Genomic DNA, 72,089 nt, shown 5'->3' with positions numbered 1-72,089 from the left:
ACTGCATTAACCTAATAAACCACAATGATATCCCACACTCAAAGATATTTACACATGTGCCCCCGTGCACACACACACTCACAACAATATTTCAGGCCTAGACTCGAGGGCAAGGTGAATAGCCGGTGTGGGTCCAAGCTCACTGGCCTGCCATGCCTCAGCCAGCACTCAGCCTCCTTCTTGTATCTCTGTGCCATTCAACTGCAGCGAATGACTCAGCCTCCACTGACATCTGAGCCTTTGAGATGTCAAGAGAGCAAGGTATAAAAATACTCAGGAATATGCAAGTTTAGTATATGCTTGCAGGATGCTAAAATAATGTTATAAATTAACATTAAAACAAGATTTCTGATGATGGAATCCTTTCAAAGACACAAAATGACCTTATTTTAGGTATCAGAAAATGACTTTAAACATGTCATCCTTCTTCCAGTCTTGGAATATGCATTTTTTGCAATGCCTTGGATAAGCCAGGCACACACGGTTAGGCATGTGACAATGCCCTGGGGAAATACGGTGGCAGAAATAAGTTTATATTCAAGAGAAGAGAATGGGCTGATCACTGTTTTCTCATCCCTATAATAACAAAATGTACCGGATGTTTTAGATATCCCAAGTAACAGATCACAATTATGCATATTGGTATAATTTTTACTCAACTACCTAATTATATTTACGTCTCTTACACAGTTATTTTGGGAAGTTGAGAGGGCGCCCGGTTGGGAAGCAGGTGGGCTGCGTTCTTGCGTGAGCCCAGCAGCTCCTGAGCTGCATGAACAAGAAGTAGCTGCAGAAGCTCTCTGGGCCTTCGCCTCCTCATAGGTAACAAGGAGAGAACTGCACTAGCGGCTTCCAAAGTGTCTCTCAACTTGCTTATATATGGTCCATGCCAGGTCGGAATAACAGAGACACTGAGAGGGGGGAAAAATCCCATTAGATGCTCAATATAAAGACACATTAGTGAAATATTACTATTTAAAAGGTGGGGGGGTTGACCAGTTGTCCCCAGCGAGGGCCACCCAGAGATCACAGTATCTACTGCTGGTTAGAATGTTTAAAACACAAAGAATGTCAATTCCTCAGGCACCCAGGGTGATTCAGCCTTTGCTGGTTCATCAACACCTGCGGCCAACTCTCCCTCTCTATCTGGGTTCCCCCCACCTCCTGCAGCTGCCATGACTCAGGTGGATGCATCTGGGTTGTGGGGAGTCCTCTGCGTCCGTTCTTCCCTCAGCCCCTGGCACTTGGCATTCACCATGCTGCTGGGACCCTCCGGAGTGGGTCCATGGACAGGACCAGGATGACTCACACAGTTCTCTCTTCAGGATGGTTCACACCAGGTCACAGGTGATGTCTGGGCATGAGGTCAGTCCCAGGCCGGCCTTTGTGACAGCCACAGGCTCCCAGGGCTTTCTCGGTCAAGAAACCCAAGTATTGGGTCCTTCCAGCTGCTCAGAACACAGTTCAGATGCGCTCCTGTCACTGTGGGTGAGCTGTTCCCCTCCCCATCTAAGGCAAGAGGATGGCAGGGGGGAGGCAGGTGGAAGATGCTCACAAAACACAGCAGTTGTCTTCAAAGAGACCCTATCACACATCTCTTTTTCTCTGCCTGATCCCTTTGTACATCTCAACCCAGGATGAGTGCTCAGGAGTTACAAGCCACAGTTTTCGAAAACCCTCTTGGATGAATTTTGTCTGCAAAAAGGAGGCACGATATCCCATTTGGTTAAATATCTGTCTTATTGGGACCTTCATCAAATTTCAATTTAACCACCTGTTTCATTTTCCTGGCTGTAAATCTGGGAAATATGTCATAAGCTTAGGAGGCGGATGCTGTGGCAGGCAGCGTGGACTGCTTCCCCACTTCCCTCCCCACACCCGTGCTCGCCGGCACAGTTCCCGTTTTATTCAGAGAGCCCAAGGATGGGGCATTCCTCCAACAGGGAGGGCAAGGACACCTGGGATCTCAGCGCCCGGCCTAACTTCGGATTTGATTCTAGCCTCAGATGCAGGTCTGGTCACCGAGATGGAGGAAGAGTCCACCAGGGGGATCTGGGAAGGATCTTCCTTGCTCTCTCAAAGAGACAACCAGGACACCCAAATCTGTCCCATCCATGCCATGGGATGTCATTTGGCCATAAGAAGAAATGATGCATGCTGTAGCGTGGAGGAGCCTGGAAAATGTGATGCTGAGCGAAAGAAGCCAGCCTCAAAAGCCCACCTGCCATGCGATTCCATTCGCAGGAGAGACAGATAGCAGATTAGTGGTTGCCAGGGCCTGCAGGGAAGCGGGAATGAGGACTGGCTGCTGACAAGCTGCCATTTGGGGTGATAAAAATGTTCTGGAACTAAATACTAAATAGAGGTGGCGGTTGACAACGTCGTGAACGATCCAATGCTGCTGAATTACAGACTCTCGAAGGGGTAAAACGGTGAATTCTGTGGTATGTGTATTTTCTTGCAATTTAAGGGCAAAGGGAGACCAGGAAAGAGCAGGTGTTTTCCTGCGGCTGCGCACGACAGTGAAGGATGGGGCGCTGGAGCTGCTCCTGCCGCCGTCCGGGGGGACGGGGACAGTCCGGCATTCACCGTCTGGCCGAGCACAGGGGCCCCCGCACTCGGTGCCAGAACACCCCAGCCTCTGGGTTTCTTACGATGGAAGATTTTTTTTCCCCAATAGGCCCAGAAGAAGCAGGACCCCTTGGCATGCTCACCTCCTTTCAGACGGCTGCACGGTTTCCTTTCCAACTAACTGCTGATCTGAAAAATTCGTTTGCCAAGAAACATTCCCGTGCATCCCCTGAGGACGAGAGTCTTCTTTCCTGTCCCCTTGAGAAAGTCTCTACCCGAACAGCACAACCAAAGAACGGATTTGATTTCACCTCCATTCCGGATGTGATCCAACCGATATCCTTACGGGGTCAGGGGGTGGGGGAATGGGGGGGCCTTCGGTTTTTGCTTTTGCTCCCTGCAGCCTCTGGACTTAATTGAGGTGCTCCCAGAGTCGAAACGCATCCTGCAGAGACCAGGGAGTCAATGCCGCCGTGGCCTGTGAGGGGCAAGGCGGGGACGTGGGGACCGGCGGCTGCCCTGGCACTGCGCGTCGCTGGCCTTGGAGTCAGCAGCCCCAGCTCAGATGACTTTTCCGACATTTATACCTAGAAGTCGAAATTACGTTGGCAGCTTAGGGTGAGGAGCGTCCACCAGGCAAAGAAAAGGCGTTTGGCCCCGTAGGCATCCGCAGGAAGGGCCCCAGGAGGACAAGGCGCTCGGCGCAGGCAGCAGGCAGGGCGCAGAGAAGGGAGCGGGTCTGGGAGCTGATAAGTCTGCCCGCGGGGACTCGGGGACGTAGGGACTCGGAGCAGGTGCCTTCACCCCAGAGGCCGGGAAGCAGAATCTCGGAGAAAACAGGGGTTATGACCCGGTGATGAGATCCCTGAGATCGGATTCAATCCCTTCTATTTCTTTCTGATCTGCTGCAGTGTCCCCGAAAACAATAGACACAGATTGTGGGATCCCTGAGTGGTTCAGCGGTTTGGCGCCTGCCTTTGGCCCAGGGCGTTATCCTGGAGACCCAGGATCGGGTCCCGCGTCGGGCTCCTTGCGTGGAGCCTGCTTCTCCCTCTGCCTGTGTTTCTGCCTCTCTCTCTGTGTGTGTCTCATGAATAAATAAATAAAATCTTAAATAAATAAATAAATAAATAAATAAATAAATACAGATTGTTTTCAAAGTTAGGGGGAAAGCCTTAACTGTTTTCACATAATTTGAATTTGCGTTGTCTACACGGGCACGTGAAAGTAAGTTTTGACGGGAAAGTTCCTTCACGTGCCCTTGCATTTTAAAAACTCTTATTTAGTGCATCCCACGACGCCTGGTCAACCGCAGGAGCGCCGGCCTGGAGCGGGGGGCTTGGTGGCCATCACACCGGGTTCTCTGCTCCCAGGACAGAGGTGGCCTCCCCCCGCGGCTCTGTCCGCAGCTCACCGCCCAACGCCTCTGCCGAAACGGGTGTAAGGCACCTACTTTCTCCGACCTGAGCGTTCTCAGCGAGCTGAACAGAACTGGGAAAGTGGGGGGAATGTGTTTTGGGGTTTTGGTGCTTAAATAAAACCATAACCCTATGATTGGTGGAGCAAGGGGATGTCGCCCTTGAGTTTTCTTCCAGAGCACCTGACATTCGAGCTATTTCCCACAGTAATATTGTCACAGCTACTCTGGGTGGGCAAGTATTCCGCAGACCCGGCACCGCCTCCGCGCTAACCACAGAGAGAAGCACCGGATGCTGCGGGACGGACTGGGGATGCTCTTCCCCCGCATCCTGCTTCTGCCAGAGAAGGCCCTCCTGAAATCCGCTCTAAGCCTCAGCCCGCCCCACCCTGGGGCAGGATCACTCCAGGCCTGCCTCCCTTCTCTCTGACTTAGGAAGGAGACAGTCCCTTGCCGTCGGCCACGTATTTTAAGTCCCCTTTAAAACTTGAAAATGGAAACTGGACCACTCTCTTTCACCATACACAAAAATAAACTCAAAATGGATGCAAGATCTAAATGTGAGACAAGAGTCCATCAAAATCCTAGAGGAGAACACAGGCAACACCCTTTTTGAACTCAGCCACAGCAACTTCTTGCAAGATACATCCACAAAGGCAAAAGAAACAAAAGCAAAAATGAACTATTGGGACTTCATCAAGATAAGAAGCTTTTGCACAGCAAAGGATACAGTCAACAAAACTAAAAGACAACCTACAGAATGGGAGAAGATATTTGCAAATGACATATCAGATAAAGGGCTAGTTTCCAAGATCTATAAAGAACTTATTAAACTCAACACCAAAGAAACAAACAATCCAATCATGAAATGGGCAAAAGACATGAAGAGAAATCTCACAGAGGAAGACATGGACATGGCCAACATGCACATGAGAAAATGCTCTGCATCACTTCCCATCAGGGAAATACAAATCAAAACCACAATGAGATCCCACCTCACACCAGTGAGAATGGGGAACATTAACAAGGCAGGAAACCACAAATGTTGGAGAGGATGCGGAGAAAGGGGAACCCTCCTGCACTGTTGGTGGGAATGTGACCTGGTGCAGCCACTCTGGAAACTGTGTGGAGGTTCCTCAAAGAATTAACAATAGACCTGCCCTACGACCCAGCAATTGCACTACTGGGGATTTACCCCAAAGATTCAGATGCAGTGAAACGCCGGGACACCTGCACCCCGATGTTTCTATCAGCAATGGCCACAATAGCCAAACTGTGGAAGGAGCCTCGGTGTCCATCAAAAGATGATGGATAAAGAAGATGTGGTCTATGTATACAATGGAATATTCCTCAGCCATTAGAAACGACAAATACCCACCATTTGCTTCAACGTGGATGGAACTGGAGGGTATTATGCTGAGTGAAGTAAGTCAATCAGAGAAGGACAAACAGTGTATGTTCTCATTCATTTGGGGAATATAAATAATAGTGAAAGGGAATATAAAGGAAGGGAAAAGAAATGTTGGGAAATATCAGAAAGGGAGACAGAACATAAAGACTCCTAACTCGGGGAAACGAACTGGGGGTGGTGGAAGGGGAGGAGGGCGGGGGGTGGAGGGGAATGGGTGACGGGCACTGAGGCGGACACTTGACGGGATGAGCACTGGGTGTTTTTCTGTATGTTGGTAAATTGAACACCAATAAAAATTAATTAAAAAAAGAAATATGAATTTCCCCAATAACATAAAAAAAAATAAAACTTGAAAATGTACAGATTTTCCCAGATATTCAAGTCCATGCGTGTGAGGACAGCACTTTTCGTATGAAAATGCTAACCAGGGATCCCCGGGTGGCTCAGCGGTTTGGCGCCTGCCTTCGGCCCAGGGCGTGATCCTGGCGTCCTGGGATCGAGTTCCGCATTGGGGTCCCTGCAGGGAACCTGCTTCTCCCTCTGCCTGTGTCTCTACTGCCCCCCTCTCTCTATGTCTATCATGAATAAATAAATAAAATCTTTTTTTTTTTAAAGAAAATGCTAACCAAATGAATGCTGCTGCTGCTGCTGATGATGATAGTAATAAAGCTTGAGTGGGAGACCAGCAGCAAGAAGGACCTTCCTCTGTGCATCTTCTCCCAGGACCCAGTCATGGGGGCAGACCCCAGCCACTCACCTGGTTAGCCACTTTGCACCTTCATTAAACAGAGAGAGAGAGAGTGTGTAAAATCTTAAAGCTTTTGATGTCAAAGCTGAGAGTCCAGCCTCTCCCCTTCAGTCATTAACTCTCACCACATGCTGGGTCTTCATGGGCCCCGTTTCGAGAGCAGGAGAAGGAGGCACCTGGCCTTGTCATGCAGGCAAGTCTGGGTGAGCTGCTCCCGTCAGGGGCTTTCTCACTGGTCAGCTGGCCGCTTGTAGGGAACTCTGAGGTCCATTACCCTCTCTAGCGGATTGAATTGTGTCCCCCAAAAAGATAGCCTCTGAGTCCTAACTCCCAGTAGCTGTGAATGTGACCTTATTTGGAAATAGGGTCTCTGTAGATGTGATGAAGTTAAGGATCTCAAGACGAGCCCAAACCCGATTGAGGGTAGGGCCTCACCCGTAGGACCCGTGTGCTAATAAGAGAAAAGAGAGCAAGAAGGAGACATGGAGACAGAGGATGCCCTGGGAGAGGGGCCTGGGAGACAGGGGCAGAGGTCCGAGCCCGCTGTCCACAAACCAACGAGCGCCAAGGACTGGCGGCGGTGCTCAGAAGCTGGAGTGGGTTCTCCCCCCAGAGCCTTCCAGAAGGAACCAACCCCAGCACCACCTTGACATTGGATTTCTGCTGTTTCAAGCCACAGAGTTTGTGGTGAGCTGTTACGTGGCTCTAAGAAATTAATACATTCCCCTGACCTAGAACCTGGCGGTTCAGCCACAGTCTCCAAACCTTGGCCCATCCCGCCTCTTTGTAGCTGCCAACCCCACCCAGAGGGAGCCCAGTCCCGAGCCCAACCCGATCCAGACTCTTCTGCTTGGTTTCTTCTGCCTGCCCATGGAGGCCCTGGCTGCACCCACATCACAGGGAGAGGCTTTTTTGTTTTTGTTTTTAGGATTTTATTTATTTACTTAGGAAAGACACAAAGGCAGACATAGGCGGAGGGAGAAGTAGGCTCCCTGCAGGGAACCCGATGCAGGACTCGATCCCGGCACCCCAGGATCACGCCCTGAGCCAAAGGCAGATGCTCAACTGCTCAACTGCAGAGTCATCTAGGCATCTAGATTGTAAATGTTTATTTACAATTGTAATTTTTTGTAAAATTTTGTAATTTTTTTTTAAAGATTTATTCATGAGAGACAGAGAGGCAGAGACACAGGCAGAGGGAGAAGCAGGCTCCCTGCAGGGAGCCCGAAGTGGGACTCGATTCCAGGACCCCAGGATCATGCCCTGAGCCAAGGGCAGATGCCCAACCGCTGAGCCCCCCAGGTGCCCCACAAGGAGAGTTTTTTAAACAATGCAGAGACCAGGGCCCCACCAGAGATCAAGGATCAATTAAATACAAATGCCGAGGGGGTAGGTGGAGGGCGGTGAGGCCCAAACACCTGGACTTATTAACAGCCTCCGGTGAGGTAATGTGTAGCCAAAGCACGGGGCGCCGCGCTGGCCGTGGGGGCTCCAGCTAGCGGCCCGCCACCTGCTCCCCATACACTGTCCATTGAGGTCTCTCCCACGATCACACTGATACGGCTTCCTGCACTGTGCACCTCAAATTTGAGGTTTTATGAGAATATCCTGGGCGGTCTCTCAAGGCGCAAATTCCCTGGGCCCTACCCATAAAGGCGATTCTGTACAGCGGGGGTAGGTCCGAGGATCTGAGTTTTTACAATCTTGAACTTTGTTACACATTAGAATCCCCTGGGGAGCTTGACAAAAAAAAAGTGCAGACGATGTCCTGAGACCAATGAAGTCAAAAATTCTGGGGGAAGCACAAGGGCATCAGAATTTTTTAAACTTTCCAGCCGATTCTAATAGTAAACCATTGTTTCGAGAAATGCCTACAACGTGCCGGCAACGGTGATGAGTAAATTAAAACGACTCACGGCCTCCTGGAGGGGGTAGCGCCCAGTGGGGGGCTTTCAGAAAGACCCGGGTGGGATCAGGGGCTGCCTCTCTGAGCAGGAGTTGGACATAACAAGAGGTTGTCGGGGTCAGAATATTCCAGGTAGACGGAACATTATGTGCAAAGGCCCTGGGGCAGGAGAGAAAAGGCACATTTGAGAAATGAAAAGGAAGCGCGTGACTGAGAGGCAGTTAACAAGGGGAGGGAGTGCAGGGGCCTCTCACCAAGAAGCAGGGAAATAGAGCAGGAGCAGGTCTGAAGAGTGGGAGGGCGGAGGCAGACCCAGCTAGCTGTGCTGGCTGCAGGGGTTCAAGGTGTGCACGTGTTACCCACGCTGGGGTGACAAGAGCAGCCCCAGACCCCAGTCCACGCCGGGGTTGGAGACCCATGGGTCACATCGGCTCACTTGACAGTGCTCCCTGACAGCCCCCTCTGTCCCGTGCCCCCGTCACTGGGGTACAGAGTCCTTGCAACCCCGCCCACCTCCCGGTCACTCCGTCGCCAGCGCGTCAAAGGCGGGACTCTAACATCTCCGCCTCCCGACCCAGTTACCGGGCTCCGGAGCAAGCTGACCCCATCACTTCTCCCTCCGGTTCACATCTTTTCCATAACTCACCTGTGGGACGAACTAGGGCATCCCCGGCATGACATCCTAGACCTCGCCACCTGGCCTCTGGCTGCTGGTCCAGCCCTGTCTGCACCCCAGACCCCAAAACCACCTGCTCCCGAACCTCACAGAGTCACTAGCTGCCACTGGCTACCCCACCCCGAGCGTCCCAGGGCAGCGGCACCTCCATGCATGGAGACCCCCCCACGCTCTTAGAACTCTGTCGGCCTGGCCCTTCTCTTCTCCTTTTGGGAGGTGTCCTCCTACAGCCTCCAACAAGTGACATGGGTGGCCGGTGTCCTCCCCCCACGGAGCCGCAGCGTAGACCCATGGCCCACCTCGCAGCTCGGCCCTAGGGCTTGCGAGCCTGGGGTCAGGGGGAGAGAGCAGTCAGGGCCCTTCTGGGGCGAGGATGAGCAGGACAGGGGAGCTGTCAGCGGCCTCATTCCCCACCAGGTGAGGGAAGCCCGGGCCAGGGTGAAGGACTGAGGCTGAGCAAAGAGACACGGAAGGAGGACGTCCAGACCGAGTCCCCGAGGCCCGGCCCGGCAAGCCCGATGCTGTCCGAACCTTCCAGGCTTCTCCCCCTAGACCTGAGCCAGTTGGAATCAGAGAACTGTCCTTTGCAGGCCCAACATGCGAATCACATGGTGTTGGTGGGGAAAGGGTGGCCAGGAGGTCTGGGGGCAGGGAGCGCTCAGCACAGGCCCCCACGGGTCCGGGAGCTCAAGCACGCAGAGCAGGAGAGGTCCTGAGGCGGCCCCTCAGCATCTGGGATCCCGGAGCCACTGAGCCCTGTGTCCCCCGCAGCTGGGGCCGCTCCTCTGCATGTCCTCGCCGGACGCTGGTCCTGCGCAGTCCCAGGGCTGACATGTTCGAAGATGACAATAGTGACAGGGGAGTGGAGAGCCTAGATGTGCCCCCTGAAGCCCCCACCTTCCCATCTGCTTCCCCACCTCCGTTCTGGGGTCGCAAAGCCACCTGCTTCAGCTCCTGGTAAGTGACACAGACGGTGCCCCCCTGCCCACCCCCCACGGCACTCCCGGGGTTTCTGCCGTCATGACCAAGCAGAGACCAGTGCCTGGCTCGGGATGGAGGGCGGATAGGACAAGGGACAGAGCCTTACACTGACCGCGCTCCTGGCGACGAGGTACTGCCCACACCCGGAGGCAGACACCGCACATCCTGGAGCTTTCCCCAGCCAGGACCCGGCCTGTCCCCCTGATGCCCCTCCAGGACCTGTCCAATTCCTGCCCATGCAACACGCATCTGAGCTTCACGAAAGGAAATGGATGGCAGGAGCTGTGAGTGCAAGTCTCTTAGAAAAATTTTGCCTTAAGGAGTTAGATATTAATGTTATGTTAGTAACTTTTTTTTTTTTCTGATCTGAGTTTTCGGGCCAATTTGAAACCACGTGGTTTTGTCTTGGGCTCTGCTGCACCCACGCCCAACGCCGAGCTTGCCGTGGGGTCTTAGGAGACGTGGTCAGGCCTCAGCTCCCCATCTTCCCAGCACCTGGCAGGTCAGATCTAAAGGAGCAGCAGAAACAGGCACGCCTGGGAAGATGCAGGTTAGCTGCCGGCCTTCAGGTGTGTGGAGGTCACAGACGTCTGCAGCACAGCACATCCAACACCAGACAGTCACAGTCTAATTCCCCTTTGCACACCTGCTCTCTGCGCCCCAGAGCCATCCCCTCCCGGGTGTCTCACCTCCGATCACCAGGTCCCCTTGACGTGACCATCCCACCACCCCCTCCTGTGCCCCCCCACACTTACTAGGAGATCCGCCTCTCATCCCTGGTACATCTTGTCTCTCTTCCGTCCCCACCTGACTGTGCAGGATTTCTCCTTGAAACCCTTCCGCAGATCCTTGCTCCCCACAGGATAAATCCCAAAACGCCTTCTCTTGACGTCCAAAACCCTCCATAACTTAGCCGTTGCCTCGCCTTTCAACCGTGCCACCGAGGGTGACCGTGTTCTTGGGACTGAGGAGGTTCTCGGGAGGTGGGACCTTCAGTTCCCAAACCAGGCAAATCCAGGGTAAACACACACAAGTTGCTTTTCACGCTGGAGATGCTGACCCTCTTGTGGCTCTACTCTGGGCTGAGTGCTTACGTCCTCCCAAAATGTAGATGTTAAACCCCTAACCCTTAGTGTGATGGTATTGGGGGGGGGGGGCTCTTCGGGAGGTAATTAGGTTTAGGAGGTGTGTGGATGAGGTTATGCTGGTGAGGCCATGATGGGATTGGTGTCCCATCACCCTCTCTCTCTCTCCCTCTCCCTCTCCACCCGCCCTCCCCTCCCCACCCCATGAGCTCACACCAAAGAAGGACACTGTGAACACACATCTAGAAGGCGGCATCTATAAGCCAGGATGCAGACTCTCACCAGGAACCAATACAGCCAACATGGTGACCCCAGACTTCCAGCCCCCAGAACTCTAAGAAATAAACCTCTGTGGGTTAAGCCCCCATTCCAGCCTGTTTTGTTTTTTTTTTTTGCAGTAGCCTGAGCGATCTAGGAAAGCTCCCCACAATCTTTCTATGACTTTCGCACACAGAGGGTTGGTTGTGCAGCTCGCTCGGCCGGGACTCTTCCCTAGCCCCCCTTTCAACCTGGTTAAATGCTTTCTATGCTTCAAGACAGTGCAGGAGGCCCCGTGGCCTGGGAGTATTTCTTGACTTCTCATTGGCACACGTGTGGCTGAGCAGGTGCCTCTCCCCTCCTCTGTCCCCTTGGAGGTCTGGGGGTGCAGCTATCACAGGGCCAAACATTCTCTGTGGGTGTCTGGCTCTCTCACTAGAGGGGACCTCTGTCTTCTTCACCTGTACCCACAGCCTGGCCCAGCCCCTGACACATAGGAGGTGGTCAGTCAGTGACTCAATCAGTTCTCCAGGACACCCATGTACAAACCACTGTTGAAAGAGAAAGAAAGAGAAAGAAAGAAAGAAAGAAAGAAAGAAAGAAAGAAAGAAAGAAAGAAAAGAAAAGAAAAGAAAGGAAAAGAAAAGAAAAGAAAAGAAAGAAAAGAAAGAAAGAGACAAAGAGACACAAGTTGCTTTCCATACTGCAGATGCTGACCCTCTTGTGGCTCTACTCTGGGCTGAGTGCTTACGTCCTCCCAAAATGTAGATAGAAAGAAAGAAAGAAAGAAAGAAAGAAAGAAAGAAAGAAAGAAAGAAAGAAAGAAAAGAAAAAAAGAAAAGAAAGAAAGAAGAAAAAAAAGAAAGAAAAAGAAAGAAAAGAAAAGAAAAGAGACAAAGAGACAAATTGTTTCAATGAACGACCTCTTGTGCTACTGGCTGAGTTAGAAAAGAGAAGAAAGAAAGAAAGAAAGAAAGAAAGAAAGAAAAGAAAGAAAGAAAAAGAAAAGAAAGAAAAGAAAAAGATGACAAGAGACACAAGTTGCTTTCGATACTGCAGATCTGACCCCTTGTGGCTTACTCTGCTGAGTGCTTACGTCTCCAATTGTGAAAGAAAGACAAGAAAGAAAGAAAGAAAGAAGAAGAAAGAAAAGAAAAAGAAAAGAAGAAAGAAAAGAAAGAAAAGAAAAGAAAAGAAAAGAAAAGAAAGAAAAGAAAAGAAAAGAAAAAAGAAAAGAAAAATCCATTTCCAATTAGCCCTTTGGCCACTTTGAATACTGACATTTTCCAGTTGAGTTTTTTAGATGTGCTGTTTTCGTGAGGAAACTGATCCAGGATTGGCCACCAGGCCCGGAATAACGTGTCTACAACACACCTGAATGACTGATTTGGGAAATGGGCGATTAGATACTTAATTTCCTGAACACTTTTGGGGGGACTGAGATATTCACTTTACAGGTTTTAAATCTGATCATATCAATACGTCCTGGGTGTTCTGCAAGGATTAATATAGGTTTGAATGATGTAATAAATCTAAGTGTGTTTCAAGATACATAAGTGCTGATATAAACCCCACACACTGGTACTGAGGTCATTTCCCCCCGTTACTGCCCTGGTGTGGTCTCCCCATGCACCCATAGCACCCTGAGCACAGCAGGAGTGGAAAATCCATAGAGCTCCTCCGCTCACTAGCACCCAGCTCCCATTGTCCCAATGACAATGTGTTGAACCTCCAACTCCATCCGACCAGATGGAGACAATTACCATCGACCCTACAGAGCTGGAGTTAGCAAATGAACAAAGCCTGAAGCTCCAGAGGAGAGTGGTGTTGGTGATGGTGTTGGGTGGGGATGTCCCTGGGGTGGGGACGCAGCTGGATGGGATGGCGGTGGTGGCGTCGTGCGAGACACCGAGGGGGATGGAGGGCCCCAAAGCTGTCAGGCTGCCAGACAGGGCTCAGAGTTCTGCTCGTCAGGCAGGCGTTCAGCAAATGTTTGTTGATTTATAGATAGAGTCATTGGCTTAGGAGTCATTTTATTCAAGCACATTCTGTCCACCACATGAAACTCAACAGGCTCAGCGACGTATAATATCATCAGAGTCCAAGCAGCATTAAATTAAACGCGGAGCCAAGGGCCAGATTTTCCTGCAAGGTTTCCTATGATTACTTCACCTAAAATCTGGTTTCAAATATGGAGATTTCGAATATTGTGCCTTCTCTTCTTTTTCTTTCTGCAGAGTAGGACCTCGGCGTGTCGCACGAACCCTCCTGCGTAGACTTTCCGGCCTGAGCGCGTACAGGTAGGTGCTCCTGCCTCCTGCCCAGGGCGCCCGAATGTGACCAGACAGACCTGATCTTGCAACTTCCTCCTCCTTTTCCCTTGAGCACCCCTCTGGAGCAGTGACGAAGCAGAAAGCTCCAAGCGATTTCTAAAATTAGAATTAGCCACTTTTAATTAATTCTAGGTTTTGGCAAAGAAGTTCATTTCAACTCAGAGTTAACCTCTGAGAGTAAACAAAGAAGTCGCCAAAGGCATGTGACTCCTTCTGGGCCAGACTAGAGGGGGTCACCGCCCATGTCTGCGAATCGGAGGTAGTCCCCTTGCTCGGCCAGCTGGTTTTTCCCAACCAAACACCCACAGCACAACTAAAGATTAGCCATTATTCTTCCTCTCCTCCCCTGCTAACCCCCGCTGCTTAGCAAAGTCCAGACTCCATTCCACAGATGCTTATGTGAGAGCAAACCTACATTAAATCCAGATGGGAAAAATATGCCTGAGAGAGGAAGAAATAAGTGAGTGTGGTAATTGAAGACTTAAATGCTGCTGTATCCACCTTAGTCTGTGCATGGGAATTATAATATATCCATGATACCTACGTGAGAAATCACTAAAGTCCATGCAGCCGCAGCGTGTGACCCTAAAATAACGTCGTAACACGGAATCTGCTTCCAGGTACAGAATAAAGCAGACGTGTTTGCGTGGCACTTATGCATGCGCTAAATTTATTGATAAGGAGCTCTCGTTGCACACCTATAAGCATTTGTGTTATCCACTGACCTCAACAATGTTCGTTATTGGCACTAAGTCCGGACCGGGTCGTATAAAAAGCCCAACATTCTAATTGAGGAAAAGAGATAACACGTGCCCTCAGAAATCTCCATTAAGAACCAAAGAAATCGGGGATCCCTGGGTGGCGCAGCGGTTTGGCGCCTGCCTTTGGCCCAGGGCGCGATCCTGGAGACCCGGGATCGAATCCCACATCAGGCTCCCGGTGCATGGAGCCTGCTTCTCCCTCTGCCTGTGTCTCTGCCTCTCTCTCTCTCTCTCTGTGACTATCATAAGTAAATAAAAATTAAAAAAAAAAAAAGAACCAAAGAAATCATAACCAAAGCTCCCTAATTAAAAGCACATCCTTGACTCAAGAAGTGATTTTAGTTTTGATGTTTGGTTACGTCTGACCTCCGATCATTTGCTCCGTCGCTCATTATTTCTTGAGCGTCTCTTCTGCGCCAGGCACAGCTCTATGAATAGTACAGTTCTTCAGGCATTTGTTACACTCTAAAGGAACTTCCTGGAAAAAAAATAAATAAACCAAAATAAGCTGTAGTATGTGATTAGCTGTAGTATGTGTAGTAAGTTCAAATGACTGTCTCAAAATCTTAAGAAGCAAAAAATAAATAAAAATTAAAAATAATTAAAAATTTAAAAATTTAAAAAAATCTTAAGAAGTGAAGCTTCAGTATAGAGTCAAGTGTAGAGACATCTTTGATAGCCTTTGTTTCCCTAGTAAATGGCAGTAAGTGGAAATATGTGGAAATATTGATTTCCTCTTGTCTACAAAGGTTTATAATTTTCCAGGGTGGAAGCCACTTTTAGGAGCACTAACAACCTTGATGCCCTTAGATTTTAGTGCCATTTTATTTCATGCCCTCCCTCCCCCAAATAAAATCTCATCCAAAGTAGTTCCCTCTTTCCAAACATTTCTTTCCTGGCTGTAATCGTATCTAGGAAGAGAGCTGTGAGAACTCCTAAATGGCCCAGAGTCTAAAATCCGGATTTGTCCTTTTAATTCTGCTCCTTGCTCTTCTGGGAGCAGAACCGGTGGGAGAAAGCAAATCCTTGAAGAAGAGACTCCCTGACTTAGAAAGGAAGGTTGTCCTGGTGTCCGTCACCGGAACATCCCTTCAGACAACAGCCGCCAGTCACCTGGAGCCACTACACTGGCAGGTGCCTGGGGTGGACGCATCCCACGGGCACACATATTCCTACCGGGTGTCCCTGCACATTGGCCCAACCCTTTGGGAAAACCATTTCCATTTCCTCTGTCCCAGGAGCCTTAGTCCACTTGAGATTCGTGATCTCACTCCCGGGAAACGTTCCTTTGGAAACAACATCTTTAAAAGCAAGTGATACATTCACAAAGACGCCTGGTGCAGTTGTCATCGGGGCAGTACGGCTCACGGAGATCTGAGTCCCATGGACTGAAGTCCTCGGTTCTCAACAGAAGTGCCAAGACTTCGGATTTGAAGGACACCGGCGTCCTCATAGCTACCTTAGCCCTTGGTCCTTGCTTCTGGGCATGCTGTCCTCACTAACACCACGTCCACTCTGAAAGGAAACGCGGGGCCTTCCTTGCTGACACACACATGTGGACACCCCTACAGACACACGCATGTGTCTTTCCAAGCACCCGAGAGTGAGTGTCACGGCAATTAGAGAAGACTGGCAAGGCTTGGGGGAGGAAGCCCTGGGGCCGCATCGTCAACTTTGAATTGACAACGGGGCATCCTGCTTTGAAAATATTCTTTGGCCACTGAAAAATCTCCACTCGACTCTTTTCTTGTGTTTTTGCCCTTTCCCATCTGGCTTCCTCAGCCAGGATTATGCCTCCTCCCTGGTCCGGAACCGTCCCCCATCGCTCTAGGACTCACTCCCCTCCTGCAGTGGGATCTGCCTCAGCTCCTCCTCCGTGTACCTATGCCAGCAAGGTGCCGAGCAGGACCCAGGTGCTTCCATTTACAGGATCCACCTGAAGTCAACAGTGGTTATAATGGGGGGGGCACCCAGGTGGCTCAGTGGTCGGGCATCTGCCTTCGGCTCCGGTCATGAGCCTGGGGTCCTGGGACTGAGTCCCACATCGGGCTCCCTGCAGGGAGCCTGCTTTTCCCTCTGCCTACATCACTGTGTTCCTCATGAATAAATTAATAAAATCTTTAAAAAAAAAATAGTGGTTATAAGGGGAAACGTGTTCTTCCTTTGTAGTTGGCCTGTGGAGTTTTGCTCATAATCGTGCAACACTGAAGCTAAATGATCAAGAATGCAAACATTTAAAAAATTAATTCTGCTAGTGGTTACTTAGGGCCGGGAGGGCATGGGAAGCTGGGAGCAATAGCTAAAGAGCTTGGGGTTTCTCTTTGAAGTGAGAAAAATGTTCTAGAGTTTGGGGGATGGTTGCGCAACGCTGTGTATATACTAGACACTTTAGGTTGTATGTTTTAAATGAGTGATTCATATGCTATATGAATTATCTCCCAAAAACACTGTTACCAAAACTAATGACGCTGTATCCTCATGAGGAAACGTATGCCAGATAAAACGTGTGATTGTGACGGCGACCTGGACCTCCACCCGCAGGACAGCCTGTGTTTTGATCTACTTGTTTGGGGTTTTACATTTCCTGTTTGTCATCTGGCGTCTACACTTACCTGTTCATCGGCTTCCATTACATCTCAGTCTGTTATTGGACCCCACTCTCTGCTCCGGCGACGACTTTTGGGCTAAAAGCCTTTGGCTTTGGAGTTCATGACTATTTGGATTTGATTTCCTTTCTGGATCATTCAGCGATCTCGAGCAATCCAATTTAAACACTGGCTTTGCCTTAAGAGCCAGCCCGCATCCGCTGTCTGCACTGTGATGCATCTCTGCCCTGCCCGGGGTCAGGCCAGCTCAGGGCCAGACAGGGGCTCAGGACACGACATTTATGGAGGCTCTGACTCTCCGGAGGGCAAGTACCAGGACAGCACCTGAGCGTGAGTGCCTCCTTAAGGGAGAGTCGCTCAGGCTGGAAAGCAGGATGTGTGTCTGTGCCCCATTAATGATCTTTATCCTTTTGTTAATACTGTCCTAAAAACACTGTTTTCAGCTGACAAATTATGTAGGCTTAACAATTTTCACTTAAAAAAAAAAAAAGTAAGACCCCACATTTGATCTAGTCCATTGAGCAACATTTGTCTTGAGGCCATAGGAACAGAGCATGATCAGTAGCACAAACATCCAATTTTTCACCCTAGAAGTACTCAAGAGGTAAAGTGGGGTCCTTGGATAGTTCCTCAGGAGCCGCCCTCTAGCTGGAGCCACCCAAGAAATATTGAAATGTATCACCCGCCCCCTGGGGACTCCAGGCTGTTCCAATGGCCAGCTCTGCTCCCATGGAAGCTATACTCGCACGTACTTTATATCCGCAGCGTAGAGCACACAGGTTACCTCCCCACAGCACTTCCCTTGTGGGGACATTGTCTCTTCCATTCTACTTGGTTCTGGGATCCTTTGGAATGTCACCCACTCCTGGCTTCAAGGATCATCATGGGACCCTGGCCCGGCCGATCGTTATTCCATATACCCTTCCATCCAGCGGGCCCGTGAGTCTGCAGAACCAACCAGAATCCTGCGTGAAAGCTAATAGACGCCCACGGTGGCACTGGAGGTGGTCTCCCTCCCTGTGGGTTCTCAGGCTCTTCAGACCCTGCGAGCGGGCAGCTGCCGTGGCCACGCTTGCCACCATGTTCTGCTGTAGGCCACTGCCCAGGATAGCGGGCCCGGAGGGTCCTGGGGCTCCAGGAGGCAGGCACTGGGTCCTGATGACGAGGTTTCCGTACCAGATCCAGCTGTCGGAGGCCTCCTCCTCCTAGACCTCACGGGATGACACACTGGTGTGGGGATGTTCTGTTTGCTTGAGGTCACCTGAGTGCTATTTCTGTTCATTTCCGACGCAGCTACAGAGACTGTGCATGCAAGAAGCAAACCAGGGCCAAGATCTTCCTCCTTTGCTCAGCATCCCCCCCGCCTTCACCGTCGTCCTTCCTGTGGGCTCGCCGTCCTGGACACCCCCTCTCGCTCCCAGCTCGGCAGGTCCCAGGCCAGACGTGTCGGCACAGGCCATACCTGGGATCACCTCACCCGTCCCCTGAGGGAGCCTTAGAACATCTGGCTTCACCCACGCGGTTCTGAATTCATGGGGTCGTGGTGTAGACACTCGCCTGTTGATTCCTCGGGGTGAATGAAACCTCTACCGCTCGACTCCTCCAGGGAGAAAGTCAAGCGTGGTGGCTGGTGCTTGCCCAGGGCTCCTGAGCCGGTGGCAGGGTGGTGACCGCTAGCATGGAGCTCTTCCTCGGCCTGTTCCTACGGAGGCTCACTGGTAGGGACTGACCTAGCTGCTTGGCACCGTGCGGGGCAGAGCTACCCACTTCAGCACAGGTATACAGGGAAACAAATCAGACGCCTCAAGATTGTCTGTTTTTTTTTTTTTTTCTCCTCTTCCAAGAGATTTCAATAGATTAAGATACACAGTAGTTGCTTGCTTCCACGGGGACAGAGTGAAGATACACAGATGCAGGACCGAGGAACTGGAAAGAAATACTGAGCGTTTGCAATGAATGCTTGAAAAGCCCGATTAGTAAATCTTCTCAGGTAGTGGCCAACAAAGTGGATAACCCTCACAGATCGATGAACACTCTCTCCTCTTTAGGTATAAAATGGATTTTCTTGGGGCACCTTGGGTGGCTCAGTCAGTTAAGCATCTGCCTTTGGCTCGGGTCATGTCCCCAGGGCCCTGGGATGGAGTCCCATGTAGGGCTCCCTGCTCAGCGGGGAGTCTGCTTCTCCCTCTCCCTCTGCCCTTCCCCCTGTTCGTGCTCTCTCGCTCTCTCTTTCTTTCAAATAAGTAAAATGCTAAAGATATAAAAGGGATTTTTTTAAGATATAAAAGGGATTTTTAAAAGGGATTTTTTTAAGATACAGAAGGGGGTTTTTAAAGGGATTTTCTTAAAGGCTATGGAAGTTATTTAAGCACAACAGTCTTGGGATTAAAAAAAATTCATCATCAAATTAGCCATGGGAATAATGAACGATTAAAAATATCCAAACGAAGAGTGTGGACGTCCTATTCCACGCCCCTGGGTGGGATGCGCACCACTGCAGGTCTCCGCACCAGGCGTCAAGCACAGATCAGCTGGGAGTAAAGACAAAGACAGGAGACTTTTCATGGCACCGATTAGGGAACAAATGACTAAAACCATTTGGCTTGAAAAAAGCTGAAAGCAGAGGAGTCAGCTGAAGGAAGAGGGATTCAAAGTCAAAAGCAGTGGAGGACCTTGCCTACCAGGCGAAGGTTTCAGGCCTATTCCCATGGGGGTGGGGGAAGCCAGTGCTGGTGTGACGGGTGGTGTCTGGGGAAGATGAGCAGAGAGCAGCAGACAACAGACGGACAGGAACTGCCGGGGTGCTCATCGGAACTGGGTGGCCCAGGGTCGTCGGTTGGATCAGGTCCAGCTACACACGTAAGGCCGGGAACCCCTGGGTTGTCTGGGCATGAGTTGGTTTGTTTGTAGGGGGACTTTCTAGGGGGAGTTTCTAGGGGAAGATTTTGTGCTTGAGCCCCCAGAGATGGAAAGGTCAACCCAGACAGAGGAGCGGCAGGATCTTTGCTCTCCGGCCCAAATCCGAGAGCCAGGGGCAGGGCTGTGAGCAGAGGCCAGGAGAGCAGCTCCTGAGCAGGGCTCAGCCACTGTCAGCCCATTCCCTGGGGAGGCAGGGGGGGAACCAGGGAGACTCCAGGTGGTGCGGAGCCGATGCTTATTTAGATAAATCGTAAGGCCTCTCTCACCAAAGGAATACAAAATCACAATATAATTGGATGTGAAAGGGGCTACTTATTTTGCACGAAAAGAAATCACAGTAAATTACAACTGTTAAATAACCAACAGACATCACACCATCCAGGGTAACAATATTTTAATAATTACCTGACACGCTTATTTTCTTTTTCCAGATTTTTTTCTGCCTCTACACTCTCGTTGCCTTTTACATTTGTCAACAACACTATATCGTTTTCCTCAGAAAGGAAAAAGAAGATAAGTCAGTCTTTATCGTAACGTGGTTGAACAGGATTCGTTTTTTCATGGTGATAGTCTAGGGAAATTTCAGCTTCGCAAATCTTTATTGGTAATGTCATATAAATTTTCAGAAATGTTATCAAATGTGGGGACTTTGCTGTAAAATTCATACGGAATATGAGTTGGAAGAAATATTTTGGGGCATTCCAGGGCATCTAGTCTATTAACTAATGCTAAATGTTTTCTGGATTGATGACACCAGTTAATGAGCTTGTCACCAACGTCTGCATTATAGTGACGCATTACGGGTTTACGGTACCTTCACCAGTATGAGTATTTTGTATCCAATAGTATGAAATTAATAAGGTTCCCCCAGAGAAGTGGCTGGGCAAGGCCTGTCAGGCACCGTCTGGCACAGGCACGAGTCCATTTGCTGGAATGTGAACCAGGTGACATAGTGGGGGATAGGACCAAGCCAGCAGGGAGCTGTGTGCAATGCTGGCACGTGTGTGAGATTTTATTATTTTTTTTAAAGATTTTATTGATTTATTCATGAGAGACACACAGAGAGGCAGAGACACAGGCAGAGGGAGAAGCAGGCTCCTTGCAGGGAGCCCGACGTGGGACTCGATCCCGGGACCCCCGGATCATGCCCTGGGCCAAAGGCAGATGCTCAACCACTGAGCCAACCAGGTACCTCATCCTCATCTTTTAGGTTAAGAAATCAAAGACCTGATTTTGGACCCGAGCTCCTCAAAGCCAATGCTAAGGTCATTGTCATTTAAATCAGACAATCCAAGATTTGAGTCCTAACTCTGCCACCGACAAGCTTGCGGACTTTGCTGAGAATAACCTGGACTCGACGTGGAGGTGGCTGCACTCTGCGGGCATGGGTTGAAGATAGAGACAGCACATATATATGGTCTTGGCGTCTGCTTCTCGGAGGATCCAGACTAACCCATTAAGAGTTATTTCATTTACATTTAGACATTACAATTATCCATGCAATATTCACGTTACCAAAATTTGAAGACTAGAAAACACCACCACCATGGTGACAACAGCCGACCATCACTACCCACACCGGGGCACCGGCTCTGAGCGATCTCCTACGTGAATCCGTTCACATCTCACGGCACGTGAGGAGCCGGCGCTGCTGGCATCGCTGTTTTACAAATGAGGAAACGGAGGCAGCCAGAGGTTAATAGATTTGTCCAGAGTCCCACAGCACGTAGGTGGAGAAGGGATCTCCTGAACCGAGGAGGCAGGTGCTCGGCCTCCATCCTGAGCCCCGGCTAGGCCGCCCTGGCTTCTGTGCATTCCCTCCAGCCTGCGGTGACCGGCCTGTTTCGTCCTCGACCAACCCTTCTCGGTTTTTCTGTCTGCCGTGTCCTGCTTGTATGTTCCACGGAACTTAGCTAAGTTGTCATTGCATATTTACCTTCTGGGCCACTTAGAATTTCCCACTGCTCCTCCCTGTGCGTCCGTTTGCTCCCGTACCCTCAGCACCACCAGCGGACCCCATTCTCCAGGAGAACAAGCGCTCTCTCTGTTGGGATCCCGAGCCCATTCCTCCAGGGCACACGTAAGTGCTCAGTAAAACCTTGCTCGACGTTGTTATTCATCGTCAGGCTGCACGTCCGATTCTACGCCCCGCTGTTCAGCCCCGTTACGCTGCACACACTTGCCGCCGTGCCCCCGTCTTCACGCCCACCGCTTCTCCTGGCTGTGTAAGAGCCCGTGACCACGAAGCGCGGACACCCAGTCAGCAGCTCCAGCAGCGCGAGGCACCCGGAGCTCCTGATCACAGAAGGTAACGTCACAGAAGGCGACGTGAGGACGGTTCTGCATGCACGGCTTCTCCTGCAGCCGTCAAATTCAAAGTCATCCGTGAGCCCAGAGACAGGGGAAGCACCCCAACTGGTGCATCTCCTCTGACCAAGTGACGTCCCTCCCGCAGGGTTGGCCTCCCTGATACACGCGGGGAAGGAGGCCCGTCACAAGCTCTGCGGAGCCAGCCCACGCCTGCACCTGTCCCGCAGCTGCTCCACGACGAGGCAATCGGCCCCCCAGCCTCTGCCGGGCTTCCCGCCCCGACCGCTCTGCTCTGCTGCTCACCACCCCTGGCCCTCTGCCCCCGCAGCACCACATGCATGGGCTGGAACTGACTTAACCATCAGTTCCTCTGCTGAATACAAGGGGAATTGTGCGCTGTGCGTTTCTGATTCAATATTGCAACTGAAAGGCAAACTCTTTTATAAAGATATCGCACAAGGCCTAGGTGCCCACCACAGGGCGGCAAACAGCTTCACATTCAATGCCAGGCCTCCCGACCTGGAAATATCCGCGTCCCTTCTGTGGGGCACTGTGTGCGGCGACTACGTCCCAGTAGGCTTGGCCTCTGCCCGGAGCCTCTGCACCTCTGCCTCTCCTCCTGGTGCCCCCATCCCTGTCAGCCTCCCTCCTCCTACATTCCTGTCACCACACTTCACACACACACACACACACACACACACCCCAAGTGTTTACAGCCCAACCATTGCATTTTCCATAACTCATTAAGGACTTATGGAAAATTAACGCACCTCCGCAGCAGTGGGGTTTTGACGTCGGACTTTCCTTTTTCTTGCAGGCAGATTGGGAGGGATGCCCTGCCTGTCCTGACCGGCACGGACCCAGGGGCTTGCACCTCTGTTTGGTGTCCGAGGTTGTGGAAGATGTCAGGTCACAGAGAGAGTCGAAGGAAGGAAGGAAGGAAGGAAGGAAGGAAGGAAGGAAGGAAGGAACGAAGCTGCATGGAGGTGGTGCTATGGGGCCAGGCCGAGCCTGGAGCTCAGGAGGCATGGGACGTGGGTCCTCAGGGCAGAAGCCATGTCAGTGTTCCTCACACGCCGCTTTTAATGGTGGTATTGGCAGGCACCTTGTTCAGGTGACCATTCTCCAGCAAGCAGCTGCAACCTTCTCCTTCTCGCACTGGAAGAGCAGCGCAAGAAACCCCGGGTGCATTAGGGGGAGGGCCCGTATTTATCGAATATGCTCGAGGTGCCAGGCGCTGTGCTCTGGCTGCCGTGTTTCCCCGAGCTGAGGACAGTGCCTGGTGCACAGCCGCTCACTGAGTGAGCGAGTAACAGAAGCCTCAGACCGCAAGGTGAGGTACTAGTGTCACCTGCATTTTATTTTAACAGGCAGGGAACTGGAGCTCGGAGAAGTTAAGGCCAAACACCTGGGAAACAGAAGGGCCAGGACCCAGCCCTGCAGTGGCCTCACCTTCCCCTAGGATCCTTGCTGTGGTGCCTTCGGATATTCCTGGACATTGGCACGTGGGGTGCTGCACACCCAAGGTGGTGGCGGTTAGACTGACCCTTAGGCAAATCTTTATAAAAGATTTTGCCTTTCAATTGCAATATTGAATCAGAAACGCACAGTGCACAATTCCCCTTATATTCAGCAGAGGAACTGATAGTTAAGTCAATTCCAAGCCAAATAATTAAAAAGAAGCCCTTAAGATATATCCCCTAAAGATGCTGTTCCCTGCACTATCTTTAACACACACACACGGACGCACACTCAGAGACACACACACTCTGAATATTGACGGTGGGAAGAACTGAGAATTCTGACCGTAAACAATGTGCTTCGAGAGTCCGATACCTGGAGAGCGAGAAGTAATCATTAAAATAACGTTTTTGGGCATTTGATTCCTCGCTTGCCTCCCACAACCCGTGAGGCTTCTTACAAGGGCAAGTAGCCTGTGACCCTGGTGGCTCCTGGGTGAAGCTGTTTTAATACCTTCCGGGATTCCGTTCATCAAAATAACCTTGAGAAGCTCACTTTCCAGGGCCTGCCAAAGGAAAGAGCAGCGAGTGAACTTTCTGGAGCATGTTTTATGTTCAACAATCCTAACCTGGCTGATTGTTTTAAAACAAACACAGCGGTTGGCCATCAAATTTCCTGCCATGGTCCACAGCCTCCAGGAGGAGGAGGTCACGGGAGCACGCGAGCCAGGACGGCCAGGACCGCAGGCCGTGGGCGATATCTGTGGGGAAGAACAGCGAGGCCTGCTTCTCATAGGCTGAATAGGTCCAGACACCTGCTCACCGAACACTGGCTGAAACTCGCCCCGAAGGGCACCCAGGACATTCACACTGGAGCCTTGTCGGCCACACCGGTGTGTATTTTTATTGCAAAACCAAAATTCTGCCTTTATTTGTTTGGAAGGATCCAGACTAACACAACAACATCAGGCTTCTGGGAAAGCGGGGATGGCGTCTGCTTCAGGAAAGGTCGTAGTGGTGGGTGATGGGGTGGTGAAGGTGACCCTGTCCGCTGGACAGATGCTGGGGCCCCTCCAAGTCCTGACCGGCTCCTCGGGGGTGCAGGAGCCCGCGGGAGAAGTGGGGTCATCAGGACAGACACATCCCTCCGGGTGTTCGGGCTCCACCAGGAGAGTCTTGGGAAGCCTTGTGTGGACAAGTGAGAGCTACTCACCGTTTCCATGGAAAATAAACCAGTGTGCTTTGCAGAAACACACTTCCCGCCTGAGACTCTGGCTGTTTGTGGAGCACGTCGGTGGATGAGCTCTTGCCTAATCCTCTCTTCCTCAGAAAGGCTCATCAGGAGTAGACACGGACTCAACAGGTCATGCCGTCAAGTCAGGCCATGTGATGTGATCCGAGCCCGGACACTCCAAGCAAATTTTCACATACGAGAGCTCAAGAGTCTACAATGAAGAAAGCCACTTTGACATTTCCAAGCTGCAGTAACAGAGAAGCCCGCGTAGATGCCCTCAAGCTCCGGGTTCTGAGAACTCAGCTTGGCAAGGCCATCCAGGGCCGAAGGCTCAGGTGACAAGTCAGGGGCCCTCTTCCCTCACACCCGCTTGACCTCAGTTGACAGCGGGTTTGACACGGCCAACTTCTGGCCGTCCAGATGGCTTGGCTTGCGGTAAACACTCAAAGACCCTACGCAATTATCTGTAAAGATCCCCTTGGCAAAGCAAAGAGCCCTTTGATAACATACCTACTCACCTCTCCCATCATATATTTGCTATAAAACAAATGAGCGCAGCCACTGTCTGGTGGCACAAAGAGTGGTCACTTGCTCACGACTCAGAATGAAAATTGATCCTTGAAATGGACCCTTTTTTGGCCTAATAGCAAATACCTGTATCCAGGGACCTGGGGCCGGGATTTCTTTGTTCCCCTTTGGAGGTTGTGCTGTGTGGGGCCTCTGGGTTGGTCTCGAGGCTCAGTGGAGGCTACAGGGCAGGCCCTGTTACCCGATGCAGCCCTCAGCCACATGTAAAAGGGGAAAAGGGTTGTAAAATAAATAAATAAATAAAAATTATAAAAATAAAAGGGGAAAAGGGGAACTGATTGCTCTCCTCTCCTCCTGGTCCCCTCTCAGTGGGTTCTCCGTCCCTGCCTCTGTCTGTGGCCCCATGTCCTTAAGCCTCGCTCTGAAGACTGCAGCTCCCACGTGAAAACCAGTGGGCAGAGGTCCGGAGGTGGGAGTGACTGGGAGCCCTTCCCCGACCCCACAGAGCCATGGCTGCCCGGCCTCCTCCTCACTCCCCTCTCCCCCAGGAGGTCCAGGCCACGGATTCCGTCTGGAGTCAGGACAGATGACTCACACTCCAAGAATTCTTCACTTTACTTGAAAGACCAGCCAAGGAGAGGAAACTCCCCTGCATCTGGCGTCCTCCTGGGGGCCGTGGGGGCTGGCGGTGCTCTCCCCGGCTGGCAGGGAAGGGAATGCTATTTTGTCACAAAGCCGCAGATAGATCTGTTTCCTGAGGTGGCTGTTTATTCTGCTGGAGGCTGAAAATACCGGGGGAGAAGAAGAAAGTTTGATTTCAGGCTTAATGTGGATTCCTGGAGGGATTGGTTGACGATAACGGGCACGGGCAGGGCTTTCTGAAAGCAGCGTGTGTGGTGGTCCCACATACCTACCAACATCTGGGACCTGATTCTCTGTTTTATATCCAGCAAATTAAAACAGCCCAGGTTGGGGGGTCTGGGTGGCTCAGTCTGTAAAGCGTCCAGTTCTTGATTTGGGCTCCGGTCACCATCGCAGGGCTGCAGGACGGAGCTCCGCGGGGAGTCTGCTTGTCTCCCTCTGCCTCTCCCTCCTTCTCTCTCTAATATAAATAAGTCTTGGAAAAAAAAAAAAAAACAAAGATGCTTCGAATTTATATTTTAAAAAGTCTAGCATGGATTGTTCTAGAAATCTAACCCCGGTGCCCTGTCGCACAAGCCCAAACCAGAGCTTCCAGTTTCATTCAAGGGAGGATTCTTACAGGTATATGAAAAGAGGGGTCAGCATGCATAAGAGCAGTTATGTGGCTTAGAAATCCCGGTGCCAGCCCCAAATCCAGTTGGGGAACCCAGGCCAAGAGGAACTGGGGCAGAAACCCTGTGCGGTGTTAAGTGAGTTTGCCGCTAGCTGGTTTCCTGTGTGTTGATGCCCCGTATCCCACCCAGAACCAGCTGAGCCTGCGGTATGCTGTGCAGGCTCTGCTCAGAACCGTAGCTCCCCGAGCAGATCACCAAATACGCAGGAATCGGGTAAGCTAGTTGTTAAACTGTTGGTAGCTTGAAATAGACCATGGTGGGAGTATTTATACCACAGAAACTGGCACATGCTACAAATCAGTTTTTTTTTTTTTTTTTTTTTTTTTTTTTTTTTTTTTGAGAGAGAGAGAGAGAGGATTTACCAGCACACCATGGACTGGGCTTGAGTAGAAAGAATGAAAAGAGCTGGCCCAAAGGGCAGCACTTCAAGGCAAGCCACACCGTTTAAAGGGTGTGAACCACCCAGAGCTGGCTCGATGGGCCCCCACGTCTGGAGACGTGCAGCTGCGTGGCCGTCGCCCAGGCAGCCAGCAAGCGCCAGGTGCGGGCCCAGGAACGCGAGGCTTTCCCCGACGCGGAGACCATACGGTGGCTGTGCCCCCCTCGGAGCTGGGGCAGAGGAAGCAAAGCCAGGGCTCATGCTGGGTGGAGCAGGACGGGGAAGATGCACTCGGCCCCCAGGAAGCCAACCCTCTCCAGCGATTGGCGACCTACCAGAGAGCGGCTGAGGAGCCGGCCGGCCGGCGGAGGGGACGAGGAAGAGCCAGGCCAGATTTGAGAATAAGGGACATCTGGAGTCAGGATCTTCCAAGAAACTCATGGAGAGGGAAACCTGATAAAAGCAGGATTTCCGAAGGCCATCCCGGATAGGGACGAGGCCTTACCCAATTAAGCAAAGGCGCTGTGGCCACAGCTCCTGGGTGCAGAGATCACCAAGCAGAAGTACTAGCGTGTTGATTGTGTTTACGGAGGGCTCCCTCTGCTCCAGGCACTATTTTGAGGGCTTTCCGGTGGGTATCTCAGTCTTCGCGGAAACAGCACAGACTAAGGACTTGCTGAGTCCATTTCCCAGATGGGGGAAACTAGGCGCAGAGACTCTATTCAGCTATTAGGTAGAAGAGGCAAGATTGGAACTCAGGGCCTTTGACTCCAAGCCAGCTCTCTGAGGATGCGACTCGGGGTTTGCCGGTCTCTGCTTCCCGGAAGCTTTCTCCCCGGGGCTTTAGTCTCGACCCCTAGAGGACACCAGAATGGAACAGCAATTGCTCCCTCTACACCCCTTCAGATATCTGAACACAGCTACCACCCCCACACCCCCCACCCCGAGGCCCCTTCTGGGGGATCCTTTGTTCACTTGGTCACTTCCCCTGGGCCATGGCTTGGACCCCCGACGCAGTGAACTTGCCGTGGAAAAATCAGGGCTCTGTGTCAGGATCAGTATGATGTAGAGTGCAAACGCCACATCCTTGGCTCTGTAATAAAACCCCAGGAAAAGGGCAGTCCAGGTGGCTCAGTGGTTTAGCGCCGCCTTCGGCCCAGGGCGTGATCCTGGAGACCCGGGATCGAGTCCCACGTCGGGCTCCTGCAAGGAGCCTGCTTCTCCCTCTGCCTGTGTCTCTGCCTCTCTCTGTGTGTGTGTGTCTCGTGAATAAATAAATAAAATCTTTTTTTAAAAAAATAAAATAAAACCCCAAAAAAAGAGCAAGCTACAGAATGGTGTGTTAGGAGGGCTTCCTGCCTGTAAAATGGTTATTTGTGTGTAATAAAATGCATATGTGTACACACAGAGTCTTTAATCTGCATGTAAAAAAGCCTCCCAAAGGGGGACATCTAACCGTCCTGTGCCGTTGCCACAGGTGGTGAGGCTGGGATGAGAACCGAGGAATGTCACAACAAGGCACGCTCTGCACTGACGGAAGCTTTCACGATAATAATACATTATTTTAGGATGAAAAAAAATCAGGATATGAAAATATTGACTTGTGGAAGTCATTCGATGTCACTCTTTTTTAAAATTTTTTTTAAATTTTTTTGATGTCGCTCTTTTTTATTTTATTTTTTTTGATGTCACTCTTTTTTAAACGGCGCTATTCAGAAGCTATTTTTTGTAGCATGAAGATGGAATCTGCGAGAAACCAAGCAGAAACTCAGTCCATAATAATTTCATTCTGAATATCACGATTTAATTAGATTTCAACTCACCCTTTTCCCCAAAAGGCTAATATGAAATTTGGAAATTTATGGCCCCCAGCTCCTGCGGTGGTCTTCTGGCAGCAAAATAATTTTCCAAAGATGTGATAGATGCACAGCACCCCCCTCCCCCCGGCGTGTCTGGGCGGCTGGGACAGCACGGCCCCCAGCTTGGCGCTTCGTTGGCCAGTTTCTGGTTTGTGTTGCTAAAGGGGATGATAGAGCAACCGACGGTGCCTACAGATCCTTTCCAATGTGGGGCCACCTACCTGCCCCCCGTTATCTGCTTCTGAGGGTGTTCAAGGTCTTGATGACCCTGTGGAGGAAAGAGGACCAGACCTCCCGCAGGCCTTGAGCAGACGCTCAGGTGCCAAGGCACCATGCTGAATGTTCTGGAGCAGATGAGCCATGGTGCCCAATGCCTGGTACGTCTCCGTAGAAGCTATGGCTCTGCTTGGGCCGGTGGTATTACCTTTCCATGGCCCCGGAAACCAAGCTTCCTGGAGGGGAAGTGAGTCGCCCTGGGTCCCACCACGGGGGCCGGCTACGTTCCTTCCAGCCCACAAGCACTTATTTGAACTAGAACATGGACAGTCTGGAGCGTGATTCGAATACCGCTGGGTGGTTAAACCATGTCGGCCTCCTCAGGAAGCAATGTGGAAAGATCCGTCAACGTTTAAGATTCTCAAGCCCTTTGACAGGTTCGCTTCCAGGAATTTATCCTACACAGACGCCCATGTGTGGAAACCGTATGCATCCACGCACATTCACTGCAGCGTTATTTGTATTACAAAAAAACTAGAAATGACCTAAATAGCCTTACGTAAGCAATATTCAAGTAAATCGGGGCACATAGGATGGAACCCATGCACACTTTTAAATGAGAAGGAAGCAGACGGATATGCCCTGATGCAGAAGGAGCTCGGAGAGCTAGCGTCAGGTATCAGAGCAGGGAAAAGCTGTTTGAAAAGTATGCACAGCTGTGGGTGTACGAAGGGGCGGGAGGCGAAGATATTCAGGCTCAGGATACGCATCTCACACGCGTGGGCTCTCTCTAGACGGGGAGACCAAAACAGTCGATCCCCTATGATTGCCACGGGGAGAAGGAACCAGGGATGAGGGGCCAGGGCGGCCTGCCATTTACTCTTGGGTCCTTGTAAATCTTCGGAGTTGTGTATGTTGTTGATGTAGGACCTATTTAAACTTTAAAAAAATAATTGGGGGATCCCTGGGTGGCTTAGGGATCCCCGGGTGGCTCAGCGGTTTTGTGCCTGCCTTTGGCCCGGGGCGCAATCCTAGAGTCCCGGGATCGAGTCCCGCGTTGGGCTCCTGGCATGGAGCCTGCCTGTGTCTCTGCCTCTCTCTCTCTCTCTCTATGTCTATCATAAATAAATAAAAATAAATCTTTAAAAAAATAAATAAATAAATAATTGAAGGAAGCAGGGACGTCCTTGTCTATGAAGTTGGGCTAACTCTCCAGACACGCCCTAGGGTTTCAGAGAGCTGCTTGCTTTTGCTGCCAGGGCCGTGACAAGAGCAGGGGGGTCCATGAAGGAGTGATGGAATCCCGCTCCAGGGGAGGGGGCGGAGGGGCCCTGTGCCTGAGTCTCGGGTGGTCATGGAATCTTGGGTGGGAACAGGCCCCAGCGTCCTGCGGCCCGGATCTCGGCCAGGCAAGGGAACCCCTCCTGCAGTGTCCCCAACACGGACCTTCAGCTCCATCCAACACCTAAGAAGCAGTGATGCCCGGCTCACGTTTGCCACGAGCATTCACAGGAAGGCAGGTGAAAACACCTCCCACGACGTCCGGCACATGGTGCATGTTCAATAAGCGATCGTCCTGTTGAACGGGAATAATGCAGATCATCGCAGGCTTGAGGGCGGGGCCTGCACTCTGGTCTTCTGCTCTTTCCACCTGCCCTCCACCTCCCCCGCTGGGCTGTCCTGCGATGGCTGTACAACATTCCACCGTGGGGACCTATCATTTTATTTTTATTTTTAATTTATTTATGATAGTCACACAGAGAGAGAGAGAGAGAGAGGCAGAGACATAGGCAGAGGGAGAAGCAGGCTCCATGCACCCGGAGCCCAACGTAGGAATCGATCCCGGGTCTCCAGGATCGCGCCCTGGGCTAAAGTCAGGCGCTAACCCGCTGCACCACCCAGGGATCCCGGGACCTATCATTTTCTTAGCTGCACAGTTAGTTTGCTTGGACGTTTTCAGATATAAACACAGGCATAGAGATAAGCATCTTTTTTGCACATCTTCTTTTTTTTTTTTTTTCAAGTGTCCTTGTTTTAGGGGCATGACTTCCAACCAAAGGAGTGAACTTTCTTTGGGGAGCTGGGTGCTCGTGAACAATAATGCATTGCTGCAACATGGGCATTCTGAGGCACCAATCCTAGAAACAAAAGGCCCAAAGGAATGAGAATGGGGGGCAGGGGAACATATATGAATATAAGCAGATATGGAGCCCAGGTTAAAAAAAAAAAACACTAAAGATGAGTCTGGATGGGAGAGCCAGATTCTACTTATATTCTCGAACCCGAAACCATCTCTGGAACAATCAGACTCCTGTGATATTTGGGGGTCTTTCTTTGCACAACCTTTTGGCTAAAAGCAAAAATAGCAAAAAGCCTGGTATTTCAAAAGCATGAAGAGACATTACATCAAAATAGAGAGGTTTTCATTTCCTCTGTCCCCCAAAAGAAGTGTTTTACCTGTTGAAAGAAAGGGAGAATAGCATTTTTCATGCAGAAGAGCTGGAGACTCCCATGCCCACGGAAAGAACGGGAGCTTTGCCTGGGGATTGGGGTGTCACAGTGGCTGGTGACAGCGGGCGAGGCAGTGTCCCCTCTTTGAGCCCCTTTGTTTCTAACTCATGAGTTCACTGTGGGAATTAGGAGCCCCGACTCTGGGAGGTTAATACCGGAACAGAAATGAAGGAATTAAAGACAACAACAACAAAAAAAGTAATAGAAAATACTGATGAAACCAAGAGCTAGTTTTTTAAAATGACAAACAAAAGGAACAAAGCTTTCGCTAGCCAGAGGGAGAAAAAGACACCCAAAAGTAAAATTGGAAACAACTGATAAAAATACGACAGATCTTATACGGCAACAGATGAGATTACACAGAAGAAGTGGACACATTCCTGAAAACACGCAACTACCAAGACCGACTCAGGGAGAAATAAAAAGGTTGAATGTCCATTACCTTCCGTCTATAATTAAACCTCGTCAAGTCGGGGCTCACCGGGGACCCTCAATGTACAGACTGGAACTCCCGCTTCCGGCACTGGCTCCTCCTGGCTCCGGGGTTCCTGGGTCTGTCGCTGTGGCCAGGGGCTTGAGGAATGCTGTTCATCCGCTCTCCACGGCGAGCCCTCCTGATGGGGCCAAACTAGGACACGGTGGCCCACGAGGAAACAACCTTGCTGTTCTCACGACTGGACAACTATGCCTAATGGCCTCTTGGACTCCCTCTGCACGGCCTGTTGATGACCAACTCGCATGATGCTCAGGGGCCACCCCATGAGGCAGGTGCCGATTCAGCCCCACTCCACAGACCCGCCCACCGCAGGCCTCTCAGGTCTAAGAGTTCAAATCAATCGCCTGGATTAGCCTTAGGTCTAGATCCTGAGAGCAGCACGGGCAGGTGTCCTACAGGGAGCGCAGAAGGAAGGCCGCCCGCTTAGCAGAGCAGGCCTCCGGCTGGCTGAGCCTCCTGTGGGGGGCAGGAAGGCCTGGACGGACACCCCTGGCTCGTCCTGCCCCACGACGGCAGGCTCTGTGTAGGCCTGTAGAAGGAAGGAGAGAGGGGTGCCCCCCAGGGGGGCTTTGCAGCACAGTGACCCAGGCCCTGCCCCTGACCAGCGAAGCAGCTTCTCCTTCTGCGGGCCAAGCCGGATGACACCCCAGAGTGAGAAGAGGTGTCCTGGCCCCCAATGCTCTCATAGACCTCATGGCACCCCCTGCAGCACCTCTTCCCTCAAGTGTGACTCCTCTGGGACAGGACCATGCACACGGCCCTGAGGCCCGACTCTTAGCAGAACTCCTGGGCCGGACACGGGCTCAGGATGCACGGAGTGACCCAGCGACTTCACAGATTTGTGAAAACTAGAAGATACGAGCTTCAGGAATGCAAATCAGACGTGAGCTCTGAGCGCTCGGGATGTCACCTGCCTGTTCTCTGCCCCCGGCCCCTGAGCCCACTCTTGCTTCCCTCCCTACGCCTCCCTCCCATGAGCCCTGGCCTCTCCCACACCTGCCATCAGTCTCAGCCCCACAAACACCACCTTGTCTTCATGCCCACCTCCGAGGGCACCCCATTGTACAAAGGGGTAAACTGAGGCCATACCTGTGCTGTCAAAGCTGAGTGTGGCCCCGGGCCCCTGCCTCCCAGTCCGGTGGTGGCCGGCTCCCTCCCGCCCCCTCCCCTTCCTCCGTAGGTCCTCACAGCACACCCCAGGAGCCCCGACTTCACCACCTGGCTTCCAGCCCAGCACTTCCTGAGGCCACGGGAGGGGGGTCTCCTTTCTCGGACCACAGCCTCCACCCCGCAGCAGCTTTTACACTGTTCTTCCCTCCTTTCTCCTTCTGGCTTCAGTGACACCAGCACCTTCTTGCCCCACCGTTAAACCTCGGCGTGCCCGGGGTTCTGTCTTCAGATTCCGCCCACCCCCACCCCAGAGTTTTCTCAGCCCACGTGGCCTCACCTGCACCTCCTAAGGGCTGATGGAGCCCAAATATCAACCTGCATCTGGGGCCTTCAGCCACAGAATCCCACACACGTTGGCTTATAAACAACAGACACTGATAACCCAATGTCCTGGAGGCTGGAAGTCCCGGCTCAAGGACCCCATGATGGGTTCTGGTTGACAGCAGGTGCCTCCCCCCCAGGTCCTTACCATGGAGGGTGTGGGAGCGCTGCGGGGCCTCTTCTGTAAGAGCACGAATCCCACCCAGGAGGGCTCTGGTCTCACGACCTACTCACCTCCCAAAGGGCCACGTAACACTGTCATCTTGAAGGTTGGCGCTTCAAGCTATGAACTGGGGTGGGACACAACAGTCAGGATGCAGCGGTGGGTATCACCAGACACCTCGAACTTACCATGTCTGGCACAGAATTCTTAATTCTGGTCTCAAAATACACACTCCTGAGGCTGGGGGAAAGGAGGGAGGGGTTCGAGGCCTCTCCATCCCCTGTTTCCTCTTGGTTGTGTCTTCAGATGTCACAGATGTCACAGCCAAGACTCGAGTGCCAAGTGGCAATTTCCTCCTTCCTCGGCAGACATGCTGCACGACTGTTTTGACACCCAAGATCTTCACCTCTAGCTTGGGGATAACAAATCCTATGCAGTAGGGTTTCTTTCTAAAACTATACACACCAAAGTGCTGCACAGAGTCGTGAGCCCAAAGCCACCCGCCCACTGGCCACAGCGCGGGGTGGGCTGCCTGCCGCTGTCCTACAGGCGTCAGCCCCCAGGATTCAGAATTGACTTTCGTTCCATCTTTAAAGGGTCCTTTTCACCCGCTTGGTCAGGGTGGCCACCCTTCGGCTCACCCCAGATCTCACACTCACTCGCTCCCCTGTCTCACCTTCTGTGCAGCAGGCTCTGCCCACCCTCCGCCCCTCACCCAGAGGGCCTTGCACTTGACCCCTCTCCCAGGTCAGACCCGGGCATAAGCACAGAACAGACCCCAAACACCCGTACCTTCTAGAAGCACCAGAAACTTGAATTTTTATTTAGAAACCTCAAAATGACCACTCACTTTTTGGGGTTTTTTTCCATTTAATTTTACTTTTTCAATCAAATATGGCTCCTCCACATCCTAGTAGGAGGCTTCTGGCTTTAAAACCCGATGCTTCTTTTTTCCATAGAGATCCAGACATCAAAACAGCAACTTCTGGAGTTTCAACCATGGCCTCATTTTAAAATCCATAATGTCATCTGGTTTGGACACAGCGGCCAACAATATTTAGCTCCCTGACCTCCTGATGGAAAAATATCTCTGTGGCGTTGGGGGCAGATTTTACAGGAAGGAAGTGAAAAGAGCATTCTCCAAAATCCAGTTGTGAGTTCCTCATCAAAACCCTCGCTCAGAAGGTGTTATTATGTGCTCAGTCGTCCAGATTCTTCAGTGTTTCCCCACAAATTCCAGGATCAAGGCCAGAGATCTTGGGCTCCCATACAAAGCCCCTCAGCATATGGCTACGATCCCACTTTTCTGCTCCTACACCGGAAGGTTCCAATCCTGGGAATAACAAACCCTTTCCACCATGGCATACCATCTCTTAGGGGTTTTAGGATTTTAAAAAATCATCTCACGAATTTTGCATAGTATTTGGTAAAGCAATAGTTTAAGGAGTAAGTAGCCCATCCTTACATAAGATGGGCACATTATTGAAGATTTATTATAGGTCTACAACCTTCTACCCACAATTGCAAAATTGAAAAAGCTCTGATAAACGGTTCTTTCTCTGTTTGCCATAAATTGGCCCACAAATATGACCTTAACTGGCATAAGGCTATTCAGAGTCTATATTTATCCTACATGGTATGAATATTCAGAGGTTTCACTGCAGAAATATTAATGGGCTTAATTACAGGCTATAGCCCTAGGCCCCACTACAGGGTTTTATGTAACACAGGACACATACAGCATATTACTTCTTTAAAATGTTAAAATTTCTTAAATCTGAAACATACTTGCCTTAAGATTTTTAGCTAAATGTTGTGGACCAGTATAAATTTTTTGCAATATAGCTCTTAATAATATTAAAACTATGCCTTTACAAACCTGGAGGGTCATCCTCCATAAAGCAATGCCACCCCCACCCCCCACTATCTCTCCTTGGTAGTAGCTTTAAAAAGTGCATCCACAATTTTTTTGCTATTCCTCCCTTCAAAAGATGGAGCTTGATTCTCCTGCCCTTGAATGCAGACTGGAAGAAGAGACTCACTTGTAACAAAGAGAATACAGCAGAAGGGATATGTCATTCCACATTAGGTGAGGAGAACAGTGTGGCTTCCATCCTGGACTCACACGATCTCTTATGCTCTCTGTCTTTCTCTCTCTCAGACCACTCCTCTAGGGGAAGGCAGCTGGGATGTAGTGAACTGCCCTGTGGAGGAGAGGATCAAATGTTGAGTAACTATTGCAGGGGGGGTGGGGGGCTTCAGCCAACATCTAGCAAAGAGCTAAGGCCCTCAGTGCCACAGACCATGCAGATCTGAGGTCTGTCAGCAATCACAGGAGTGAGCCTAGAATCAACTCTTAGCCCCACATGAGCCTTAAGATGAGATCTCAGCCCAGGACAACAGCTTGACTAATGCTTCATGACAGCCCCTGAGCCAGAACCACCCAGTTAAGCTGCTCCCACAGTCCTGATTCACAGAATCAGAAATAATAGGTGGTTACTGTCCAAAGCTGCTAAGTTTGGGGTAATTTGTTACACAGCAATAGATAGCTAATACATCCTCCGTGCTCTCTACCTAGGTATTCTATGTCTTTCTTCATTACATTTTATAACAAGCTGAAGTTTATTTAGTTTTTAATTTATGTTGTTATCTTCTCCTTCTCCTTCTCCTATAGAGGCAGGGTTAGGGCAGAGAGGTGAAGAGGTCATATTCAGGGTTGTACTCACACCATGTGATGCAAAGCCTAGCTCACAGATGCTGAATATACACTGCAGGATGAAAGGAGAGGAAGGAAAGAAAATTACTGTGGGCAGTGAGGGTCTGGGCTCAGCATTGACAAAACACAATAATTTGAAAGCCCCAAATCCCGGAGTATAATCCTCCCCCTCTCCTCACCCGGTCCAAGGGACACTGCCCCCTCCTCACTTGAGCACATCACCTTCCCTCCATCCTCACCGCCGATTCCATCACTCCTCATCAGGGTTCATGGCTCTCCCTATTTCCACTTCCCCCATTATTCTCTTCCAAACACTGAATCATGCACTAGTGGGGGGTCAGGGAGAGGATACAGAGAAGTTGAAGATCCATCTCTTTCCCCAGGATCTTAAATGAACCTATAACCGCTATCACCACCCGCCAAAATTAAGAACTAGTGATTCAGAACGAGATTCCTATTCCTATTGCACCCCTTCCACAAGATGACAGGGAGAAAGTTAAGCCAAAGTATCATCATTTCTAAAGACAGTAACAAAAGCTCCCTTCATGCTCAGGAATGTCAATCGCATCATCTTTCCAGAAAGTAGTTTAGCCATAGGTTCAAAAAGACTTAGAACCATTATACTCTGCCTCCCGGTAATCCCACCCGTAAGATTCCAGCCTGAAGGTACGTCCTGGGACTGCAGCCCGGGTCTGAATAAAGACCCACGTACAAAGATGTGCGGCCCAGTAGCTCTTACTAGAATGACAAGCAGGCGGATACCCAGCAATGGAAGAAGGCTTAAATCAACCAGAATCTAGCCTTTAAGAGAATGTTATCACCCAGTGCAATTATCCTTTCACATGTTTTCATGACAGGTGAAAATGCTCACACCTGAATATAATGAGATGTTACATATAAATGTACAAATATTATCTAACACACACACACACACACACACACACACACACACACACTGAAACAATACATCAAACTGTGGCCAGCAACTACCTCTGAATAAGGAAGCAACAGATAATCTTTATTTTCATCTCTCAGGTTCCATGTTTGGCCCCTATTTTCTACGTTGAGCATGGAGTGCTTTGACATTCAGCTGAGAATTGCCATTTTTTTTTAAGAACAAGGAGGCACATGGAGGAAAAGAATCTGAAATAATATCAGAGAGCCTTGTTTTCATTCTCCTTCCCATGTACTCGTAGCTACACTACCATGACCAGGAATCCAGGTAAAGGGAGGGTCCCCTTGTCCTGCTTGACCAGCCTTTCTACTTCAGAGGTGGCCCTGCCAGTGCTGTCAGCCTGGGAAGGCTGCTGGTGTCCGGAACAACAGTGGAATCTTGTTGGCTTAACGCAGCGAAGTGTACTTTCAGCTGACTTTGTGGGCAGTGGGTGTGACAGGAGGGGACACGACCCCTCACCTTCCTCAGACACCCAGCTCGCTCTTCTCTGGAGGTGCTGCCTTTTGCAACATACAGCTTGCAGAGTTCTCAGGAAAGGGGTTCTTGGAGAAGGTGGGGGTGAGGGGATCCTGCAGGGCACAGTTCACGGCCAGGCTCAGAAGGGGAAGTGGAGTTGGGCATTTCTGCCGAGTTCCATCAGCCCCATCTGCCTGGCTCCCAACACCTGCCCGTTAGGGTCTGGGAAGTGCAATTCAGCCAATGCCCGGGATGAAGAGAGCGCAGCCTTTTCTGGGCAGCGGGGAGCCGGGCATTAGTGCTCACCACCTCCCAGCTGCATGCTGCACAGAATCTGTTCCTCCCGGCAGCCCAGACCCAGGTCCATGCAAGGACCCTCTGCTGCAAATCCATTCTCATCTACAGATCCAATTTCCACCACTTTTCTTTGCTGGAAGGCTAAGGTGGGTTTGAATGGCCTATCCATGGAATAGGAAGGAAGCAGGATGATGGAAAACCCAGCTTTTCTCTTGCAGAGCACCTCCCCACCTGTGCTTTTATCCCTTCCCACAGGAGCAGAGGGAGGGAGGGTCCAGGAAGTAAGCTCCATTGCTTCAGGCCATCTCATCTGCATACAGAATTAAATGTGCGCAGTGTCCCCATCACATGGGCATCACCCAAGTGAAATCCCAAAGGAAACAGATGAAGGAGAAGGTGTGGGGTGTGGGTGCGTTAACGCCGAGCCCGTAGCAAACTCTTAGGCAAGAAGTGGATACCAAACTAGAATACGTTTATTGCTTGGACCTTACTGGGGGAGCTCCAGACTATTTACTAAAGAGAAAGGCTTCAGAAATCAAGTCTCTCTTCAACATCTAATTGGGTCCTCAGAGGACACAGATTTATTCAACAGAGATTTGGTAAATGTACCTCAGGCTCCCAAGGCAAATCCCAGGACAAGCGGCTCCCACATGGACACGAAGCTCCAACCCCGTCTTGGAACAACAGAGGACTCTGCAGAAGGGGCCCCGCTCACAGGAAACAGACCCCGAGAAGCGACACGGCCAGCAGCCAGGGCTGGGCTTCCCAGGTAAGCATGCAAGTGGGCGCCCAGACGCGGTGCCTCTCCAAATTTTCCACCCAAGCATTTCCAAGCTGGATGGGGGCTGGAGATCTAGTCCTAATGAGGTTGCCTACAGTAGATTTCTTTCTTTATATTTAAAATTCATAGGGAACCCTTCATCTCCTCCCATATTTTATGTACTATATATAAGTAGTATGTTTAAAATATTACTCACAAATAATAAATAGATATGTTTAACATCAAAAGCAAAATCCCACCAAGTACTGTTAATGTGGTATGTCTTTTCTGAGGCTTCATTTTATATTGAGTCTAGCACCTGCTACTCAAAATGTGGTCAGACCCCCTCCCCGCCCCCCCCCCCCCCCCCCCCGCTGGCAGCCTCAGCATCTCCCTGCCCCCACCCCCCAGCAATAGGAAATCCAGAATCTTGGCCTCATCCCAGACAAAGAGAATCAATATCTGCAGGGACTCCTTTGCACATTAAAACCTAAGAAACGCTGCTCCACCATGTGCTTTGAGGAGTGTGAATACCCTAGTTTGGGAAGCTTAGGCTGATGGGATTTTAAGGAGGTTGTGCTTGCGATGCTCCATCTTGCAGCACTCTACTTCATTTCCCAGCTTAATTTTCTCCAGAGCACTTGTTTGTTTGCATGTGTGCTCAGGTTAAGCTACGTGAAACAGGACCTGTTGCAGACCCAGGCACCGAGAACCTTGCCCAGAATAAGTGCTCTTTAATAAAAGGACTTTGAGGGATCCCTGGGTGGCACAGCAGTTTAGCGCCTGCCTTTGGCCCAGGGCGTGATCCTGGAGACCCGGGATCGAATCCCACATCGGGCTCCCTGCATGGAGCCTGCTTCTCCCTGTGCCTGTATCTCTGCCTCTCTCTCAATCTCTGTGTGACTATCATAAATAAATAAAAATTTTTAAAAATTAACTTTAAAAAAAAAAGGACTTTGAGAATGAATAACTGGGGGACGGGAGAAAAGCTGGATGTAAACGGTAAACCAAGTGTCAGTCTTTCCATGGGAATTGCCCTACACAGAGTAATGTTTTTGTTTTCTCTTCTGAAAATTGGAAGCAGAGAGTCGTAATGGAGTGTTTGCCCAAAAACCTATACCTACATGTTCATAGCACCTTATTCATGACAGTAAAAAACCGGGAACCCAGATGCCCTTTGATGGGAATATGATAAACACACCCTGGTACGTACACACCCTGGGCCACTCCTCAGCCATAAGGAGTGAACCTACTGATACATCAACAGCTTGGAGGGGTCTCGAGGCAATTAGACTGAATGAAAAAAGCCGGTCTCAAAAAGGATATTGCTGCAGATTGAATGTTTGTGTTTCCTCCAAAATTCATATGTGGGAAGACTCACTCCCAAGATGATGAGATTAGGAGGTGGGGCCTTTGGGAGGCCCTGAGGACAGAGCTCTGATGAATGAGGTTAGTGCCCTTGTAAAAGAAACCCCAGAGGGCTCCTCACCCCTCTCACCATGTGAGGACACAGCAAGGAGTCTGAGCCAGGAGCCTCGGAAAATGGTGTCCAGGGCCGCCTTCTAGTCCAAGAGGAGCCATTTCATCACGTCCACCGCCAGCCATACTGCTGCTCCTGAGGAAGTAGGGCCATGCAGAGAATCTCTCCCCAACGTGGACCAACATGGGGAAAGAGGCAATGGGAGGAGGCCCCTGGTGACCTTCATCTGCCCTCTCCTCCTCTTGATCACTACTGAACAGAGCCCTTTCCTCTGCTTCCTATCTAGGGGTAGTTCTCTCTTGGGTCCGAGTGTGCGTGGCCTGGAGGAAGTGAACAGAAGCTCTTCTGGAAGCCGCAGCAAGTCAGACAGGGCTTGACTATTCGGAGCCCACAGGGGCTGAGTGGGAAAGGGAGTAATCTGGGCCAAGTGGGCCGTGTGGGCTGCGCACCCCCACTCCGGCTGAAGCAGCAGCCGACAGCTCTCTGGGGACCCAGAGGGACCTAACTGACAGCTTCTCAAGACAAGCCAGATCCCTGGATTTTTATGTGAAATGTCCTATTTTAAATGTCATGACACTGTTTAAGAGATCACGTATGCCACCAACATCTCGCCTGTTCCCACCCACCCCCAACCCTAGGGCAGGAAGGCAGGGCCCACAGGAGGCCCGAGGGGTCAGTGCACAGCCAGGCGACACCAGCTCTCGTGGTTCCCGGTGGTGACTGTCTTGTAAATGACCATGTCATTTAGGATGACCAAGGCCAAGTGGGGGCAGAGCCGCTGGCCCCCTTCCCAGCCTGTCTGGGAGGAGAGGAACTCCCAAGTAATTTAAGGGCAGAAGCCTGCTCTGGGGAGGAAAAGCTCAATCCACCGCAGGCACGGGGGCTGGTCGGGGTGGACGCCGAAACCACCAGAAGCCCGTTCTGAGGAGGGATTAGTAGAAGAGTCTATTAGGACAGAATTTTCCCAGGAGAGGGCCTGGAGAAAAGATGCGGCTGAAACAAAGCCACAGTCATCAGAGGACAACAGACCCCCGGACCAGGGGACCCTGATCGAGCCCAGAGATTCCTGATCGAAATCCTGGGGACAGGAGCCTTGGAGCCAAGATGGAAAGAGGGGTCCTCCTCCCAGGCCAGCCAGACCTGCGGGCACCAGAAGAGGCTGGGGCTTTGTCTCCACTCGGCCCCCAGAGCAGTCCACACTGCACTCGCCCAGGGATCAACCCCCAACCAGAGAGCAGAAGGGACTGACAGGGCAGCGAGGGCCAGGGCAGCCGCAGGGGGCTGGGGTCCCACATCCTAAGGTACGGGTGCAGCACTTCTGAGAGCCCCCCAGAATCATGGGACGGAGAGGACACCAGCCATCAGATAACGCTGGTAAGAAAACACACGTTTTGGTGTGACAATCGTACGCACTGAGCATCAGTCCGAGGCCGAGAGAGTGCGGTGATCACCCGGTGCCACGTTCCAGCTCACTAAGGCCGTGAGCTCCTCCTGGGCACCACTTCTGTCTCCTTCATTTAAGCCTCTCCCCGGCGACGTGGGGAGTGCCTGGTCTTCAGAAGCATCCACACTAACCGGTTACATAAGCCTCCCACAGCTTCAGCACTGCAGACCCTCCCAACACCAGCCCTCACGCTCTCCGTGGCAGCCAACCGCCTTCCAGACACGGGATCTCAAGTGGAAGCAAACCCACAAGACCTGGAAGCACGAAGCTGCTCGACTGAAGTGGACACAGAGGGAAGGGGCCGCGGGGCCCGATTCCCTCAGTTGACCCTGCGAATCCTCCAGGCAGTTCCTGGGGCTACAAATATCACAGCCTGAAATGCAGACAAGGTCGTGGCTGTAAAAAGGGAGGCCGACCAGGATGCCAAGGTGACCTTTCGCTCAGGTGGCATCTGAAAACACCTGGGGTGAGAGAGGAGGCCCCTGGGGAAAGTATTGATAGCTTAGCACATGGATCGATGGAGGCAGTAAAGTCAGGGCAACCTTTGGTTTAGTAGGCAGGGGTGGAGGGCAGAGCCACAGCGAACCCAGAACAGCACGCTCCGCCAGCCAGCGTGTCAGCAGCACCCCACGGGCTCTGACACCTTATAAATATTAATGCCATTGGCTCAGCAGTTTCGAATATTCCTCACTTTGAGCTCTGCCCCAGTACTTCCTGGGACAAGGAGCCGGGTTGAATTAAGATGCAGCCCTCGCACTTTTATGAAATGTTGAGTTTAATTCTATTATTATTTTACCCTTCCCACCAAAACCTCAAATTTTGCATTTTTATTGAGTTACTCATGGCTAGGTCTAATGACAATGTCACAATGTCCCCGGTGAGACATCCCCAAGCGGCTGAGGTGACCCTTGGCTTCACATTTATCAAGTTTAATTCCAAAGAGAAATGACATGAGGTCCTGATGGAGAGCCAACATCTTCCAGCTGTACCACGTAGGCTCGGCATTGTACGGACTTGGCGACCAAATTTCAGCTCTGCTGTTTTTGCCCATGGATGTGGCTGATCTGGCAACTTACTGGTGGGAAATGATACCTATAGCAGGTTCCTACCACTAACGTAACAAAGAATCACAAACATGATAGATTAAAACAACCCGGCCTTATTATCTCCTAGTCCTGGAGAGCCAAAGCCTAAAATGAGTCTCACTGTGGTAAAATCAAGGAGTCAGCAGCCCGGTTTCAGGGGAGAATCCGGTTCTCCTTGCCTTTCCCAGCTTCTAGAGGCCTCTTACGTTCCCTGACGTGGGGCCCCTCCTCCATCTTCAAAGCCAGCGACGGCTGGTTGGGTTGAGTCCTTCCCACATTCTATCACTGACTTCCGCCTGCCACTTCCATTCGTAAGGATCCTTGTGACTGCCCTGGGTCCATCTGGCTCATCTAGGAAAAACTCTCTATTTTAGGATAAACTGATTAGCCATCTTCATTCCCCTTTGCCATGGAAGGTAGCATGTTTCAGGGATTAGGAAAAGGACATCCTAAGGGGCCATGATTCCATTGACCACAATATTTGCCTCACAGCATGGCATGAGGTTGACACGGGGGCTTGCCATATAACCAAGTGGCTTTCTCCAGAAGCTGGATACACAGCACATTAACACCAGGTAGCTGGAAGACATGCACCATCCTACAGTGTCCCTTCAACCCACTCATTCTAGCAAGGGCTGCTACCCTACTCTGCCCACCCAACCCACCCTACCCTACTCAGGACAAAGCAGTCGCCCATCCCAGTCCAGCCAAACTCCTTTTGCCTTTGTTGGCTTGGACTCTATATCCAAGCTGACTTGCTCACCACCTCCTCATCAGCAGTGATGACACCAAGTACAGTCGCCACATCAGACCGCATGTCCGTGAACCTTTCCTCTCAACATTTGGGAGCCAAGCCCCAGGGTCTCTCCTGGAGTAGACACCCCCTCCTTATACGAAGTCACTCAGCCTGGCTCTCAGGAGACACACGCATGGCCAGTCTCTTTCCAACACAGCAGGGACACAGGAAGCCCCACGTGGACATGAGTCAGGTCAGCCAGGTTCTAGAGCAATCTCGATTCTCATTCTGAGTCCTTCCCCACATCCTTGTCCTCTAAGGCCTGAACACTACCTAACAGACAGGATATCCTCATTTACAGGTGGGTTTGCTGCTTAATATATGCACCAATCACCATGCTGACAGTCCCTGCAGCCCACGTAACCCAGGGTCCTGCTAAATTCTCCAGGGGAGAGTCTCTGAAAATGAGTAAACTTTGTGCCATCCAGTTATCATAGCCACACAACCTGAAGGGCATAAAAGGAGAGAAAAAGTCTAGTCAGTCTCACATTAAATGGAGCCACTGACATCTCTTCAGCAGGCAGAGTGGTACTCAGACAAGGGCATGAGTTTGGGCTAGGCCTGTGCTGGGTTGCATCGTCATGCCACCATTCTAGAACCACGTGACCTTGAGCTGCATAAAGCCTCTGAATCTCAGTGTCTTCATCTGTAAGTTCTCAGGAATACCTACTTTGCAGTATTATCCTCAGAAAGTCAAGAGAGAACACCTCCCAAAGTTAGCACACCTGGTACCAAAGCCTGCTCTCATCGCCTACTGCTGCATCTCCGACGACCCAGAACGTGGTGGATTAAGCAGCAACCGTTTTACCATAGGTCACAGATGCTGACAGGCAGGACCTCAGGCCAGCCTTAGCCAGGAGATCCCTCTGCTGCTCATGTTGTTGGCTGGTGTCGCTCTGTAGGACTCCGCCGGCGACGCACTGGCCTGGAGAGTGCAGGGCCAGCTTCGCTGATAAACAGTCGAGTCTCAATACTGACGCTAGTGATGTGCTATAAAACTGCCTCGAACCCTGAATTAGCCAATACTGAGCCACTGCTCTCAGGGGAAATTCAAGGTTGGGCCCCTGAGAGCCTCTGCTCCCAATATTTGTGTCAACTGATGGATATGTGACCTTCTTTTATGAGTGTTTCTGTTTAAAGACACTTTATTTAATACGTATTTCCTCAAAATAATTAGGTTAATTATAATTATAATCTGGCAGTATTTCATTTTTTAAAAAAAGATTTTATTTATTTATTAGACAGAGACAGAGAGCACACAAGCAGGGGGACCAGGAGAAGGAGAATCAGGCTCTAAGCATCAGTCTGAGATGCTGAGCTGGTAGCCTGACGTGGGACTTGAGCCAGGACCCCGAGATCATGACCTGAGCCAAAGGCGGACACTTAACTGACTGAGCCACCCCAGCACCCCAGCGGTATTTCTTTATACTAAATCCTAAAACACTATCTGAGAAAGGTTTAACATCCTCCTGACCCTGAGTAATGTGACCGTGAATTTCTCTGGATTTCCATCTCACCACACTGCCATCCGCTCTACCACATTTTAATTCATTTATTTTTCTTAATCAATCATCATCTATGATCATTCCTGACCTAGTTTTAGACCTGCCACATCCTGTTGGTTACAAGTGAGCCCAGCTCCACGGAGAAGAAAATCAGACTTCACATCTTTGTGGGGGAAATGTTATCACCAACTTTGTAAAATACAATCTGGTGGAAGCCTGGAAGAAACAGTAGCTATTATTTGATACAAAGAGACACCAACAAAAGATGTTTCAACCAAATGCCCGCAAACTTAGAAGTAATTATGCAGAAAGATTGCTTTTGTAATCACCTCCCATCCCACCAGACTGGAACAGCCAGCGGCATGCACAGAAGCTAAGGAGAACGGTAAGGAAGCCAGACAGTCATGTAATCCAGGATTTAAAAAAAAAAACAAAACAACTTAGAAGTCTTCATAATGGGACCATAGCCAAGAGCTGGGAATTCACATCTGAACCACAGTGACCTAGAACATTGGTTTACTGCAGAACAAGCTCCTGGAGAACCTGTTAAAATATAGACTTGGGCAACCTTGCCTTCAGTGTACAAATCCATAAGCCTGTAGTAATTTTACTTTTTTATTTGTTTTAAGATTTTATTTATTTATTTATTTCTTTATTCATTTATTCATTTATTTATATTAGAGAGAGAATGCATGTGCAGGCTGGGGGTAGAAGCAGAGGGAGAGGGACGTTGCCACACAGGGCAAGGGAATCAAGGTTACGGATGGAAATAAATATGCCCCGTATTGTTACAGTCGTTAATTTTTCATGCTGAAAAAAGACAACGCAATGATTGGCACATAGTAGAGTCAGTAAATGGTACAGCAGAAATGACTGGAGAGCTTCCCTGTTTTGCCTTACTCTTAGCTTCCAACACTTTAAGCATTCAGTTTTATTTTAGTAAAAGAGTAGTTAATGCAAGGGAACCTTGCAGAAAGCCTGGGGTAAGGCAACTAACACAGGCTTTTTAAGGGTCAACATGGAGCTTTTCTGTGAACATCAGTGACCAGGAGTCTCTACCGAATTCATCCAGTTTCTCTAATCACTTCCAATCTTCATAATCAAAGGCAAAAGAAACGTATTCAAACACACGAGGAATACTTACAACTCAAATCACAGGGAAAGGGCCAATCTCCCTGACACTACTGAGATCCTAGAAAGTATCAAGAATAAGACCTTAACAAAAATAAAACAGAAGCAAGGACACATGACCCGAAGGATATGAACAGATACTTCATGGGGAAGAAATTACAAAGGGCTGTTGATGCACTGAAGACGCACTCAACCTCACTCATAATAAGAGAAAAGCAAATTAGAACTATGCCGGGATTCCAAAGTTTAACAACACGGCTGGCAAAGTTCTCAAGGAACAAATGTTTTCATGCACAGTTGATGGGAATGGACGTTAGTATAGTCCCAATGGAAAGAAATTGGACAATATCTGTCAAAACAATAAGTCGACTCCTTTTGTCCATCCACTCTATTTGTAGAATTTATCTGACAGATCTATCCACGGAAAAAATGAAATGATATGTTGAAGCTTTGAGATAGTAAAATACTGGAAGCAACCTAAGCATTCATCAATAGAGGGCTGGTTTTACAATGACATATCCATTTTGTGGACTACTACACAAGTGTAAAAAGAATGATAAAACTCCCCAGGTGTGACACAGAAACTCTCCAAGACATACTGTTAAAAAAGAAAAGAAAAGAAAAAAGAGCAGTGTGCCTACTATGTCACCCTCTGGGTAAAAAAGAGAGGAGAGAAAATAAGACTCTATTATAGATATTGGTATGTGTGCATGGAGGGACTCTCCAAGAATACATGAGATTTGAAAATGAGATTGGAAACTGGCTCAGTGGATGGCACAGAGAGGAGGTACTTTCCCCTACCATTTGGTTCCTGAACATTAATGTGTATAAATGCATTAGCCATTAACGTTTGATTAAATTAAAAGCATTATTTAGTAACTAAAAAAATTTTTTTAAGATTTATTTGTGATAGACATAGAGAGAGAGAGAGGCAGAGACACAGGAGGAGGGAGAAGCAGGCTCCATGCAGGGAGCCCGACATGGGACTCGATCCCGGGACTCCAGGATCACGCCCTGGGTCAAAGGCAGGCACCAAACTGCTGAGCCACCCAGGGATCCCCCAGTAACTAAAATTTTTAATGTTCCAAATTACGAACAGTAGATGTCTCCTCAATAAGATAAGGAACATGGGGCTCCTGGGTGGCTCAGTCAGTTAAGCATCCAAATCTTGATTTCGGCTCAGGTCATGATCTCAGGGTCATGGGTTCGAGCACCATGTTGGGCTCTGTGTTCTATGGGAAGCCTGTTTGGGGCTCTCTTTCTCCCGCTGCCCCTCGCCTTGCTCACATGCTCACCCATGCGTTTTCTCTCTCTCTCTCTCTCTCTCTCTCAAAATAAGTAAATCTTAAAAAAATAAGATAAGGAACATGACAGGTTGGTCAATGGTCAAATATCTTCCTCTCATGTAAACACAAACAAGTAGCATGTTACAGGAGACACAGTAACTTGAGTTTAGGAGAACAAATTAAATCATGTTCGATTTAACTTCTGTTTCTAAGTAAAATACATTTTTATTGTGGTATGGAGGCATAAAAGAAATTTGTTTTTCCTGATTTTCCTCTTATAAAAGCGTGTGTGTGTGTGTGTGTGTGTGTGTGTGTGTGTGTGTAGCTTAAGTAATGTCCAGAAGAGGATTGTGTTACTCTGTATTCATTTTCGACCACGTTAAGGACAGGAGAATCCTGTGGCCTGTTGAGTAGAAAAAGCTTACCAAAAAAGGACCATGATTTCACATAAAATACGCCTTCTTTAAATGCTTCCAGTTGTACTGTTTTGAGGATAAGGAATCCTATACAAAAAGACATAATTGTATTATAATTGGGCAGAAAGGCATTAAAGGGGGCAGTTCTCTGCTGCTATTGTGTATGGGCCCCTTAAGAAATTGCCAGGTTTGACATATTTAGAACAGAAGTTTGTGGCCAAATCATGCCCTTTTAGTTACGCAAACCTACATCTAACCAAAGTCTTTCCTACTTCCTTGATTAATAAAAGAACCAAATCATTTATCATCGACCTGGGACACTTTTTAGAGCTAAAACGACACTCGGTAGTCATGCAGGGACACAGGCCTAAGCCAGGCTGCCAACACAAACGGAGACACTTTCTCTACAGTGGAATTCATAATAAATGTAAACCCACAGAATATTTATGAGGCTCACGGTTTGGTTGCAATGAATTGCATCTTTCCAATTACGATACAAATTTCTTCCACGGGGCACAAGTTGAACTATTCTCTATAAAGATCCACTGAACAGATCTGAGTCGGTTCACAAACCCCTGCAAACTATCTACGAGATCTATCCTCGGAGGCACCTCACTTTTGTCAAAACTAGTGATGTGTCGGTGACGATCAATGACCGCCATGAGAGATGTGATGAGGCCTTCTGATGTCACTCTTGCTGCAGTTTGTTCGAGTTTATTGGACCTGATTCCTTCCCTAATCTGGAATATATTTGTGTATTCTTTTTTGTTATTGTGCTGTATTACTTTCTAGAAAAATACCTTTGCATGCTAATTTCTCCCCACTCAAAACATCTCAGATCTTACCAAATGGATCAAGGCAGGAATGCCTCGGGAGTTCCATTCTTAGACCAACATCTCCCAAAGCCAAGTAAGCTTCAGTCCTGTTCGCATTCTGTACCAAAGTAACGGTTTTCCTTATTTCAAATGTTTTGTCAATTCATCCTCTTCACATAGACATGCCCCCAAATCCTTTTGTTCTGTCTGTAGAGTGGAAATAACCTATCACCACAGCATCATGAGTGTCGTCGTCCTTGCCCAGAGGCTTGGAAACACTCAAAGGGCACACGGGCATCCCTTGAATTATCTCCTGCTTGTTTTGTGTTTGTGTGTGTGTAGGTTTTTTTTTCTCATGAAAAATGGTTCAGAGCATTCATCAGACTCCCAGAGGGGGTTCCCCGAGGACTAAGGAAAGGGTAAAATAGACTTATTTGAGATCTCGGGGAAGCCTCTCTCTGGGCACCTGTTCACAGACCGATGTGTCCCCCGAGGGGAAACCTCTCAACAGACTTTTACATAAACGGAAGCAGCCTTTGGTCCTACACACTTGTGGTGGCCACTGCCATCGGCCTCCCCGGCTGGCCCCCAACCTCGGGTTGTTCATCTACGCCAAACACACATGGCTAATGTGATGTCCTAATCCAAGCTTTTGCAGAACTAACCCAGAGGACACATGCATTCCTGACTCAATTGGTGACATCAGAAGGGATGGAATCCCTTTTCAATGATCTTTTCTGATGTTCCTATTCGTACCAGGAAAGAGAGTTCTCCTGTCTACATCCCCCCAGCGCACTGGTGATAAATTAAAATCCACACATACCACGTTATAGTAAACACAAGGCTTGCCTTTCTAATAATCAGTTTTGACAGAGAATATTTACTAAAGAAAGAAGAAACTGGCCACTTTACACGAGTGAAATGCAAACAACATTTTCAAGAAATGACAAGGAGTCTCTGAAATCCTAATCTTCCTTCAAGCTTTTCATAGCCTCGGAAATAATAAATCTTCTTGGAGGACCTGAGCTAGCTCATTACATCCGAGGACAGGTTGGGGACACGGCTGCCTTGGCTGGGGCACGCTGGGGATCCTGATTAGTCCCCCTCCCCGGATGGCTGAACCACATTCAGAGATTCTCAACTGCTCCTGGGCCTCCTTTGGAACAGATTTCTAGCAATTTCCCCTCTCATGTCATTAAAAAGTTCAGACTAAGTCACTTACCTGGGGGAGGTCTCGACGTCTGCCAGTTTCTACCTTCTTGGGATGAGATGCTAAGAGACAGGCCGACTTGCACACTGTCCTTTCATACAGACTCTTGTTCTGTTTCACCGGCTCGTGGAGAACGTGCCCAAAACAACACAGGACTGTTTGCAGTTCTAATGGATTTTTCCTGGCCTTTGATCCTGCAGACAACACTCTGCTTCATCTGCCCAATGAAAGAAAGTGTCTGTGCATCGCGTGCTTGACTTTCGCCTCTACCTTTGGGTCCCATGCATTAGAAATCAGAGGTTCGGTGAATGGTGCCTCTGGTAGGTGCTGTCTCAAATCCACAGGAACTTGCCCCATTTTACATCAGTAACTTTGCCTCTGCAAGCTTTAGCTGGCCTTCTTTTAAAAACAGAAAACAGAAGGAAAGACTGTGGTTGGAACTGGGCTTCAGAACCTTGGGGTGGGGAGGCTGATGGCACTGAGGCCTCTGGGACGTTCGGTCGAGGGCCCCAAAGTCTCTATGGGAGTTAAGTCAATGTCTGAGGGCCTGACTTCACTCTGAGGTCACAGCTTGTGTGGTTGGGACGATGTTTTCCAGTACTCAGATATGAAGAAACACCTGATTTAGTCTAGCCTGAAGCTGCTCTTTTATTCCCAGTTTAAATGGCTCACGGTCTGCTGAGAGCTGGGAGGCAGAAATTCGTCCTCATTAGCCTTGCTCCTGCTCACTTAGACGGTCACACATTCATCTCAACGTCTCAGAACCGCTCTAGTTTCCTGCCTCTTAACGAGCATTCATGTGTCTTTCTGTTACCTACCTCCAATTTCTGCACTTTCTTGAACTACCAAATGTTTCAAAGTCAATCACCCCAATAAACCCTTCCACAGCCTATTTCAAATGGTCTAAACGCCCAGAGCAGAACTTGCTTGCCTTCTGAATCTGAAACTGAAACACTTTGGATTGCCCATGACATTAGTGGCAGGTCTCAGAAAATGCATAATATTTGTCAAATACACGGTGATTTTTTTCCTGCCTTGCAAGTAATAACATTTTATAAATACACAAAAGTTCCACAACGAAGTCTATCTATGTTTCAATACCCCCAGGTCCCAGTCTGAACCTTCAGCTATGGGCCCAGGGACAATGGCAGGGAAAGAAAGACGTGTCTATGTGCTGAGCCCCTCCCGTGTTATTGCACTTTTGATTTCATTTAATTCACAAGAGCCCAGAACTCGATATTACTGCTTCCCTGTTCCAGATGAGGAAGCTCAGACCTACGCAAGTTCTATCCTATCCCTTGCCTGTCATCCCAGCTAGCAGAGTCCAGGTTTGAACATGTTTGACTCCCTGTGAGCCCATGTCCCCGGGGTGAGGGATAAAGGACAGTCCCTCAAGACACATGACCTTGAGCAGTAAACCAACTTCCCATCAAACAATCCAGCATTTGCCTACACTGGATTAGTCAGAGAGAAAAAGAATCATCCGGTGGCAAAAGTCTAGCTTCAGATATGACCTAAACCTGCCTCGGAGGACCCCTAGATGGGCCTTGGTGACCCGTAGTACAAATGGGACAGCTTAACGTGGTCTGGCCAGGAGGCATCAGGACTCCAACACAGATCCAAGGCAGGAAACGAGAATCACACTGGAGTAGGGGGCTGTCTCATCCCTAGGCCGATCTGGACTGTGTCCTAGGGTGTGGTAAGGTCACACTGGATCCTTGGGCAGAACATGATGGGAAGTCTCTGCGAGAGTACAGAGAATGTGGTGGGGGTCAGAGGAGGGTCTGGGGCTCAGGAAAAACCAATGGTATTGGGGAAATCAGAGAAGAAGCTTAGAAGTGGCCAGGACAGACCCTATGAGAGTGGCAGGTGCCCAGCTGCTGGGCTAATGGAAAGATGAGTGAGGTCTTATGGCAGGAAGCCTCTGGCCTGAGGCGCCCAGCATGCTCAGCATGGCCTGGGAAGCTTAATAGGATAAAGCCTTCAGCCACCGGCCTCGCCACTGCTGCTGCCCAGCTCTCGGGAAGCCTGACTGACTAAGAATCCTCAGGACAGATGCGGGAAGGCTCTGGAAGCCAGCAAAAAAAATGCATCCAAAGTCAACCAGCTGGGAAAGTAGGAAAGAAATAGAAATTTCTTATAACCAAAAAAACCAAACTACAACTCTTCCTCAACTTGTGAAGGGATTATATGCTGATAAAGACATCATAAATCAAAAACGCCATAAATCAAAAATGAATTTAATATACCTAACCTACCAAACACCAGAGCTTAGCCTAGCTACTTGACACGTGCTCAAGACACTTGAAATCAGCCTACCGTTGTGCGAAATCTTCTGACACAAAGCCTGTTTGATCATCAAAGCACTACTACCTCATGCAATGTCCTGTATTAAGAGTGAGGCACAGAACGGCTGTGCGGGCACAGAAGGGTTGTCCGTGTATTGGTTGTTAACCCCGGTGATCGCTGGCTGACTGGGAACCACTGCTGACCAGCATCACAGGAGAGGACCAGATAGATCGCACACCGCTAGGCTGGGCAAAGATCCAAATTCCAAATTCCAAGTATGGTTTCTGCTAAATGCCTATCGCTTTCGCATGATTGTAAAGCAAAAAGTCAGTAAGTCAACCCATCACACATCGAGGACCACCTGTAGGAGTCTGAGGATCAAAACGGAAGTCCTTTCCTTCAGAAAATGTGCCCGACACTGGCTTTGTCTCCTGACAGGTGCCCAGCCCAGCTACGAAGCACAGCAGGTATCTCAAGCTTGGGTAGCACTGAAAGGATGGAGTGGATTCCAGATGGAAAGAAGATGAACAGAGGAGGAAAGGTTGGAAGACACAGTGGGTGTTTGGGTGATATTGAGCCAAATGGCTTTCCAGGCGTGGGTTACACCCCTGAGGGAGGACAGGAGGGGTGCCCGGAGAGCGGGGCTGGGGTGGGCTCCTGCAGGCATCCTCGTCAGCTGTCGAAGACTCAAGCTGGGTTTGAGGCTTTAATGCTTATGGTTGTGCGGCTGCCCCGTAAGCAAGGTGAGCCACATGGGATCCTTCTCCTGCTCTGCGACTTGCTGAATCATCAGTCTGAGCTTCCCTCCAAGCAGAAGTGCAGACGCTGCCCCAGGAACCCCTAGGAAAGGGGGAGGGAAGGGGTGTGCATCCGGTGCTTCCAGAGGCTGTTTCTGGAAAGGATGATGCAAAACTTCAGCAAGTTGACATCTGTCATTGCTTTCAATGTATAGGTGAGCATGGTGCTGAGATGCCTAGAAAGGAAGAGCTCTTCCCTGTGATGCTTTCTTTTTTTTTTAAGATTTTGTTTATTTATTCATGAGAGACACGGAGAGAGAGGGGCAGAGAGACAGGCAGAAGGACAAGCAGGCTCCACGCAGGGAGCCCGAGGTGGGACTCGATCCCAAGACCTCAGGATCACGCCCTGGGCCGAAGGCAGGTGCTCAACTGCTGAGCCACCCAGGCGTCCCTGTGATGCTTTAAAAGTATTGACGTCTCTGCAGTCTGACACAGAAGCATTATTTTCCCATTTTGCTACATTTTTCACTTTTCTGGTGTTTCTGTGGGTTTTTTTTTTTACTAATGTTTTTATTAATAAAAGGTGCTTTTAAATTTGTAGTTGTGAGGAAATGGAATCCAGAGCTGCTTTCCTCTCCATCTCCTGCGTGCAGCAGCTCCCTGACTTGCTTATCCGTGCGGCCAACCTTATTCTCTAGACGTTTGTGTCAGAATCACTCTTCTCTCGGCATTCTAAGGACGCCACTCCACTGCCTTCTGCATTTTGATTCTGTGGAGAAGTCAGAAGCCAGGCTGATTTCTGACTCTTTTGGGGTTTTCTGATTTGTTTTTGTTGCTTCCTTTTTTTTTTCCTTTTGTTTGTTTTCTTTATGCCTGAAATAAGAAAGTGTCACTATGCTACACCCAGATGTTGGGCTCCTTTAATGAATTTTGCTTTGATTTTAATGAGCCTTTTCAATCTGGATGTCCAACTCTCTTTAGCTCAAGAAAATTTCTATTTGTTTTCTGCTTCTTTTCCATTTCCTCTCCATTTCCTGACATGTACACGAGGTCCCCTTGAACTGCCCTCTGTCCCTTGTTTTCCTCCCATCACTTCACTGCCTTGTCATTTTCATGCCCTTGACCTTCATTTTTAGGTACAAGGACAATTTCTCTTGTACATCATCTACTTACTGAATCAGCTTTCTGCAGCGTAGAATCTGTTATTCACTGCTTCCATTTAGGATTTTAAATTCCACTATTATGTTTTTCATTTCCACACATTCTTGCCCAATCCCACTGTCTGTCCCTGTGATGGCCTGCTCAACTTCGACACGTGCAATCTTTCCCGAATGTTCTAAGGAATGCACACTAGAAAACCTGCAACACTTTCTCCTATTTCTTACAGAACTCCATTTCATTGGGAGACATCTGTGGTGGTTTCTCTCTCTCTCCTCTTTTTTTAAGATTTTATTTATTCATTCACAAGAGACACAGAGAGAGAGGCAGAGACACAAGCAGAGGGAGAAGCAGGCTCCCTGAGGGGAGCCCGATGCTGGAATTCGATCCCAGGACCCCAGGATCACGCCCTGAGCCAGAGGCAGACGCTCAACCACTGAGCCACCCAGATGCCCCTGTTCTGGTTTCTCCTGAGCAGTTTTGTTGTTGCTGCTGTTGTTTGTTTCTGTTTTGCATTCATTAGTGATTTTTTTTCTATAATATTGCTTTATAAAGTTGTTAATTTTTCCTGTCTCTGCTAATTCTTATGAACTAATTGTTTATTATGGGAAATCAATGTGGATTTTGACATATACTGCTTGAATCCCTTCCAAGTTCTTTGGACTCAATGAAATTCAAAAACATGTATGGAGGGACACCCAGGTGATTCGGCAGTTGAGTACCTGCCTTCAGCCCAGGGCGTGATCCTGGAGACCCGGGATCGAGTCCCAGTCAGGCTCCCTGCATGGAGCCTGCTTCTCCCTTTGCCTGTGTCTCTGCCTCTCTCTCTCTGTATCTCTCATGATTAAATAAACAAAATCTTTTTTTAAAAAAAAGTACAGAGATTTAATTAGCCAAATCAGGTACGCAGCACTGTATAAGGAGGGAGCCTGAACTAGCACTGTGGCAACCCAGGGTATCACTTCTATACCAGAGAGCTTCTTCCCAGCAATTCACACTAGAGCATAAATCCTGAGACATATGCTCCAAAAATATCCAAAATATCTTGACTTTATCCAAAAATACTTTGAGTTATGAAAGCAAATTAAATAATAGTACAGTAGGGGCACCCAGGTGGCTTGGCTGGTTGGGTGCCGACTCTTGGTTTCAGCTCAGGTCGTAATCTCAGGGTCGTGAGATCGAGTCCCACACAGAGCTCCATGCTCAGTATGGAGCCTGCTTGAGACTCTCTCCTCGTCTCCCTCTGTCCCTCATGCTTGTGCTCTTTGCCTTTCTATCTCTTTCTCTTTAAAATAAGTAAATAAATCTTTTTTTTAAAAAAAAAAGGTAAATAAATAATGCCACAATAACAGTTGTACAAGCTATTTTTCTTCTTTAGGGCTATGTCGCAAGTGAAGTATCTGGAAGTTAGATTACTGGGTTAAATGGTATGCTCTTGAAGTATTGTGCTGAGGAATTACAGAGGTTCAGCATTCTGCAGGTGGTTCCCACCAGCAAAAAAATTAGAGGCAACTGTATACAACTGGGTTTTGTCTAATAGTGGAAGTTTCACTCGTGCATCTACTGTGGAGGATTTGGTCCACATAAAACCCATTAGAAATGATTCAATTGGTAGAAATGCTAAAACAGCATGCACTCTTGCCTAGGTGTAGACCTGGATCAAAACCCTAAGGTGAGTGCCAATGACTGTCTCTTCTTAGGGAAGCTCCAAGAGGTAGCAGGTGCATGAAAGGGTGGCACAGTGGTTAGGTAACTGAAAAGTACAGCTCAGGCTTTGTCCAAACAGGGCTCCCCTCCCACCTGTTTCTTCGAGATACTCTCTGCTCTACCCTTTTCTGTGGCTGGCTTTGCTGAGCAGCAGGCTTCCCTTGATCACAAGGCACCTTCCCCAGCAGGCAGGGCCTCAGCTCCTTAGCTCACATACAGAGAGAGAAAAATAAGCCACTGAGCTTTATGCCGATTGGCCAGTCCCTGACCCAATCACTGTGGCCAGGTGACCGACATATGCTGACCAGCAGCTGTAAGCATCAATCACACTGGCAGGAGGAGAAAAGGTAACTATAATTAGCTGAGGTCAATCAAGACGGAGTCCTGCAGCCCTGTAGGAGCCCCTCCCAACCAAGCCTCGCCACCGCACAGTGAGAGAGGTGGCCAGGCCTGGTGGCCAGAAACCCACTCTGTGTACCACACTCATATTTTCCGTGCATGGAAACAAGTAGAAGACCAACATGTACTGAGCCTTTATGATGTGCCAGGCACTGAGCAAGGGGCTTTTATTATTGAATCTAATCCTCACAACAATCCTTTGAGTTAGGCATTGTGCTCCCTACTTCACAGATAAGGAAATTTTGGCTCAGAGAGTTTGAGTCATTTGCCTAAGGTCACACAGCTAATATGCTTCAAAGCTTATCTCACTGATTTCATATGCTGCTTGGCACAGCTTGCTAATAACCCTGAAGTGCATCCAAGTTCAGCAAGATAAATACATTTTAGATCCTCTTCCCTTGGCGTCTTTTTTTCTTTTTTTTTTTTTTTTTCTGGTTGTTGTTTAAAAGTCATGTGGAGTATTTAGAATATATATATATATATATATATATATATATATATATATATATATGGTTAAGTCTAAAGTCAGAAGGAAAAGAAAAGGTTTTGTTTTTCCCAGTTAAGCATCTTCTAGCAGTTGAAGTATTTGGTTTGTGTTATCAGATTCTGGCCTAAAACCAAATGATAGGAATGAATCATACTTGGTATAATATGCGCCTTACAGAGCTATTATGTGGTACCCAGGTGCACTGCGTTTTACAAAATGAAATCAGATCTCTGCCCTTGTCTCGGGTGAGCAGTTATGACATCATGAACTAGGTGCTTGGATGCAGTTCAAAGAGCTGAGAACAAGTTACGAGAGCCAGGGAAAGCAAACGTTGGCATTCCAGAGAGGTCACACAATCTCCCCCAGGCTTGCAAAGCTGCTGATACCAACTCTCTGTGGAACCTAGTGGAGAAAAGCTTTGTGGGCATGTTTGTGCTTTTTCCCTGAAAGAACAGAGGTTGTCAGGAACCGTGTAGCTGCTGCTATGGTGAATCTTCCAGAAAATCTGTTCCCCGAGAACATGCGAGAGGAAATCCTACATTCCCTGCAAACTCTGAGTTCTCTGCTCCACGACCAGCATTTGAGATCGGACCCAGAGTACCTGATTGTGGGGGAGGGAATGCATGTGTGGGTGGGCAGCTGGGTGGAGGTGGGTGCCTGGATAAATGCACAGACATCCACACCCCAAGGTGGAGCATTCCTCTGCAGCAACAGCCAGAGGAGGAAGGGTTTATACATCCTCAATTCTTTGTTCTTAGGAAGAACTACAGTTAGGAGCCGGTGCCTCTGAAGGAGAGGTTATTTCACACATCTGCACATCTGAACGACAGATAAAGACAAAACGAAAACAAAGAAGACTTGAAGGCCTAATATTTCATTAAGATCCATTTTTCCTCAGAGAGAATGCACAGAAATTCTGTTGTTGGAGTAATCGTGCTGAGCTTGCTTCCCTTGGGGATGGGGGCTGGACTCTCTCTGCTGCACTTTTTCTTTAAACATTTCAGAAAATGTTTAAGGAGGCCCATTTCATTTTTTGTCATTATTCAAAATAACCTGTTGCTTTCCAGTTAATATGAAGCCTAGCAGGTGAAAGGTAAATAAAAAGGGAAGCGACGCCCATTTTAGCAGTTTCTCAGAAGCAGTTAAAAAAAATGACACTCGAGTTTTATAGGCTGAGGAATATTTTAAAACCAAGCAATCCAACAAGTACTCGCTGGGTGAAGCGAGGTGGGAGATTTCCAAAATACTATTACTTTCCCCCCAGCCCCACAGGCTCCGTGGGCCCGAGAGTGGCGGGGCCTCTGGGTGTCCCTCTCATCCCCAGGGGGTGTCTGCAGGAGCCACGTATCCGCTTCCCAAGGTGAGGTGGGCCCCACTTAAAGCTTAAGCTGCTTAGTCCCGACAAGCACTTATGTTACCGAGCATTAACGGCAGAAAATCCTGATCCAGGGAATAGAAAGGGCTGCAGAGCTGACATCGCGGGGAAGGCCGCCCTCACCGCCTTGGGGCTGGGGACTGGACTCTCTCTGCTGCACTCTGGTCTCTGAGCACTGCCACATTTGCGGATGAAATGACTCAGTTTCCCCCCTACCCCCAAGATTTTATTTATTTATTTATTTATTTATTTATTTATTTATTTATTTATTTGAGAGAGAGAGAGAGACAGACAGAACAGGTACAAATTGGGGAGGAGGAGCAAAGGGAGAGGGAGAAGCAGACTCCCTGCTGAGCAGGGGGCTCCAGGACCCTGAGATCATGACCTGAGCTGAAGAGAGACCCTTACGGACTGAGCCCCCCAGGCACCACACAGAATCCAGGCTGGCTGCTGCCTGCAGCAGGGCCGGCCCCAGACCGCATGCACCTGCCACCTGGCCCGCAGAGCCTGCCTGCCGGGCTCACCGCCACCGGCAGCCCCCGAGGCTGACACACCTGTCCTAGTTGGGGTCCTCGGGCTCCTGCTGCTCGCTGCTCTCCATCCAGCTGCTTCCTTGCCAGCGGCCGGAGCAGAGCAGCAGCACCTCGCCCTGCAGCGGAGGCAGAGACCTGAGCGGGAAATGCGGCTGCAGCCCGGAGTGGCCGAGGGCGGGAGCCATGTGGCTTGCATGATGCCCAAGCGGCTCAGGGTGGCTCCGGGGTGGCCCTCCGGGGTGGCCCCGAGGACCCGGTCAGTGGCGTCAAGACCGCCCAGGAGGCCTCCGGGGCTACAAAAATCCCCAGGACCCAACCACCGGCCCTCCCGCCGCGACCTTCACTCCGAGCCCCGCACCACCGCACCACCGCCACCTGCGGGGACACTCCTGCTGCTCCTTTCCGTGACGCGCGGTGCCCACGGCCAGGTACCGGGAACACGGGGGACCCGGGGTCGTGGGGTGGGGGCAGAGGGGGAGGGGTCCCTCGGGATCTGCTGCATGAGGGGAGGGGAGGGGTCCCTCGGGATCTGCTGCATGGGGGGAGGGGAGGGGTCCCTCGGGATCTGCTGCATGGGGGAGAGGGGAGGGGGTCCCTCGGGATCTGCTGCATGGGGGGAGGGGAGGGGGTCCCTCGGGATCTGCTGCATGGGGGAGGGGGGTCCCTTGGGATCTGCTGCATGTCTCGTACTTGGATAAGCATCACAAGGATCTGTAAGAACGACGCAGGCGACACCCGGGTCCCCAGGGAGAGACCACGTCTGTGCCCGGCCCCCGGAAAGCCCGGAGCCTCGCCCTGGGGCTCAGCGGCACAGAACCAGGCTCCCTGCGAAGCCCGGGAGGAGGCCGGGAGCAGAGGGGCCGGGCTGGGCAGGCTGAGGATGACCCCGGGCCGGCGGGTCCCGACAGAGCCTGGCGGCCGCGGTGCAAAGACAAACCCTAGGACCTGGACACCTGGGCTGCTGGTCAGGGCCACGGGCCACGGGAGCCCCGCGCCGGCTCGCCACTTCCCTGTGAACCTCAGGTCACCGGCAAGTAAGAGGTGGTCTAGCAGGGCAGCGACTCTCTCCCTCTGTGTCTCATGAATACATAAATAAATAAAATATTTTTTAATAAAATGTAGCATGTTTTCCTTTCTTCCCTCAGTCTTTCACAACTTATCACGGTGGCTTTTTTAATTTGCTATTTAATGTCATTTCCAGTAAAGAAAAACTAAAATGTAAAAAAAAATTTTTTACCATTTGTGTTTATGTTGCGCAATTTCTGTTGAAGTGCAAATAAAGAGCATTTATCTCATATGCTGAATAGCCAGGATTGGACGATTTGTATTTCGTGGCGCGTACCCGCACCTATGCTTCCTCCCGACCAGCACATCAGAAATGCCCCAAAACATCAACTCAACTGTTTTATTTCTCTCCTTGATCCGCACATGTTCCCCTAACCCTCTGTTTTTGACTTACTGATGGGTTAAGGAAGGACTGGAAGGAAAAAGAAGAGACTTCTGTCTTTTGCCCTTTCTTGGTGTGTCATCATTCTTGGCGTAAGTGGTTGGCTCCTGCAAGAAGTAAGAACGGGTAATAATTATAGGATCTGTGGTCATTAGTGTTTCTCACTATGCCATTGACTTCTTCCTGCATTTGAAGCAAGTTCTGCATCTAATAGAAAGCGTGCCTCCTGGGGTCATCTCTGTCTGCCTCCCTGAGTAGCCAGGGATGCAGCAGGATTATTATCATTTACCTTTTACTCACTTTGAGTCTCCCTGAACTCCACGTGGCATCCTGCGTCCCCAGAATTCTGCGCTTATGGAGCATCACAAAAGCTGCATGGGACTGGGGACACGCATACTGTGTGTGCCTCCTCTGCACACACTCGTGCTCCACTGTCCCATCAGGCTCTGCTTACAAAACACAAGTTCAATGATACAACGGGTAGTAATTTCAAGTAACAAAGCATTAACCCAAGCACACGGGGACCCCCTGAGCACCGGGGGTTACGTATCCACAAAGCTGGCACTTCTGCTGACAAACGTCACAATAATTAGTTCGGCCAACCAGATTCTCTCTGTCGGGAAGTTAAACAGAGATGTAACAGCGAGAGAAGCATCAGTCACTAAGAACCAGGACACGTGGCAGGAGCAGAAGATATCTGAGCCACAAATAAAGCACCATAAAGACTATTCAAAAGTCCCTGGTCCTGAGATATCTGGGATTTCCTTAGCTTCTGATGACTTCCATTTCTATCTCTGCGTGGTCTGTGCTGTATCACAGTTGCTGCATTTTGCAGGAGGTCTGGGTATGGGCTGAAATTTTACTGATTACCACACTTATCCTTGTAATGCGTCTCTCATTACCCAGCATAATTTGAATAATTCTTTGTTTCTTGCAGCTAGGAGCCTGAAAAATAATTAAGGTAAATGGTTGCTATTGGTAGGATAATTTTTTAACAAAAGGAGGAAAGACAGCTGGACTTTAGATAAAGGAGCCCCAAGAATGAATAGATATCAGTGTTCCCAGCACAGTAGCTGAGATGGGACCTGTTCACACAGCAACTTCCCTTAGACGCGTGGAGATGAAACAGTGACTAGAGTTATTGGGTTATTCACCTGACACGTCTCTGTATGTATGTATGTGTGTGCACATGTACATCAGGTGGTTCTTGCTGAGTTGTTTATAACAGCAAAAAAATTACAAACAACCTAAATGTCCAACAACATAAGGTTGGCTAAATTATAGCATTCAGATGATAATTTTTTCAGGCAAAAAAAAAATCTGTCTGTAGGGGTGCCTGGTGGCTCAGTCCGTTAAGGATCTGCCTTCAGGGTCCTGGGATCCAGCCCCGCATTGGGCTCCCTGCTCAGCGGGGAGTCTGCTTCTCCCTCTCCCTCTGCAGCTCCCCCTGCTTGTGCTCTCTCTCACACACTCTCTCTCTCTGTCAAATAAATAAATAAAATCTTTTTTTAAAAAAATAAGTCTGTCTTTAAAAAAATATTTAGCAGTGTACATGTCCGAATGATCACAATATAGTTGGAAAAGCAGATAAATATGTGTACGTACCTTGACATTGACAATTATGTTCTGGAAGTATAAATATTTATTTACTTATTTATGTGAATAGAAGAAAACTAAAATGTTAGAAACTATTTATCTCCAGACTGTCAGATTAATAGTTTTTTTTCTATTTGTCCATTTTGTAATTCTTAATTTTTTAATATATTTTAAGAGATGAGAAAAAATTAAAAATTTTCTCTGAAAAGCTAATAAATTCCCATGACTACAATTCCACGCTCAATAAGTAACAGTATAATTATGATTTGACCTCTCATGCAGTTAAGTATAGTGATTAAGAGGATGTATTTCTGAAGTCAAAGAGTTCTTGGCTCAAATTATAGGTCTGTCACTTTCTAGCTATTTGACCTTGAGCAAGAAAACTTAATCAGCCTGTTTCCTCGTCTGTAAGATGAAGTTTTCAATAAATGACCACTTTCAGAGTTATAAGAAGTAAATGAGATGATTAATTCCCTTCCGCTTATTATCTCTTCTGCTCATTATGTATCCGAGTGACTAGGGGGCTGATACATAGTAGCTGCTCAATAAATACTTGGTAACTGAATGGGCACCTGCAAATATACATGCCAGAGAATGAAGACAATGGGAATCACAACAAAAACAGGCCAAAAACCAAACAAACAAACAAGAACAAAACAAAACAAAAAAAGGCCAATATGATTATATTTTATTTTCTCCTTTTTCCACTGACATTTTGTGTAACCTGTGATATGTAAAAATAAATATTAACTTACAACATCTTTAGCTTCATTTTATTAGGAAATTAATGCTATCTTGTTTGGTCTTTAATCTTTGTGTTAAAGATCTAAGGTGACATTAGAACTCATAATACCTCTATTTTATCATTTTTATCATTTTATCACAATAATTAAATGTGTTAATTTGATATTTAATAAGTAACTAATTTACTGGGTTCAAATCTTTGAATGGCTTAAAAATGGTCTAGAGGCAAAATTCTCCTTTCCTCTCCTGTTGCTTTCACTCCCCCTTCCTGACGTTCTCTCCAAACAGATAACCAGGACTCTCAATCCCTGAGGTGCTTTCCCCGGGGAATTTTTAAATCTATTGTCACTTAAATTTTGGTCCCCTCAAAATACGTCCAAGTCCTAACACCTAGTCCCTACGAATGTGACCCTATTTGGAAATAGGTCTTTGCAGATGTAATTAGGGATGTAAAAGTGAGATCATCCTGGAGTTAGGGTGGCCGCTCTATCCAAGGACAGGTGTCCTTTCAAGAGAAGAGGAAGGCAGAGGAAGGTTTGAGGTACAAAGAGAAGGGCCAAGGGACGGTAAGAGCAGAGATTGGGGAGGGATGGGATTTTGTACTTGGAACCTCCAGAACTGTAAAAAGAGCACATTTCTGTGGTTTTTAAGTTACCAAGCCTTTGATAATTTGTTGCAGCCCAAGGAAACGAACATAACATAACATCTAAGCAATATGGGAATAACCCTGGACTTTCATTCACTGTGTAACAGTTGTTCTTAGAGTTGCAATGTGGTATCTACAGGGCTGTCGCAAAAGTCAAAACCCTGCATGGTTTTTAAACCACAGGAAAGTTGGAGGAAAAATATTTTCTACTCTTTGACAATGCTGGGGCTTAATTATACGTTTCTTGAATTGCAGCTTCAGGGAATTTCAAAACCCATAATTTATCCTTCTTCTACCATACGAAATATTCTATTGGGACAAACAAGATCAGGGCTGTTATACTCAGTTCATCTTACCCAGAAAGTAGAAGCAGTAATTCATACTTTCACGGAGAGAGAGAGAGAGAGAAAATTTGCCTAAAGCGGCCGATTTTAATTTCTGCATTTTCTAGTTTTTAACACAGGGGTTAAGCTGTAGTTAATGCTGAAAATAAATGTGTTGCTTGGAGCCAGGGGCAGAAAATGTGCATCTCATGAATAGTGCCAGGCATTAAAGCTCTTTGTCCCCAGATAGTGGAAGCAGGGTGGAAGGGGCAAAGGGGCCCTTGGGGCGGGAGGAGCTCCCGGGGGCTGGCAGAGGCGGCCTTGGGAGGGCAGCTATTACAAACAGAAGTCCTTCAACATTTTCCAGCATGCATCCAGTTGCACAACCTAGCTGCATCCAGTTCCAGCAGTATTAGCATAGGCACACCTGTCATCCTGTTTTATCCCTACAGTTGTCCTCTGACACAACTGCTCTGCCCATTTCACAGATGCAACCACTGAGGTTTCCAGGGTAAAACATGACTCCACCAGGGTGGTTCCCAATAGTAAGCTGTACATAGGCTGGAACCCGTATTTGGGGATTTCAAATTAAGCCCTCTTTTCATGAATTGACAGTTACTTTTAAGTTTTTTAGGTTTTTTTTTTTTTAAGATTTTATATTATTTGCGAGAGATATATAGAGAGAGGCAGAGACATAGGCAGAGGGACAAGCAGAGGGAGAAGCAGGCCCCCTGATGAAGGACTCGATCTCAGGACCCCGGGATCACGACCTGAGCCAAAGGCAGACGCTCAACCACTGAGCCACCCAGGCGTCCCACGACAGCTACTTTTTAAATGACAGTAAATCTTCCCAGCCCAGTACTCGACCCTGTTTGTTTCCATTTTAGAAAAGAGAACCACATAAAGCTCTCCAGGGCCCACAAACCAGAGAGGAAGCTGAAGTCAAGGGTATGCGGTGGGGGTTCTCGTGAGCACCAGCTTTCCGAATGACGCCCGCTCAAGGCTGTGCCCTGGGTGAGACCCTAACATCGTGATGGGGGTGGGTTAGGCGGGGGTACAGTGCTCCGTGCTCCTCACCGGTTATCTGCTAGAGGTCAGCATCCGAGCAAGAAAACCTGCCCACTGTACCCCATATGTAGCGGAATGGGATCACCCAAAATGTCAAACAAAAAATGTCAAAGGAGGTTTATATCACTATGCAAGTAATACCCAAAAGGGATCGTTTTACAGGAGAAGGGCACATCCTTGCATTTGAAACTGACAGCAAAGAACCCGGCTTACGTCTATCAGGGGACCCGCCAGGCTGGCCCGACCCACGGCCTCTCGGGAGCCGGGTCTCGTGTTCCCTTCCCAGCTGCTTGTGCTGATGACTGTGTCCCATGAAGGGCTGCTCTAGAGATACACAGTTGGCCTGGCGCTCTGGTCTACGAGGTGCCGGGCCGCCGCTGAGGTTTGCATCTCTTTCTATAGATTTGCAGGCAGAGGAAAGGAAGCATCTCTCTTTCTGAAACTCCAGCGGGCCTAGCAGTTGCCAGAACTGAAGTAGGATGTGTGCTGTGTGAGCACTTTTACAAGCTGCATTTGCATATTTTATTCCTGTTCGAAGGCTAAATAACGGATTCAGGTTCTGAGCAGTAGAAACTCTACATAAATGATGAGCCAGGCTGTGCTCAGGTGAACCTTGTCCCACTTTTGCCACCACTGGTCCTCAAGAATGAACCCAAGGATGGCGACTTGGGGGTTCGGAGGGGTCTGGGGGACGCTGATCCAAACTATAGGTTGTTTTCCCCATGGGTCAAGGACATCGTTGTGGTCTGTGGGATGCTAAACAGTATGGAAGGCTGGCATTGCCCTGCCCAACCTGAGTATGAGCTTAAGGCTGCCATGTGCTGAGAACTGCCCATCGGTGTCACATGACCCTAGGGGTCTAGATGATCTCCCTGGGGCACACAGCGAGCAGGTAAATGCAATCGTGACAGTTGATTGGGAACAAATTTTTTCAAACCAACCATTCATCAGAACCTGATGCTCTGTGACGTGTTGAGGATGGGAGAGATAAAGTGAAAAGAGCCTCCGCCTAAAAAACACAATGAATTAATTACGTTTATCAAAACTAGTAAGAAAGGTAAGTAAGCTGCCAGGCCCAAAATTGGCTTCAAAGAGTCCATGGTGGAAATGATAGGAAATCCAGGATGTGCTTTAAAATCATTGGGCAGGGAAGGGGCGGGAGGATTAGGTGGGATGGTGAGGAAGTGAGACTCATCACGAGCTAATAATTGTGGAGGTTTAGGTTCTAGTACATCAGGGTTCCTCATTCCCTCATGTTGTATGCTTTTCAAACTTTCCACTGTAGAAAACAAAAGTGCAGTATTTCATTTACAATCTCAAAACCCATCAGACACGTGAAATTAAACCTTCTAAGAATTGTGCTATCCCTATATGGAGAAATCTGAAACACCTAACGGAAAAACCTGAAAATTCGAAGAGACAGACAGATTATTATTGTTACTGTAATGAATCAATTTTCACCCTAGTTAATCTATAAATTCAATACAATCCCAGTCAAAATTCCAACAGGAATTTATTAGAATTTGATTCTTGAGTTCACATGAAGAAAATATGCCAGAAGAGCTGTACAATTTAAGGAACAAAAAAGAAAGAGAAGGAAAGTATGATACCAAGTATCAGAGCACATTGCACAGCTATAATTAACACAGTGCGACACTGGCATAAGAAGGGACATGTATTAATAGAATAAGGTAGGGAATTGGGAAATAGGCCCGTATATATAAGAATCTGGTTTAATATAAAGACAGCATTTCCAAAAGAAAAAAAAAAAAAGGCAGCATTTCAAATGGGAAAAATTCAGTTTTTCATTTGGGAAAAAAAAATCTATTTACAAATATTTATATATTAATAAAACTTCTATGTTTTTTTAAGGTTTTTTTTTTTAAGATTTTATTCATTTATTCATGAGAGACACAGAGAGAGAGAGACAGAGACAGAGACACAGGCAGAGGGAGAAGCAGGCTCCATGCAGGGAGCCCGATGTGGGACTCAATCAGGGGTCTCCAGGATCACGCCCTGGGCCGAAGGCAGACGCCAAACCGTTGAGCCACCCAGGGATCCCCAAAGTTTTATTTTTAACTAATCTCTACACCCAATGTGGAGCTCCACCTCACAATCCTGAGATCAAGAGTCACATGCTCTACCGACTGAGCCAGCCCGGAGTCCCTCAGTGTGTTTATATATTGAGATGTCTATGTATATCCTATTTCTATATTTATACAGCCATCCAAAATTATATATTTACTTTAAATGTTTATTTTACATGCTTGCACATTTTCATTTGAAAAATGTTTAATTAATATTTGTTTGTATATTCCATGTAGGAGATTAAAGGTAAACAAAATAACATTCCCACTCGTGTGGCTCTCACTGTCCACACACAAAAATGTAAACTACATATACTACATATACATGCATGTGTAGGCTTATATATGTGCACACACACGTATGCATGGATGCATATACATTTTGTGAATATGTGTATGTGATGACATGAAGAAAGCCATGGAGACACGGAGGGGTGGTGGGGAGGCTTCGGAAGGCTTCCCCAGTGAGAGACCTTGCAGCCCACAGGAGGAGGTCCGGCCCCAGCAGAGCAGGCCTGACAGCCCGCAGGGGCAAGGCCTGAAGGCGGCCATGGCTGAGATGCTGTAACCATGTAGTGTGACCATAGGAAGAGGTCCACGGTGGGGAGGCACCAGCAGTGAGGGTGGAAATGGATGGTAGAGCTAAGTCATGGCTGTCATGACCAGGTGAGGGTAGAAGGACCCTCTGGAGGGCAGCTTGGAGACAGAGCAGAGGCAAGCAGACACATCTGGAAGCCACCACAGGGGGCCTGCGGAGAAACAGAGTCCTAGAGCTTGGAGAGGAGGGAGGGCTCAGGTGAGGAGGCTGGCCTCCCCATGGGAAGAGGTTCAAGGCATTTAGACAGGGTCACAGCCCTGGTGCCCAGGGCAATCACCTGGGGGCTTTCCAACATGCCAATCGAGTAGCGGTGCAAGGACGATGGTATTTCTCAGAAGCTCCTTGGACGGTTCCACTGAACAGCCAGACCTGAGAACCATGGAGGTTCTAGGCCAGGACAGCTGGAGGGGGCTCGGAACTGATACAAAGAACCCAGAAGAGGAGGTACCTGGGTGGAGGAGGCCAGTTGGTGTCGGAGAATCCCTGCCAGCCCCAGGAGCTTCTGTCACAGCACGATGGCGCCCGTCTGGGGAGCTCAGGCCGCCAGGACAGAGTACCACGGACTACATAACTGACGTTTATTTCCTCAGTCCCAAAGGCCAGAAGTCCAAGGTCAAGGGGTCAGCAGGGCTGGCTTCTGGTGACACCCCTCTCCTGGCGCCTTCTCGTTATGCTGCACCCCATGGTCTGTACCCTGTGCACCATTCCTGGTGTCCCCTTCTGCGTCCTAACCTCCTCTTCTTAGGGCCTCTCCGGTCAGATCAGGCTGGGGCCCACCCTACCAGCCTCATGTCAGCTCAATTCTTTGTTTAAATACATTCTGAGGGGGCCCGTGGGCGGCTCAGTGGTTGAGCGTCTTGCCTTTGGCTCAGGTCGTGACCCCGGGGTCCAGGGATCCAGTCCCACATCAGGCTCCCCGCAAGGAGCCTGCTTCTCCCTCTGCCTGTGTCTCTGCCTCTCTCTGTGTGTGTCTCTCATGAATTAATAAATAAAATCTTTTAAAATTTTTTAAAAATTAAAAAAAAAAACACTTTGAGGTACTGGGGGTTGCATGTGGAGGAGACATAATTCAGCCCACAACAGCATCTTAGAAGCAGTGAACAAATTAACCAGAAGGTGGCTTGTCCCCTCAGCCCTGGAGGGACCAGCTGCCCACAGGTCCCAACTGCTCAGGAGCCGGCGACGTTCTAATTTAAGGGGGCCCCTGAAGGGCGCATGTCGTTACCTCCTTGCCATCCACCAGGCCGCCGACGGATGGGAGGAGGAGAAGTCTGATGACTGGCGTCTCAGCAAGAGAATCAAGAACATGCTTTATTTCCTTGGAGTCAAAGCAAGGACAAGCGGATGTCACTGTTACCAAGTACTTCTCCCTCATGTTAGCCAATATGCGGTGGGCCTACCCTCACTAGCTCCGTTTTCGGGATGTTTCTGAGGAAACCGAGTGTAGCAAGGTCATGTGACCTGCTAATGCTCTCAACGCAGGGAAAGAACAGTGCTGCCCAGGCCTTGACCTTGGCCCATCTCACTCCAGAGCCTGTATCTCCGACACCCACACCTCTGCTTCTCTCCCAAGTTACAACACCTACGTCTTTGCTTAGAAACATTCCTAAGTCTTTTAGAACTGCGGGTTCTAAGGCGATTTCAGATCAAAGAAGCGATCTTCTATCAGAGTTTTCCAATCCTTTCTCATCCCTATGACTTTGAAAGCCCTTAATCGTGTTAGGGACGTAGCCTTCCAGAGCAGCGCAGTTTGGGTACTGGCTGGGTGTCCAAGCGCAGGCCTGTCCGGCAGCCCCACCACGGAGGCAGGAGAGGGCCTGAGAGGTGGCGGTGCGGCCAGAGGTGGCCCACAGCAGAGACAGCAAAGGCTGGTGAAGGGCAGTGGGTTCCCGTCTCCCGGCGACATCCAGGGTGGATGCCAGAGGACGAGCTGGGCTGAGGAAGGGGTGTGGTCCTGGGCTTGCCTAAGCGGTCCTGTGACTACAGGTTCCAGTCCACACGCGTGTTGCAGGGAAGTACAGAAGTTTCCCCGGTGTCACAGCATGAGTGTCAAGAGCATGGAGGGTATGAGCACAAACATCCACATCTCTGTCCACCGTCAGCCAGCTGTCAACTGCTCTCAACCACAGAGGTTCACCCCTTGGTGGAAGATGGGTGGTTTGCCACCTAGTATTTAAGAACCATCAGGTGCCATTCTAGAAGAGCCCTCTCGGCATCCCACTCGGGAAGACAGGCATACAACTAGTAGGTATCGAAGTAATTACCCAGAGAAGTTGTTTTTTGAGAAACAATAAAAATTATATAAAAATCAGTGCTGCCAATACAGGGCCTTGTAATAATAATGATCCGTGTAGGGGTTTAGACGAGCAGAATGGCCTTCTGGAATTGCAAGTCTGCGATCCACAGCAGAGGATGTGCGTACGGCCCATACAGTTATTTGCTGAGAAAACGTCACGCTAAATATAATTATTTTCTGAATACCTTCTTGCCGTCTCCAGTGTGCAGCAAGATGGAAATCACCAGGTATCTTTGGAAATCATTCCCGAGTTGGAAACGTTTGGATATTGCAGGAAATTGAAAATTTTACTGGGGGGATGAATTACCCTACTTTTTCATACATTGTGCAACCAGGGCAAGTACATGCAAATCAAATACATTTTCTTTCAGTGGCTGCCATCAGAATCCATTAAAAAAAGGAAAACAAAACAAAACAAACAAACAAAAAAAACTTTGGCACCATCATATCAGAAATAAGTTTGCTTTGAAGGGTAAATAATAGGAATTGGAAAGAATTTTGCTATTGCTTAACCGATACATGCACCTGCAACTGACGTTTATTTTCTCAACTTTGTGGGTTTCTTGTGGCTAAATTAGAATCTCCCAAGGACTTTCCCTGGCCCCCCTGCACAACTGTGGTCAGGCACATGTGTGGCTTCTAGCGGACCGAGGGGCGACGGGGCCAGGAGGGCAAGCAGGTACAGCCTCCGGGGTGGAGGGGCTAGTGCGCTCCAAGCCCGTTATAAATCACTTTGAACTCGTCTCTGGCTGGCTACACACATCTTGCCAAGTGGACCGAGTCACTAAGACATAATTGATGCTGTACGTACGTGTAAACATTAGTTATCTTGATTTCGAATATCCTAATAAGGCAAAAATGGATATATTTTCCACATGATTCACTCAAAAATATTCTAACCCTTTTCTCTGATAATTCGTCTCTTACTCTGTGCTGGCTCATTCTGCTTCTTGGAGTGTTTCTTATTTCTCCTCCAGAAGAGACGAGATCAGGGCACCTGGGTGGCTCAGTTTAGCGTCTGAGTCTTGACTTCGGTCGTGAGATCGAGCCCTGTGTCGGGCTCCACGTTGGGCATGGAGCCTGCTTAAGATCCCCTCCCTGTCCCTCGGCCCCTCGCCCCCCTGCTTCTCTCTCTCTCTTTCTGTCTCTCTCTCAAAACAAAACAAAACAAAACAAACAAAACCACCTTCTGTGAGCCTGCAATCAGGGGTGGCTGGAGGCAGAGGTGGCCATAGGGATAGAAGGCAGGTACACACCAACGTCTTCTTTCCAAGTCACATTTCATCGCAACTTTTGGGTCTCCAGCCATGGACAGAGGCCCTGGTAACCCAGAAACCGCACTCGCTATGTCCTATGCCATAGTTGTCCTTGTATCACCTCTGGCACCTCATCACTAACATTTGAAAGTCTAAGGCCATGAGTTGAATAATGATTAACAAAGACTAACTGTTTGTGGAGTTTCCCTGACTGGAACAACTCAGGTGGAACCCATAACAGAGGTCACGGGAGATGGGACCCCCACTGTGAAGAGAGCAGCTGACTCAGACTCCGGGGACTGGGGGTGTAGGCATCCCCACGGGGGGAGGGAGGTAAACAATCTGCACTTTCAGACTCTCTAGCTGCTCCGGGTCATAACACCTGATGTTTCAGCAGGACCATCTGCAACAGGCTCACCAGAAGCCTGCTGGAGAGCCATCACTTATTAACTACTTATTCCTATTATTAATTGGCCCCAGGTGAGAAATGAGGCAAACAAGGATGAGAAGTTTGGGGAACTTGCTGGAAGTCACTTAGAGCCCCTTAGAGGAAAAGCTGGAATCCAGAGCGGAGGGCGGGCGGGTGGCGTCCAGCACATGCACCGCTCTGTCCCTCCGTACGCTTGGTAGGTGCTCTGCTCCGTCAACTGCCCTCAGTGGATGGCAACCAGCTTAAAAGAAGCAGCACGCCTGGTCCAAGCCGCTCCTTCCAAAGCGACAAAAACACAAAAGGAATTCAGATCTTCACTTTGTGTCTCCAAGATGCCAAGGGGAAAGTAGACAAGAGTGGAGAAGCAAACTTTCTTTAATGTCCTGCTCTCTTCCCGGTCATTCCTCACGTCGCTCCGCACCTGACGACTCCAGATAAGCCCCTGGAGAAGCTCGCTCTGAAACCCAGGCCGCCTGACTCCCAACCTTTCCTGCTGTCCTATAGGGCACAACGTGTAGATTCTCTTCCTGCTAGACGTGCTTTCTCTTTCAAGATCTTCACTGCTTTCTCTATGGTCCAGGCTGTGAACACACACACACACACACACACACACACACACACACACTGACGGGCACATACACCATAGCCAAGTCAGAAAGAATTTTCCCATGCACGACAGATGGTGACATTATTTTGTCCCCGGTCAGCCCACTTGACCTTTTGGTTCTCTGCCCTGAGGATCACCTTCAAGGGGTCTCGGCCTGAAGAAGCAGTTTTAGGGTGTTACATATGCCTATTATTTTATTTGTTTGTTTCTGATTTTGTTTCCTAGAAACGTTCGATTTTGGTTTGCTTTGTTCACATAAAAGATTTCTTTCTGTTCAATAGTATAGCCCACACTTCTGCAACGTAACTCTCGGTGATTT

The 72,089-nt window shown here is 49.1% G+C and overlaps 1 long non-coding RNA gene across 2 annotated transcripts; it reads right to left on the bottom strand.

Annotated features, from left to right (window-relative positions):
- Positions 1-34,474: 34,474 nt before the first annotated feature.
- On the bottom strand, positions 34,475-70,820 carry LOC121496669. 2 transcript variants are annotated; one of them, XR_005989303.1, is made up of 4 exons: positions 70,664-70,820; positions 60,132-60,226; positions 36,362-36,403; positions 34,475-35,839 (listed from the first exon to the last, which is right to left on the bottom strand). It is a non-coding gene; the product is annotated as an uncharacterized LOC121496669 (long non-coding RNA). The 2 variants fall into 2 exon arrangements; XR_005989304.1 differs by lacking the exon at positions 36,362-36,403.
- Positions 70,821-72,089: the final 1,269 nt, after the last annotated feature.

The sequence above is a fragment of the Vulpes lagopus genome, chromosome 8, assembly GCF_018345385.1.
Source record: "Vulpes lagopus strain Blue_001 chromosome 8, ASM1834538v1, whole genome shotgun sequence".
Classification (NCBI taxonomy): domain Eukaryota; kingdom Metazoa; phylum Chordata; class Mammalia; order Carnivora; family Canidae; genus Vulpes; species Vulpes lagopus.
This window is presented reverse-complemented; position numbering and strand designations above follow the sequence as displayed.